Source organism: Corvus moneduloides, chromosome 10 (assembly GCF_009650955.1).
Source record: "Corvus moneduloides isolate bCorMon1 chromosome 10, bCorMon1.pri, whole genome shotgun sequence".
Classification (NCBI taxonomy): domain Eukaryota; kingdom Metazoa; phylum Chordata; class Aves; order Passeriformes; family Corvidae; genus Corvus; species Corvus moneduloides.
The window spans coordinates 25274298-25345681 of NC_045485.1; the positions used below are offsets into that span (position 1 = coordinate 25274298).

At 41.6% G+C, this 71384-nt stretch overlaps 1 protein-coding gene and 2 long non-coding RNA genes across 3 annotated transcripts in view; 1 reads left to right on the top strand and 2 right to left on the bottom strand.

Annotated features, from left to right (window-relative positions):
* Positions 1-8175: 8175 nt before the first annotated feature.
* On the top strand, positions 8176-51319 carry SI (sucrase-isomaltase). The gene is made up of 48 exons (XM_032120207.1): positions 8176-8412; positions 9784-9904; positions 11189-11262; positions 15386-15506; positions 15586-15695; positions 16361-16512; positions 17840-18011; positions 19331-19430; positions 20057-20169; positions 20703-20828; positions 21290-21421; positions 21582-21701; positions 22294-22407; positions 22633-22717; positions 23309-23426; positions 23798-23969; positions 24556-24672; positions 25111-25265; positions 25542-25626; positions 26373-26429; positions 26798-26922; positions 27291-27379; positions 28575-28624; positions 29931-30101; positions 30587-30736; positions 31984-32190; positions 33018-33172; positions 34158-34326; positions 35190-35286; positions 35697-35809; positions 35910-36035; positions 36757-36885; positions 36990-37097; positions 37195-37257; positions 37527-37658; positions 38243-38327; positions 39228-39366; positions 42649-42782; positions 43271-43305; positions 43397-43513; positions 44727-44875; positions 45374-45458; positions 45553-45609; positions 46236-46360; positions 46559-46647; positions 47901-47950; positions 49224-49394; positions 50705-51319. The coding sequence occupies exons 2-48, from the start codon at positions 9784-9786 to the stop codon at positions 50765-50767; spliced, it is 5427 nt and encodes a 1808-aa protein (XP_031976098.1). The 5' UTR covers positions 8176-8412; the 3' UTR covers positions 50768-51319.
* Positions 51320-52906: 1587 nt separating this feature from the next.
* LOC116449075 lies at positions 52907-57751 on the bottom strand. Its single transcript, XR_004242227.1, has 3 exons — positions 56238-57751; positions 55867-56046; positions 52907-54478 (listed from the first exon to the last, which is right to left on the bottom strand). It is a non-coding gene; the product is annotated as an uncharacterized LOC116449075 (long non-coding RNA).
* Positions 57752-66737: 8986 nt separating this feature from the next.
* The window catches only part of LOC116448871, a 13863-nt gene continuing 9216 nt past the window's right edge, over positions 66738-71384 (bottom strand). Inside the window, exon 2 of the long non-coding RNA XR_004242134.1 lies at positions 66738-67485. This is a non-coding gene — a long non-coding RNA (uncharacterized LOC116448871). The remainder of the gene's footprint in view (positions 67486-71384) is intronic.

Sequence of the window (71384 nt, forward strand, 5' to 3'; positions counted from 1 at the left end):
GAACAGAAGTGCTGAGGTGTTCAACCTTCCCAGTTTTCTGACAGAGGGAGAGCCCCAACCTCTTCTGTTGCTGGGATCTTCCTACCCTGCCTCTCAAATTCGGCATTCTGTTAAATCTCACCCAGAACTTTAGAAGTGTTGTACAGAACCAAAACAAAAAAAAAAAAAAAAAAAAAGAGTTAAAAATGAAAAAGTGATGGAAGTTGATTTTTGGATGGGAAAAATTAGTTTAAAACTTGCTTGATCCTGAGTTTAACCCTTTTCTTTGGAGCATTCCCCTCATTCTAATTGCAATAATCACCAGGTAGTGATATTGATTTGACAATATCTCAATTTTTTTGACTCAGACAGTAAAGCTTAAATGAAGCAATTAAGTGTCTATTGTGTTATTGCTTCAGCCTGGTACAAATACCAGACAACCATTATATTTCAAATTAGGTGCATTACATTTTTTCTAACAAAAAAGATTCAAAAATTCCTTCTATCCATGAGTCATCATTGTCACCAATTGTCCTTTGCTTTATTATTCTCCCATGTTTTAATGGCATTACGTAACTCTCTTCATCAAGTTTTTGGGACATTTATGTCTATCTCAGACATTTTTGTGCCACAATATTATTTTCTCTTTCTTATTTTTCACCTCTATCTCCACCTGAGTGTTTGTGGCCAGTTCATTTTTGATGATCCTGAGATGTTTTCTTGTGGGTGAATAATAATTATTTCTGTCAATATTATCACAGCGGTTCTGGCATTTATTTTTATTTTATCATTGGGATCACTTCCCATTCCTTTGGGATCTGTTCCACCAGCTTCAATTCTTCCAAACCACACAGAAAAATGTTTCATTTAAAAAGGTGCTTAATTTATAGTAACTTAGATCCAACAACCTGTAACAGTACCCCTCCATCACTCCTTTCATTGGCTTTCACATTTCCTTTCCATTAAATCTGGATGTTATGGGAAGTTTTATATTGCTATGGTAATGACTTCATTCTCTTTAATTTATTGATTAATCTTTGTGTTAATTTGAGTTAATTATATGTGTACTATCAACTGCAGTGAAATCCTTTATGCAGCTCTAGTAAACTTTCTAGGCAGCACAAGGTCACTGTAGTAGTCCAGTGTTCCTTCCTTGGAGCACAGTTTTCCTGGAGTGAGTGCTGCTTTGGGAATTCTGTGGCATTCATAAATGATTCCTTCCTTAGCCATATTTCCTTAAAAATGCAGTTCAATATTAGCTGTAAGGATAAATGTTTTCCAAGGCTCAGCAGAGCTCCTGCTGCTGAGTTGGGAATTTAAGGAGTATTTTGTGGGGGGTTTCTTACTGCTCACGGTGAAATTCATTACCAACACAGCTTTAGCATAATCCATAATTTTCCTGTCTGCCCAGGGATGGTGCAGGCACTCCTGTCTCCAAGCTTGGCTCCTGAACTCTTACCATCAAAGTTATCCTGCTCTTAGGGAAAAACGTTATCAGTGCTCCATGGCCACTCCTGCATCCTGTGGAAACACCAATTTTAGGCTGGAAAAATGCTGGGATTGAGGTTTTTCCCTTGGTTTGGCTGGTTCCCTGCTCCTGCATTTCCATTGTCTCCCCTCCCTTTTCCTGGAGTCTCTTCTGCTGATCTTGGGGACACCTCAGTGTCCATTTCTCTGCTGATCAAGACTGTTCAGTCCCCCCTGTGCGCATTGGGGTCGCTCAAGCTGTAAAATCATTTTTCTGCAGGCTGGACGGGGAGCTTTGCTCTCAAAGCTGCCTCGTAAGAGCAGAGAATTGCCTGGTTCACGTAGATTTCTACCCCAGACTGAGTGCCAAGGTATTTTCCTCTATATTTCATGATATTAAGTAATGACAAGAGCTTGAGTCAAGAATTTCACTGTGGTGTTTAAAGGAGTGGAGTTTGGATGAGAGAGCAGCTGAGAGTGGAAATAAATGGGCACAAATGCTGGGAGTTTTGTCGTGTGGAGAGGGTAAACACCTCCTAAGGGCGAGGTAAATAAATTATCACAAGGTAAATATTAATGGGATAGAGCAATGCCAAAATTTCTGGTGACAGAGATATTAACCTCACATGAGCTTCAAGACATAAAATCTTCTGGTTAGTGAGTGATGGTGTTAACACCTCAGGGTGTAGAGGGAAGGGATCTCTGTGTCTTCCTTGAACGTGGAAAACTTGCTGATTTTGGAGCTGCTTTTTAAGAATTTGCATCTTCTGTGCCTTGATGGGGTTTTTGTGTTTGTTGTGACAAAGTCAGCCCAGCAAAGCCTCCACACCTCCACATGGACCTTTGCATTGCTTGATGCTTCCGCTCTGAACTCAGCCGGGCTCAGAGCCTGCAGAGGACCATCCAGTGGGCTGAAGAACAGGATCCCATTTTGTGATCTGGACATGTGCAAGAGGGGAAAGGAGCAGCAGCCTCCTGCTGAGCACAGCAGATCTTCAGAGAGGGGAAAACAACTGAGAGCCAGTCAATGCACCCAGATTTACACTGGGGGGCCGGGGTGAGGGTTCTCTGGGGTGGGTGTAGGTGCAGCTCCCTCTGCACTGGTGTCTGCAGAAGGTGTGAGGAACAACACCCACACACCAACACTCACAGCCCTGCTGGCCCCCGAGGCTTTGTTCAAAGTCTGGCGCTGTCTGATGCTTTCGTTCCCACTCCCACTTAAAATATCATTAAAAACCCCCAAACAAACAAATCATCCAGCTGCTCTCTTTGGAGAGAAAACCTTGGAACCGGTATGATCAGAATTGGCAAGGATTTGTGTACGACAGAGGCATCTAATGGCATGGTTTAACATTTTTTCATGAGGGATTGGAATCCTTCATCCCAGTGATACAAAAAAACCCCTGGGTGCAGGTTTAGAGGTCACTAGAAGTTGAAATTCCATGGAGGTGACAGTGACAATGAAGGTCATGTGTCAGTGAGCTTTGAGTGTCCCACACCTTGGATGGTGTCAGGATGAGCTGCTGGATTCTGCCTCAGGAGTGTCCCTTGCCCAGACCAGCCCTCCTGGGCAGCGCTCCCTGAATTACCACACAAAAACAGGTGTAAGGAAATCACTTTCTTGGCACTGATGTTGTTCACATCTCTCAGTTGTTATTACAAATATCTGAATATTAAACATGCTCCTGAAGCTCCTAAGCCTTTAATCCTTTTGTTTTCCTACAATAGCCATCTATTATTTTTCACTGGTATGAAATGCAAAGCTGAATAACATCCAGCAGTATCATGTCTAAATAAGCAAAAAGCTGGCAAGGAATCAAGAGATAATAAAGGTGGCTTTGCTTTGTTTCCTGCTCAGGAGCAGCAAGGAACACAGGAATTGGCTGGAGGACCATCTGCAGCAAGGACAGGGAAAGTCATGGGAGCAGCAGAAAAGCTCTGACAAAAAAACTGCAAAGGGTCAAAGCCCTGATTTCATTAAGCAGCTCCTTTCAGAATTATCTTTTCCTCTCTGCAAAATCTGTCATTGCAGCTTTTGTTCAAGAAAAACAGGAGAAAACTCAATGGAATAGGTTAGGAATGGTGGATAATGAAGTTAGGACTTAATAAGGTGCATTTTGAGTGTTATTTATTAACTGGAGTTTTTTATTCCCTTTAGGGTGTTGTCATTATTGCAGATCAGTAATTTCACCTTAAAATGCTTTCTTTTAATTATTATTATTACTGTAATTATCAACCTAGCTATTAACCTTCATTTAAAAATAATAACTAAAGTTTCTCCTCTTCCTGGTTGTAAAAATATGCATATTTACAAGCCAAGAAATTAAGAGTCCCCGATTTATTGTGGTGGGGTTTTTTTCTTAACTAGCATTACAAAACCCATCAAAGGCTATTTTGGAACTGCCTGATGCATGTATGACTCAAGGAGTATGACTTTGGAGCTGGCAGGCTCCTGGGCTTCCTGGTGGTCTGTGCATATGTGTCTCCAAACTGGCACGAAGAGGTGGTTGTGTCAATATTTATTTTTTATTAGTGAGCCTTTGGGCAGCCTAAGTACAGAGGGGCGATTTAGGTTCTTAAATCCAAGACTCTCATTTGCCCATATTTGAATTATTGAAGAGTACCTGCTTTAGTTAAGCACATCACACGTGAATTTATCCATTTCTAGAAGGCACAAAATTAATGACGTGCCTTGGGAGGTTTAAGAGTTCTCCCTGTTTTTAAGGAATCAAAGGAGAAGGAAGGACAGTCTTTTTAAAGGGATTTAAAACCTGATACAAGCTCTTTTAACCAGTTCTTCAGCTTTTCACCAATTAGGTTTCATAGGAAGCAATACCCACTTTTTTATTCAAAACTTTATTCAAATTTAACTTGAATATTAACCTTGATATGTCCCTGTTCAGAAAATGTCTCTGATGTTTCTAGGTCTGCTAGCAGGAGTGAAAATTCCTTTCTTCTGGTACATTCCAGGTAGGAAGGGAGATGGAAAAAAAAATCACAAAAAGCTGAAGAAGTTGAGAGAAGAAGGATTTGAGAGTAAAACCTGAGGATCATTCCCAGCAAAAGGACCCCAAAACCAGCACCCACAGAGAGCTTGGTCTGAAAAATCAATGCATTGTGAATTCAGGTATTTGAGGAGGAAGGATAATTGCTAATGAATTAAATTTCTTTCTGCTTGTTTGGGTTTTTTTTTTAGCTTTGCTGCGGTTGGTGTTTTCTTCCAACTGCAAATGAAGAATTCCTTTCTCTCCGTTCTGCCCAAAGCAGAGCTGGGACGATGCAGCTGAGAGTCACTTTCAACTTGGTGCATTATCAGGAGCCAGCAATTAGCTGGAAGCAAACATTAATTGTCCTTTTCCCCTTCATTTCCAGGCAGTGAACTCTATCCTGGAGTGAGCATTGTCAGCTGCAAATGCCAGGTTCAAATCTCTTGCTTGTAGGACACTTTCCATTTTGGAATATCCCTGATGTTCTCCCAGTACACCTTACAAAAATCAAAAAGCAGCTGATAGATTTTGATCAATTAATAATGTCAGGCACATTTTGATATTTCCACATATTTATGCATGAGTGGCCAAAGGAAAAATATTCTTTTTTTTTAGTGCAATCTTGTAATTTCTTTGTCAGCTGAGAAGGTAGATAATAAATATTGGCAATACATAAGACTTGGCTCTGCTAAGAGCTACCCTTGCTATCTTGAGCAGCAGCAGTTATTAATTTTCAGACATAATCAAGTGATTTATATTCATGATTATGGTTCAAACCATCCTGACACTTGTTCCTTCTACATCAGACACCTTCTCGCTTCGTGCTTTCTGTGTTCAGCAGCGATTAAAATAAGAATGAGAGGGTTTGGGGTTTTTTAGGAGTATTGTTACAATGTTTCTCCTCTGATTTCAGGTCTTACCCACTGAGTCATCACCTGAGCAGTGTGTTCTGCACTGACTTGCAGTAATTACTGTATTTTAGAGATTCCCAGCAAGTCATTTCCTCATTTGCATTGAGAACTGCAAAATTTATTCCTCTTTCTATACCCCATAGATCCACTGGAATTCTTATATTTGTGATCATTCTCATGATCACTGGTATCTAATTATCACTGGTGTCTAATTTGACCTCATAAAAATTCATAAATAACACATAAAAATTCGATTTTAATTTTCATTATCTCTGCCGTACTTTGTTGGATCAAAAGTGGTATTGGAACAAGGATAAAGATCATTGTTTAGCCGTAAAGAAACATATTTACTTTCAAAATATAGTTTCTGTGCAATGTTTATTTGCATTTCTTTCAGAAGAACTGCACATACTTTGAAAATGAACTTCAAATATGTTCTGCTTTCCCACTGCAATGAAATGACTCAGCTGAATTATTTCTCTGTTTGGTAAACAAAATCAAAATATTTTGGTTGTCAATTACTATAAAATGAAAACTGCTTTTGTCTGAGACAGAGCTCACAGCATCTGATCTTGAATTGTGATGTGCTTTGGGAAAATGACACAGCATGGGATGAATCCAAATTCATTCTCTCCAGAGTCTCATTGGGGGAAAATCTGTTTTCAGTGCATTGGTGAGGCTTCACAGCTCCTTGTCTTGCTCAGTTGAATGTCTGGAGGAGACTCCAGGCCTCTGAAAACAGCTCAACCTTTTTCCTTGCTTGGATGTGACCAGTGCTGCCCTGGAGAGCTCCCAGTTGGGAGAATTGGGATTGCAGGGTGGGTTCAGCCACGCAAACGTGGAATGTGGGAAGTAGGGGAGTGTGTTCCCGCTGGATCTGTGCCAGATGTCCTTCCATAATAGTAATTATGTTCCTGGCTGGACTGGTAACTGCAAACAGATTCTTACAGGAACGAAGGACTGAAATTTAACTGTAACTTATATTAAATATTTGATACCAAAACAGTGAAAAAACACATCTTGTGAAATTGTAGAAAAAGTATAAGGTATTTCTATTTCCTAGCGTGGTCCCTTAGCTGAAACCCCAAATATTATCCCAGCTGACTGAATTAATACAACCAGGGAGCTCACTCTGCCCAGCTCAGGAGCTTTGCAAGTTGTGTGTGATTTAATTAAAAATGGACCTGTTCAAAGCAAAGAGATAAATGTCTCTTCTTAAATGACCACATTTTTAACAGTACCTAATTTCCTAGATTGCTTTCCTGTGCCATTCTCTCCAGCCTAGCCTGTACCCCTGGGCTTCTAGCAATTCTTCTTCCCAGCTTTTTGTCAGAAAGGAATCAGCTCAGAATTCCTGGGAACCAAAGCAGGAGCCAGCAGAGACCACGCTGCTCCAGCTCTTCTTTTAATGCAGTTCTCATTGTTTTTACGGCCTCTCAGTGTCCCTGACTGAGGAGCCTTCCCCGTCCCTCCTCCTTGGAGTTCAATATTGCACCTTGCCCTGAAAGCCCCGTGCTCGATCTCCTTTGTGGAGTAATGAAAACGCACTCAGCTGGGAAACCTGCTGGGAAACCCTCCCTGGAGACCTTTGTGTTCCCTGCTTTTGTGCTCTGGAGTGGCAGGGAAAGCGTTCCCTGGGTGATGGATGACAGAGGTTTGTGGCACCACCAATTCAGGGAAGCACTTAAGCAAATGGTTTTATTGATGGCAGGGAGATTGCTAAATGGGACCCACGGAATATGCTGTGCTGGGCCCAGAGCTTTCCTGGAACACTTATGTGAAATAAATAAGCTTTGGAAAACAAATATCCATCAAACAACCCCCTCAGGCTTCCCTAACCATTATCAGCCTCATAATCCACACTAAACCATTATTTTTGTCTCAATAGACACTTACAAAGCAGAGTATTCAGCAATTTTTAGCAATGTTTCTAGAGTTTACTTGGACATGGGGGGTGTTCCCATGGAAAGGAGGGCTGAGATTGGTTTGGAAACTCTGCCTGTTGTTTCCCTGAGTCTCTGGGAGTGGTGGCATTGATCTGAGTGGATGGATGGATGGAAGGAAGGAAGGAAGGAAGGATGCAGGAGACCCCCAGTGCTCTGGATGTGCATTGATTTTCTTTCCTTCAAGTGCTGACTGAGGAAAAGGGGCCCATCCTATCTGTGCTTCATCAGGAAATATTCCAAATTTCTCATTCCTGGGCTCCACAGGCAGAGCTGAGGGAAGGAGAAATTGGGATAAATTCATGAGCAGTACAAAAAATACAAGTGGCCCTTCTCAGCCATTTCATTATTATTGAAAAATTACTCGTAAATGCTTCAATAATATGAATTGAAAGCTTGCTTTTGGAAAATAGGGATTTAATGTTAAAATCCCACCTATCATTTGTGAGAAAAAGACAAAACCCAGTTAAGTGTGAAGGATTCATATTAAGGTTATGATTGAAGCCTCTTTGCTATAAAATTTTAACATTTCTGTGTTAATCTTTCACCTTTTTCATCTGCTTTTGACATTTATTAGTAGTATCCCATGAAATCTGTTTATATTGATTTAAGATTCATATTTTATCATTAATTCCAATAAAAATTTTAATGGTCATAAATTTGATTCTCCCCTGCAATGAGTTCAGCAGCTCTTTCCCTCATTTGGGAAAGTTTAATGACTTCCTGTGGTGATTAAAGCAGAAATAATAGACAAAGAATCTGAGAGTTCCATGAAGGTTAAAGTACCAAAGATACAGAAAAAGAAGAGATTAAAAAAAAAAACCTAGTCATGCAACTGGATGAGCTGACTGGCATTTTATGGATGTTTATCTCTCCTTTGCAGAATCTGATGCTTCATATTAAACAAAATATTATTAATTAACCAGCCATTCCCAGGCTGCAATAATCCCAGTGTTCAGTCCAAAGAGTGTCTGCAATCTGCCTGTAATTCTGGCTGTGCCTGCCATTGGCCCAGGGCTTTGCAAACACAGCTGAGAACTGATAACAGCAGCTCATAAAACCCCTGGGTTGATGCTGGACTTCACAGTGAGGAGCAGCAGATGAAGGAACCACAGAAACTTTAAGGTATGGCATTTGTTTCATTGCTTCCAAGATTCTGGAGATCTTTGCCTTGCTGGGGAGTGCTCATCATACAACAGAACTTAAATTTATAAATTATAAATACTTATTTCCAATGTTTTAGGGTTTGGAGGGAGACTATGTGAAGAAAGAACTGAAATTCAATGAGATAGGAGGCTTTCATGACAAGAATTGGAATGAAATCAACTTTTCAGATAAATGACCATTAGGTTTTTTAACTTTTAGTATGATAACATCTGGGGCAACACAGCAAGAGGGGGTTTTTGGCTTGGATAGAGGGAGGCTGATGGGTTAAAAATGGCACCAAGAGCATACAATGGCTTAAACTGTTATTTCACACACAAAATAGTTTATTCTGAAGTATTTTTCACTCCTGTGGGTCATCACTAAAACATATAAAAGTGTTCTGATGTGCCAGTGTAATGCACGTGTGCTCCCACACTTTCTCAACTAAACAGAACCAATTTCTTTGTATTTGAGATTGTTTTATGAGGTTAAGTGCTCTTAACCACAAGTTAAATGCAGTGAGAGCTGCCAGTGTGTGTATTGACCTGGCTGCTGAGATTAGTTTTAATTAGTTTTAATCAGTTTGATTGCTGGTGCACAGTTCAGTGGTGATGGTTCTGAGTTGTTCTTTTAGCCAGCACATCCCCCTTGGCTCAGCACCAAATTTACTCACCAATTTACTCACCAAAAAAATACAGAAGGAATTTGGGAAAAACCTCGTGTTTTCCACAGCTTTTTAAGGCACTGACTCCAGTGGCTTATTTCCCATATTTCAGTTGTGATTTCAGCAGCAACCACTGTGCCATGAGCTTGTACACAATCTGTTCTCCCACTGTACGAATGACCAATGTGCCTCTGTCTTGCCTTCCCCGCGTGTCCTGGACACGCCCCCAGAGTTTATTTGAGCTTTTCTCAGGTATATTTTTAACAAATCACGTTCCTCCCTTGTAAGAAAGAACAGACTTGTGATTGATCTAAGGGAAAAAAGAAAGAAAAGGAAAAAAAAGGGGAAGAAGATTTAATTTCTTTTCTGTTTCAGGAATTTTAGTAACCTATAGGAAACTCCATGGTTAATCTCAGGAGTAAATTGTTCTGTTTAAGTGATTTACAGGAAGCAAAATACATTTCTCAGTGTAATAATTTCATAATCTGCACTGGGTGAATTATCCTGGACTGGAGATTTATTGCACACGGTCTTTAAGAAGCATTTTATTTAAGCCTCAGGATTAGGTGGCGTGGCTTAAAACCTGAATAATTTACAATTGTTGCTAATTTAATAAATTGGAAATGTAATTTATAGCTGTTCCTTGTGTTTTGCTTTTACCAATGGTGGTTTTTCTGGATTTCTAGATGGGCAAGAAGTTCAGTGGGCTGGAGCTCACCCTGATCATCCTCTTCTCCGTGGTGGTAGTGATCCTCTGTGTCCTCATTGGGTTGCTGGCCACGGGGCAATCCGGAGTGAAATCTCCAGGTAAGTGCTTCCTACGGCTGCCGGAGGATCAAAAACCCTGAGTAGGATCTGCTCAGCTCTGACTCAGGGTCTCTGTTCTGTGCTTATCTTTAGCCAAAGGTGAATCATGGCCAGAACTTCCTATGGATGATACAATCAAAGTCACCAGCCATGAATGTAATAAATGGTGTGACTCAGGATTTAATGTCATGAAAAAGCTTTTATCTCTCTCTCCCGTGACTGGACTTTCTTTAGGAACATAGAGCTCAGATAATTTCAATTTTTCTTTTGAGTATAAAACAAGGTGACAGAGAAAAAACAGTTTCTCTGATCCCTTCTTTTTGTGAGAGCAGCCAAATTGTGTGGAACATACATTACAATCCTAAAATCCAACAGTGTTTCTTGCCAATTGATACATCAGAAACCCCTTGTGTTCCAGGGATGTGATGCAGAGCACCTGCTTTACTTCCAGCTCTGTTTTGTGTGAGTAATTCCATTCACACACAGGGACTGAAGCAAAAAAGCTTGGAGGTGAAAATGGCAGAAAAATAAAAATTACTGCTTATACAAAGCAAACACCTCGGTGGTTTAGTAACACTGCCCATCCAGACCAAGATCTGCAGATTTTTTCCTGTTTCTGTCATGAGCAGGAGTTTCCCTGAGCAAAAAGCACAAGTGCAGATGATGCAAAGAGGCAAATGTGGGGGAGTGTGTCTATCTGAGCCCAGGGCACATCCCTGCACTTCACAGTCCTTGTTCCAGACATAAACAATGTTCCCAAATACATAAAGTAACCTTCAGTGCTCCCTTTAATCAGCTAAAGCTGCCCATGCTAAATTCAGTCCCACAAACCTGAAATCGAAAGGAGCATCTTAATGGAGCTTTGAGGTGCTTTTCCCTGATGCTCCCACAGCTCCTGTGGGAAACTGTGGCTCTGGGGAAGGAGTGTAAGAAAATAAAGTTCTTCCAATTTATAGTTTTGCACATATTTTCACATAAAGCAGAGCCTGTTGCCCCACAGGAGTCACTGAAAAGTGGACTAATGAAATAAAGTTATCAACATCACCCACATGCTCAAAAGCTTTGAGGTGAAGGTGTCACGTTTGAGATAGTTGTGCACCATGTTCCAAAGGTAAGAGTAAGTCACAGAAGCAATGGTTTATTGTGACTTGAACCCATGTTGTTTCAGGGGTTCCAGCTGGTGAGAGGCAGCCAGCAGAAGCACGTGCTGAGTTCAGAGGGAATCAAGTTATTCCTGCAGTTTAGGGATGCTGGTAATAACCCATTCCTTTATTTCCCTGACAGACTTTTACCCACAATGTCAGGAGATACCAGTAGCAGAGAGAATCGACTGCATCCCGGATCAATTGGCAACACAGGTCTGGAAACATTCTGGAAAATAATAGAAAACAGGTTTCATCCCATAAAACCTCCTTGTGTGTTTATGAAAATGTAATTTGTCTCTACTAGATCAGGTATTTTCTTAATATTTTTTAAATCTGTGATTTCCCCAACATCTGCAGGGGAGTTCAACTCCTCTACCACCACTTCAGCCCATGGACAGAGGGTCTGATTTGGGGAGAGGTGGCAACAAAATTGGTCAGACATCAAGCAGTTAAAAAAAAGTCACTCTTGGTTTTTAACAACTTTTTCTGAACAGTTTCATTTGGTGTGATGGTCAAAAACTGGCATTTATAATAATGCAGAAATGATGGGCTTTACTGAGATGTGCAATTTTAGAATGTACAAGACGTGGTCAGAGTTTCCTTTCGGACCCAGTTTGGATCCCAGCGTCTTCCTCCCCTGGTTGGGGTGTCTGAGAGAGCAGAGTATGGAAAAGACCTTTTGGCTGAAGAATCTCTGAGATAAAATTCCCGGTGAAAAGCATCACCTGAGGCTGGATGAGGCTTGGAGCAACCTGGGATGGTGGAAGGTTCCCTGCCCGTGGCAGGGGTAGAATGAGATGAGCTCTGAGGTCCCTTCCAACCCAAACCATTCCATGATTTTATGATGCTCTTTACTTTTCAGTGCTTCCACTTTGAGAACCTTTCTGTAATAGTTAGCCTGGAAACACTATTATTATTTTAATAATTATTATTATTATTCATCTTTATTATGGATTTTCTTGTTTTCTGGTGGATGCCTGACATCCTTCTTTGATTTGGGGACAGGCAGCTAAGGAGAAAAAAACCAGTGTGGGTTACTTCTGTCATTCACAGAGGTATAAAAATTGTTCACCAGCTGTCTGAACCTCTGAGGGACTTCCCATCTAATTCCAGAGCTGGCCGTTGTTAAAGCCTCTCATGCCACGGGTTCTGTTATGATTTGTAGTTCAATAAAGTCCTGCAGGGGACAGGTTAGGAAAAGTTCAAATCACAGCCTGTTCCTCGACTCCTCAGGTTCCTTCCCTGCCCCAGGAACAGGCACAGCACTGCAGGAGAAGCCATGCAGATCATTTAAATCTGTAATTACTGCCTTTGAAGCAGTCACCCTGTGTTACGTGCTGCACCCCTCAAGCAGGGAGGGAACCCGGGGTGCTCTGCTTGCAGCTGCAAGGCTGGAGGCAGGAAGGAATTGAAAACAATCAAATCATAGCTCCCAGCAGAAGAGTAGGTGCAGATTGCAACACTGAGGGTGCCAGATCTGGAATTTGGGGTAAAAGAAATGATTCCTGAATATTAGTGAAGACCAGGCAGCAGATTTCACAGGATTAGAGATAAATATCACCTTTACTCTGTGCTGTGAGGTGCAGGGTCCCATCTCAGTGGTTCTCTTCACTCCTGTGTACATTTTTCCTGGAAGTGATTTGGGTGTGTCAGGCCACACAAATGCAGCAACCTGTGAAACCACAGGTACCTGCATCACTCTTCTGCAGTGGTTTGTGTTAATGGTTTTCAGAATAAAGAGCAGCACGGAAAATTAGGATTCACCTAAGCTGATCTGGAACGTTTAGTGTCTGCCTTGATTTCCTGAGTCACTGAAGATGTCCAGGATGGAGCCAGAAAATGAGCAGGATTGCAGAAAACAGAAGAAAGAAAATGAACCGGGAAAAAAAAAAAAACAAAAACAGGAGGAAAGAAAGAAAAAAAGAAGAGGAAGGGAGGAAAAAATTAAGAGAAAGAAAAATAGCTGTTTATTTTCTTTCTTCTTTTCTTCCTATCTGATCATATGGTTGGTGAAGATAGAGATGCTGAAAGAAGGAAGGTATTTAGTGACTGTTCACTGCTGTGGAACATTGCCGGGAGGTCTGATCAGGCAGGCAGAACACACCAGTAAAACATGAATTCCTCTGAGCAGAGCTCATGCAGGCCAGGCTGACACCTCTGCCAGCTCATGGAAAGGGGCATTGTTGGTTTGATTTTGGGTTTTGTGCTTTTCTTCCCAAACTGCCCTGCTGGTAGAGGCCTGTGTGGATGCACAGAACAGCACATTTTAGTTCAGCACGTGGCCAAGCTCTTTGAGTCCTTGGTGCTCAGTTCATGCTGTGCCCCAGTGGAAACGGTTTCCTCGTATCTAGGGTTGTTCCCAATTAAGCTTTGGCTTTCCTGGGTGTTGGCTTTCCTATTGTGCTGCTTTTACAGCTCACAGGCTGGGATCACATCTTTATTTATGGCAGATGATTGCTTTTACAACAGGCTCCCCAGTGTCTCTGGTGAACTCTGCTCCTTTCGCTGTGCCAGGCCTAACCAATCCTGAACTCCTGTGTCTACTTCCTTGTGCAGAAAGCTCAATAGGCCACCAAAATAGTAATCTGCCTGGATAAGATCCAGCTGGAAAAGTATCACTGGACTGTGAAGTAGCTGCTGAAAATGGCCGAGAACTATTCATGAGAAATGGCTGGGGAAAAGAAAAAGGTGCTTAGGAAGCTGGGAATGTGGATGCTTGAACTGCCAGGTTCTAGAAAAATCAGTTCAAGTTATTCTGCTTTTTATGGGATGATCACTGGTCTAGGGAGGGATAAGAGGATGGAGGTAGTAACTGTTCTTGTATATTTAGGATATTCCCCTATATATGAAGGAAATGAAGTCAGGGAATGAAGCTGTGATCTCTGCAGCCTTGGAGGGCTTGGTGCTTCCTCTCCTTTGCCATAGTTTTTAAAGGGGAAATAGGGAGTTCTCCTGGTGGCATCTGGGAAGGTGGGAAGTGAGCCTGGGTTTTTCCCAGCGTTACAAAGGGCTTACATCGCTTTGTGTATCAAAGGAGGGAAAATGCGTCCCTACATCTCTCCTCCAACCGTTTGTCACTTGGAACCTGATGGAAATGACAGCAAATGTTTTTCTGATGGGATAAATCCATTACAAACAGACACACATTTACCTGTTTGGTGAATCTGGGGTTTATTTTGGGTGATTCTGAGCCATTTCTGTGTTCTGTAAAACCACTATCAAATAAATGCGCAGACACTCCCCAAGGTGGTGGCTTTGTGAGCTCCCTCAGTGCTTCCTTCAGCACCTGCCTGATTGTTGGGCTGGAGCTGCCTTATCTTTTATCTGTTCAGAGCCTCTGAAAATAACTTGAGCTGCATTAACTGGGTTGGGCTCTCTAACCCCAAAACAAGGACAGCAGCAATGAAGCTTTTGGGTTGTGTCCACCTATTTCAAGCTGCAGAAAATTTTAGATATTTATCACAAACACCAAAAGCATTTGAGCACAATCAGATGAAGGCAGAAAGAGCTTCTGGTAGAGGATAGGTGGAAAGTGAGGTTTTGAAGGTGTCCCTGTTGGATTTGGATACCTGAGATCACTGATGGACATTGCCCTTCACCCTCAGTGAGAGAGGTTGTTCTACCACTGCCCTTTGCCCTAAGTAGTGAATGGGGTTTTAAAGGAGAGAAACTTAGTGATAAATTGCCCAAATCTTATCTCCAAACATAAACCTCACACACAGAGCACATGAGCAAGTTAATTCCCAACAGCAAAGCAAGGGAATTTCAGCTTTCTAGTGAATGGGAGTGTAAAGGTTGGTGCCACTACACTGAGAAAGAGGCTTGAAACAATAGGCTTATTTTTTTAAAAAAAATTGATTTGTCTCAATTCGAGGTTTTGTAGAAACGATTGGAGTATTTCTGATACTAAAAAAATCACATTAAGATGTAGATATTATACACAGTGTTCAATTATGTATATGTAAATATTTATTAGATATAAATTTCAGCCCCTCTCCAGGGCGTGACTTTTGGCCAGACTCTGCTGCATCTGTCACAGCTCAAATGGTTCGATAATTCTTTTGAGGTGTCCATTTTACCTGTGGATCTTGTGGTTTTCAGAATGTACGTCTAATAAGCAAGTTTACTCTGAATCCAGAAAAAAATCCTCTTTTGTGAGTTCTGTGCCACTGAGTTCACTTACAGAGTTTTTCAAAGAAGGACTTGACCTGAGTGCAGAGATTGTGAAGGTTTCTGGTGTTTGGGGTGAAATGCACTCCGTGTGCACTTTAGCTGGTTTAGTATGGATTTATTTGTGTAAGCCCAGCTGATCTGTGCCCCTCCTGTCCTTACTCAGAGCACTTGCTCCCTCCGTGGCTGCTGCTGGAGCCCCCAGAGCGACACCAGTGTGCCCTGGTGCTTCTTCTCCCCCAAACACGGCTACAAAGTGCAGGGCTCCCAGAAATCCACCCAGGCAGGTAAGCTCTGGGCTGGGTTCCCCCAGTTCCCACCCCCTGATGTCCCATTCCACACAACACCTTGTCCTTGTCTCCCAAGGATTTGAGGCCACGTTGAAAAGGCTGCCATCCCCTTCCCTCTTCGGGAATGACATCCACACGGTGCTGCTCACAGGAGAGTATCAGACACCCAATCGCTTCCGATTCAAGGTCAGTGCGTGCCTTGTTCTGCTTCAAGGTCCATTTTCTCTGCAAGATGTGAGGTTGCCTGTGCAGGGAATGTAGGATTGATGCCTCTGGAGCACTCTCATGATTCCCACTGAAGCCCTTTTGTTGTCCTCCCTGCTGTTGCAGTGCCTCAGGTTAACAGGCACTTGGCACAGTGGGAATTCTGCTTGAAAAGTCACCGAGACCTTTGTAAAGCTCAGCTTTTCTATTATCTACCATTTGTCCTCATCCCAGGAAGATTTGGGGGATAAATGTATTTACTTACTTTTTATTTATGGCCCAGTCACATCTCTCAATCATTTTGACACACAACATCAGCTTTTCCAGATTTGTGTTTTCTCTGGAAAGCTCAGGACTCTGTGCCATGGATGTGGGGTATCAGCGGTTTATAGGATTGAAAACCTTCTGTGGGAGACTTTGTGCTGTGGTGGGTTCCTGGTGAGCCAGGGAAACACAGAGTCAAATATTCTGAGGAAAATGGCTGAAAGTGAGTAATTAAACTTGGAAGTGAATAACAATAAAAGAAAGAGGAGACTGGGGTAAGGGTGGAAATACCTGAGTGAGAACTATGTGTAAATGCTGTAAAAGATTTGCATTAGGGATCAATTTGTGAAGGCCCAACACTTGTGTTTTGTAAAAATGTGCAGATCACTGACCCCAACTCACAAAGATTCGAGGTCCCTCACGAGCACGTGCGGCCGTTCACGGGGTCCGCGGCCACCGGCCTCAACTACAAGGTGGAGCTGAAGCAGGAACCCTTCGGCATCGTGGTGACCAGAGCAAGCAATGGCAAAGTGCTGTAAGTCGTGGTGGGGCTCCCTCGGGGCCACAGATGTCACTGGGGCCCTGTGAAAGCTGGGGATGCCACCTGTGAGGTGTCCTCTTGGACACAGAGTCTGCTTCTCTTCTTTTGTCTGATGGATGTCCCTCAAGGACTCTCGGGGTGCCTTTGGGAACAAAGTCTGTGAGCTCTGTCTGAAAGGTTTCAGGTGTGGCTCTCTGATCACTTTCCCCTAGTGCTGGGGAAATCTCCACAGCTACTTTGTCCTGTCAATTGGAGGAACTTTTATTATCTGAGGGACTCTTTGCCAATGCTTCAAACCACGTGGGAAAAGTCCTCATTGCACCTTTTGTCTCACCTGTGCTGAGGGCCTGAATCACCAAAACCAGGCTGCCCTTTAGACCTGTGATGTCCAAGGACAGCTGATTGTGCAAGGCTGTGTGTAAAATATTTAATGAACTTGAACACTGAATTCTCTCATCCCATTTACATTCTAAAACTAAATAAATAAACCAAACCTACTGACCCACAGGTGTCCAAGTGCCCTCAGAGAGGGGAAGTGCCAGGATGAAGGTGCTCGTTAAATCACCCAGGAATGATTACCTGTCACAGGGCTGGGCCATGTGGATTAGCAAGGCTTCGAGTTTAATTAATTAAGGGTTACTTTTTGCTCTTCTTAGCATTGTTTTCTTGCCTGGAATCCTCTGTAATGATTGATTTGCAATTATAGAGGGCACAGAGGATGGACTTGGCAGTCAGCAGTGCCTGACTGATGAAACACGTACAGGGAGGTGGGTAAGACACCTGTGGGACCATGTTGAAACAATTCTCTGGGATATTGTCTCTGGAAAATTTTCCTTAGGCCTTTGCTTAATTTCATAAATGTGTTTGCTTTTGGTTCTCTAAAAAAAATGACAGTGATGTTGGACTCTGAGTTTGAGGATCTCAAAGGAAGCTGTTGCTACCATGGGATAAGAGCAGCCCCTCAGAGATAAATCCCTGATAAATCTGTTTGCACAAGATCACTGATTTTCCCCCACCCTTAAACAGCCCAACAAAAGAGAGACCTCTTTATAAAAGGACAAGCAGGGACCAATGTGTTACAACAGTTCATTACCAAAATCCTGATTATTCTGATAAGGTCTGTGACCTTCCATCATCATTTTTTCCACCTGAGGCCCCGAAGGAGAGTTCTGATTCCATCAACAGTTGGAAGAAAACTTGAAAGATCTGGGTGGAGACTTCACTCTGCCATCCAGCCCCAGCTAAAAGGAGCAGAAAGAGTTCTCGCAACAATTCTTTGTAAAACTCTTCTTTTTCCCCTTTTTTTGCTTTTTTTCACCAGGTTTGACACAACCATTGGCCCCCTGCAGTACTCTGACCAGTTCCTGCAGCTCTCCATCAAACTGCCCAGCAGCAACATCTACGGCGTGGGGGAGCATGTGCACAAACAGTACAGGCACGATGTCAACTGGAAAACCTGGCCTATTTTCAGCAGGGACACTGCCCCCTCTGCAGTAAGTTTGGGGTTCTTTCCCCTCGTTCTTTGCAGTTCTGGAACCCAAACCTCTCGGGCAGTGAACACATTCCTGTATCCACTGAGTTTTCCCTAAAGATCTTTCAGGCACTGCATGTTGTTACCGAAAGCTCCGTGGTACGGATGGATGCTCCCTGATTTTTTGTGTTGGTGTGCAATGGAAAACCAATGGATAAACCTTAACAGATGAGTCTGCAGCTTCCAGTGATAGTCAGAATAAATAACATACTAATAAATAACAATATGTCTTAATGCATTGCTGTGTGCAGGGTTCAGTTCACATGGCACAGGCTGATTCAGCAACATCCTTGAAGCTCAAATTATGGAAAAATTCTCCTTAACAGGTGTCTCTTTCCAAGACAAAATATGTCTGTCAGCTGTTACTTGTTTCTAGAGTTTTTCTGGCTGTCCCTGTATGAAACAATTTCTATGGCACCCATTTTTTGATAACTGTTAAGATTACTTTCACCATTACATCAGCTTCATAAAGTAATTCCCTGCTTTGAGAGAGAACTTTTGTTCCACAGCAGTGGGAACTGTACTGACAGAAACCTGAGGGTGAGATGACTGGATGTAGTTAATTAATAATCTGGAATTTGTACCCATTGCCTTGAGATTCCTTCTCACTCTTTCCTCTGGTTTGAAGATAGCTCAACGCAATGGCTCCACTGAATGTAGACTCATTAAGATAAAATAACAGTGAACTAAGTTAGGCTGGTTGCAAATTGCTCATGTTCCGTTCCTTGTTCATTTGAACTGAATTTGCTTCTTCAGGAGAAAAAGCACAACTCTTGCAACAATTGTTAACAGCTCTAAGGGGTTTTATTGCTAATAATAGCAACAGAAAGGAATTAAAGAAAAATATTAGCAAGGAAATGAAAAAGCAGCAATATTTCCTTAGATTAGACATCAAAATTATTGCCTTGCAGGATGAATAGAAATATAGATTAGATGTAAAATCTAATCTATGGTGAAAGGGGATGGAAGCACCTCTCAAGTTCTCCTTGATGAGCACATTTATTCTCCAGAAATAGAGCTGCAATATCTGCCAGCTCTCCTGGAGATCCATCAGATCTGTTATCTATTTATTGGGGAAACTCTTGTTTTAATGGAAAATAAAGGAGAATAACGCCAGGAAAACCAGAACATATGAAACAGGGAAGTGTCAGGACTTAAATTTTTGTAGTTTGTTCTATTTTGAGACGTTTCAAGTTCTACCCATGATATATTTTGAAATATTCCAGAGCAGATCCTGTTATTAGCTTTTAACCAGCTTGCCTGTTCCCTCCACTATTTTAGGCAATGGATAACTTATATGGAGCCCAGACTTTCTTCCTGTGTTTGGAAGATGACACTGGAGCCTCCTTTGGTGTTTTCCTGATGAACAGCAATGCCATGGGTAAGAAACCTTTCTCTGTGACTCTGAGCAGTGCAGTTAAAATTCTTTTGAAATCTGTGAGACTGTGATCAAAACTGAGCTGATGTAGATGTCCCTTCTTAAAAACACCCCCAATATCTGAGGCATCATTACTCTGTGTTTAATAATATTTCACATACACAGTACGAGCAGTGGGTAGCTCCCAGTTAACTGGAGGATTTTGATGGAAATCTGAGGGTCAGAAACTGATCCAAAGTCTGTACAGGTCTGAACTGGAAGAAAGGGTTAAATTTGTAGTGAACAACACTTGGAAGTAAATGTCCTTTAGTCCCTTCTGATAAGCATATTTATATTTACAGAGCTCTGCATGTCTTGAGGCTGGAAAGTTGTACCCAAACTTAAAAGATAAAAGGTTGAACTGTTGGATTTCTTCTGATTCTCTTCTCTACAGCATGTAAAGGAATGGAAATAGGGGCACATAAAGAGGTGTCTGATTTCCCCCTCTTTGTTCAGTTAAAAGTTTGTGTTCCTTAGGCATTTTGTGGTTTTTACTTCAGTAAACTCTCTGATTATCAATTAGAAAACGGCAAAGTTATTTTAGAATTTCCTGTCCTTCAGAACTGTTTTTGTGCACTCTTGTCTGGCAGAGTTTGTGGTGCAGCCTGCTCCAGCTGTGACCTACAGAACCATCGGGGGCATCCTGGATTTCTACATCTTCCTGGGGAACACTCCAGAGCAAGTAGTCCAGGAGTACCTGAAGGTACCTTCACCTACTGGGATTATGCATTGAAAAGACTTTTCTTAAGTGCTTGGGATTTATTTTATAATATTTTATTTTATAATATTTTTTCTCTGGGTGCTGGAGAGGCGACCATGCTCGAGGCGCAAGAGCTCCAACATTCATTAATCTGTAATTTACACCATAATCATTAGAGCTGCAGGTGGCCTCTAGAATAATTTATGTTTCCTTGCTCCTGCCATAAGGACAAATTCCTGTTCCTATGGCTATGTTATGGGATAGAGAGTGTGTTTATAGGCTGTCTGGATTTTATGATCATAAGATATCACTGGGTGTCTTTAGGTTCCAGTGGCACTTTAAAGAACAGGCATTGTCCCAAAACACTGGTAATTCCTAAAATAAAGAAATAATGGGGAAAAATATTGTGTTTTGAGTCGGGCTGTGCATTGAGTGTGCATTATTCGAGCAGATTTGGGGAATGTGGATGCAGGGAAAGGGGATGAGTTGACACAAGGTGTCCAACAGCACGTGGGATTTTTGCTGTCCCCTTGCAGCTCGTGGGACTGCCAGCACTGCCCTCCTACTGGAGCCTGGGATTCCAGCTCAGCCGCTATGGTTACAGCTCCCTGGATGAGGTGAAGGAAGTTGTGGAGAGGAACAGGGCCATCGGGCTGCCCTATGTGAGTATGGGATTAGGGAAGGACGCAGAGATCCTGCCCCCGCTTCATTCTCCATCAGTTTGGATTAGGAAATGTGTGGTGTCAAATGTTTTTGTACATTTTGATGTTAGACCCATTACCAGAGCATGGGATGGGGGAGGGGTGAACTGCAGTAAGATTTATTCAAACACTTTACTGTAATAATTTGTCTTTTATTCTTTCCAACTCTATCCATTTTTCTTCTCACGGAACATTTTTTTTATTGTCTGTGGACAGGTATGGAACCATATATTGTTCTTAATTGACAGTCATAGGCAAAGTACAATTGACTTTTAAAATTAGATTTTTGGGGGATATGAATCTGGTGTCTTCAACAGAATAAGAATACCCTGATATTAAGCTAATATTTGGGAAGAAAATGGACTAATAAAAATCTTTACCTAACACTTCTCCTGGAAAAGCTGAACTCCCTTCTCTTTCAGGATACCCAAGTCATTGACATTGATTATATGGAGGAAAGGAAAGATTTTACTTATGACAAAGTGAACTTCAAAAATCTCCCTGAATTTGCAGCTTATTTGCATGATTATGGACAAAAATATGTCATCATATTGGTAAGCATTTAATTACTCATTTTTTCCCTTGTAAACACTTTCATTACAGTTATTTATTTATTATTATTCTTATTCTATGTAATTATTGCACGTATAGCCTGTAATAATTGATAGAATATCCTGATTTCTTCTTTTCTTTGTTGCTTTCTGATTTCTTTAGGATCCTGCCATTAGCACCCAAAATCTGGTTGATGGAAGTTCCTATGGAAGCTACGTCAGGGGAACGCAGAGAAAAGTCTGGATTAATGAATCAGATGGAGTAACAGCACTGCTTGGGCAGGTAATCGTGGTTCCACACACTGGGACCTGATCTGTTGTCCTTGTTAGGATTTAATTTAGCTCAGGGGACCTATCTACCAGTGACAGAAAAGTGTGTAAGGTCTCTTGTAGACGGAATGAATTCCCAAACTTTTTAAACTTTTTTTCCATTTTTTCCATTAAAACAGTATTTTTCATTAATCTTACATTCAAATTAATATTTTTTAAAATTTTAGGTTTTTAAAAGAAAAATAGAATTAAAATTGCAATTAAAATCACATTTGTTCACATTAGCCCTGCATTTTGTTTACATTAACACTAAAATTTTTATACATTAAAGTGTGATTTGAAGGCTCAAGGGACATTTCATCAGCCAGCTCCTATTTATTTCCAGTAGCTACTGAAGATCCTGACCCCACATTATCCTTTTAATTTATATTCTTAACTTCTATTGAGAATTTTCTCAGCTGTGCATGGTTCCTTACAAGAAAAAGAACTGAAAAACCCAAAGTTAGACTCCTCTTTCTGTGTCCAACCTGAGCAGATCTATGATTCTATAAACTCTTTTTATTCTTGCTCAAAGTGTATTAATCGTTTCCCTTTGAATATTCCAGGTGTGGCCAGGGGAAACTGTGTTCCCAGACTTCACCAACCCTGAATGCACGAGCTGGTGGGTGAACGAGTGCAAATTGTTCCATGACACTGTGCCCTATGATGGGCTCTGGATTGTGAGTAATTCACAATTTTCATTTCTATTTTTAAAATATTGATGATAGCAGATGTTTATTACATTAAGTTTTTATTGGATTGCACGGTATTTTTGATATCAGAAAGCAGATGTTGAAGAAGAGCTACTAATAATTCCTTAAAGGATGACAGAATAGAATGGAAGACTTTTTTTAGAAAAAAGGAATTAAGGTAACTTTATTACATACTGCATCTTTCCTTCCCAGGATATGAATGAAGTGTGCAACTTTGTTCAAGGCTCAAAAGGTGGTTGTGCACAGAATGAGTTAAACTACCCTCCTTACACTCCCCGTAAGTCCAGCTGCTTTTATCAGAACAATAAAATAAAATTTTAACTGCCTTCAAGGATACAACGTGATTTTAGTGTAGTTCTTATGGGTGGGGGTTGGACATTCCTGTTGATGGAAAATATTGATCTGCTTGTATTTGTTTACTTCAGGTGTGGTTTATAGGACTGCCTCTTTTCTCTTGCCAAATAACTACTGGATATTTGTCATTGCATTAATTATGTCTGATGACGTAACGATCCTCTTGCACTGTCAGTAGTTTTTGAGATATTTGCAGAACTAAAACAGAGCTCATGGTTTGTATTAATAGTAGTTTAAGTAACCTTTGCCAGCATGTTGTCAGGTGGTGATTCAGGAATTCAGAGCACAGCTCTCAGTTCCTCGCATGGGTGCAAAGCTCAGGAGTGGAGGTTTCACAGAGCAAAGATGAACCAAACCAACAGCCAAGAGCAGCATTTTGGGTCTGGAGTAATTAAACTGCCTGAGTGCAAAAATAAAGAGGAAAAAGGGGCTTGGATATCATAAGCATTAAAGATTGGAAATATGAATAATAAAAGTGTACCTTAACAGTGCTATTTGTATTCCTTTCTTCAAGATATTCTTGACAGACTCTTGTATTCCAAGACAATTTGCATGGACGCAGTGCAGAACTGGGGGAAGCAGTATGATGTCCACAATCTTTATGGATATTCCATGATCTTATCCAGTAAAAAGTAAGGAAAGCATCCTAAAATCCTGCAGAAAGGTTTTGGAGCAGTGCATGACCTGCATTTTCCAAAGTACCACGAGACTTGACTCCTAAAGGAATGAGATTCCTGGAAAACACTGCATTATACTTGAGCCAATTTAGCCAAGGCAAAATCCAGAGCCTGGAGTTGGCAGGAAAAGCCACAAATTGGTTGTCAGAGCTGTGTAAAAAGATTATTTCAAATGAATATCTTGAACTTTGCTAAAATACAGCTGCAAAGAGGTCCCCATTCCTGGGATGAATAATCAGTGCAAATCAGTAAAAAGCTTCGTACAGAATTATCGATGTCTGAGTTGTCTGTTCCTCTGTGTAATTCCAGTCTCATTTACTTTTCAGAGCCATTGAGGAGGTCTTTCCTGGAAAGAGAAGCTTCCTCATTTCGAGGTCTACTTTTGCGGGATCGGGAAAGCACTCAGGACACTGGCTGGGGGATAATGCAGCAACGTGGGATCACCTGAGATGGGCAATCCCTGGAATGCTGGAGTTTAACCTCTTTGGAATTCCTTATGTAGGACATCAGTTTGTGCCATCCTTTCAAAGCAGATAACAGATTATCTGACTAAGCACTCTCTAAATAACCACTTACATTGTCACCTCAAAATGAACCCTTTTTAGGAATCTCCTTTGAACATTTCTTTTCAATTGTCGATTTTTGATTTAGGCCATTTATTTTCATTTTTGTGGCTGTGGTGACATAAATGTGGGTAACAAACTTATTCTCTTTTATATCCCAATCCACCTCTTATTTTAGTAATTTTTAAACACTAGTGAGGGATGTGAAACACTTCCTGGTTTTCTTATCATTTCAAATTAGAGACATCCATTTAGAAGGGAAACAGCCAAATTCCTTTTTATGGTTTAAATTTGAACGGCTTTGAAGCTTTTTTCCCGTTCTGTGCATATTATCACCAAACAAGAAGGTAAAGATTTGGAAGAAGCAGAATGATGGGTGGTGTTAGCAGGGTGTCAGTTTGATTTTTTGGACAGCATAGCTGGATTTGGAAGGAGAACGGTACAAATGTGTTGTAGATTTTGAGGTGCAGAACACTGTACATCCAATGAATTCTGTTTTTTTTTTAAATTTTGTTTTAAAGATTGGAGCAGATATTTGTGGTTTCGGTGGCGACACCACAGAGGAACTTTGCAGACGATGGATGCAGGTGGGAGCATTTTACCCATTCTCCAGGAACCACAATGCTATAGATGCCATAGTAAGTTGTGCTTTCTGTTAAAAATTACTTTGTGTTACACATTTCCTTTAATATCACTTCTAATCATCACTCTCACTGAGTTTGAAAACAGAACTGTCTTTATGAAATATGAGAGGTTTGCTTTTGTAAGGGTTAATTGAGAATACACTTATTTGGCAACAGTTTTATGAACATGGGTTGTTCCTACCACCAAGGAACACTGAGGTTTCTGTGAGCCACCAGGCTGACTCCTGGGAGCTCCTTGGCATCAACCTGGCTGCCAGGATGAAATCTGGAATAACCCTGGTGGACAAGGAGGGATGGGGGACAGGACATCAGGTCACAGCACCAGTACAGAGCTGCCCTGCCGAACCCCAGCCTCTCTGAACCAGCTTTTCACACGCTTGGCGAAGTGTTTTTGAAAACTTGGAAATAATAATAGTGGATATTTGTTTCCAGTCTCAAGATCCAGCTGTATTTGGAGCCAACTCCTTGTTGGTGAACAGCTCCAAGCATTACCTGAACATTCGCTACACTTTGCTGCCCTACCTGTACACGCTGCTCTACAAAGCTCACACCCAAGGGCACACGGTCGTGAGGCCACTGCTACACGAGTGAGTTTGGGAGTTTTATAACCAATGAGAAAATCTGACACATTTAATATGGTTGGGGGACTTTCTAAACCTCTATCCTGTGAAAATGCACATCGGGATATCTGTAGACAACTTCCCAATTCATGAAATCTCATTTTGGTGTAATCAGGAGGGTGATTTTTGTGTGACGTTTTGTACTCATGATGGAGGACAATCAGTACCCTGAAACCTTGGGATTGCTGCTGATATAAATCACAAAAAAACCCAATTTCTGCTCTCTCCTTCACCTGTATCCAGGTTCTACTCTGATGAAATAACATGGAACATCGACAGGCAGTTCCTGTGGGGCCCTGGGCTGCTGATTTCCCCTGTTCTTGAGCCGGTAGGTTTGGATGTTTTGGGATCTATCTTGTAACTATGGGCCATGTTGAGTCACGTTTCCCCACTTCATTTATTGCTTCCAGTGAGAGAGCCCACAGCACATTTTTATCCCTGCTGAAATGGAAAATCTTGTAGTTAAATCCCACTCCTGTTTTCCACTCCTCTATGGAATCAAAGACATCTGGTCTGATATTCTGGTTTACCTCTTCCTCACATCATCTCTGAACTTCCTTTGGAGTCAGCTTCTCTTGCTGCATTTCAGCTTCTCTGTGGTGCAACAAGAAAGCAAAAAGATTGTGGGTTATTCAGTGGCAGAATCTTGTAAATAATGATCTCTCCTGCCAGCAACACGTTAGCCATGGAGAAACAGAAAACATTTGTTAAATACAGAAAGGGAAAGCGAGAAATCTGAAAGGTGCCAGCCCCCAAAAATGTGGAAATAGAGGAGATAGAGAGATTCTTGTGGATATGATCTGGTTCACTGGCTTTGAAGCACTGTGACTTTGGGTGGCTTCCAATGAGCTGCCACTTTGCAGAGCAGCACTTCAGTTACAGCCCAGCAGCTTTGCAGAAATTGTGCTTGGATTGCCCTTCCTCCTGTCTGGGCACCATCCTAAACACCAGGAAAGCAAACAGCAAAGAGTAGAAGTATCAATGATTTTCTCACAGTGGACTTTAGCTTTGTGGGAGAATTGAGTTTATTTGATGAAGTTGAATAATGAGAGTTGTTTCTTTATTCACTTTTAGGGTGTGGAGTACACTCGTGTGTACTTTCCTGATGCAGCGTGGTACGAGTATGACACGGTAAGGAAATGCAGGCAATATTATGGGATATTACACCATTTTCTAAATAGGAATGTGATGAGCTAGGATTGTCAGCCCTGCTTTGGGGAAAGAGAGCTGAAGTAAAGCCTTTGGTGTTACTTGGGAGACAAGGGATAAAGGGTGGTGGGATAAGCACAAGAATTGGTGACTAAAGAAAGGGCTCAGATTATGACATTAAATCACAGTGATATGCAGTTACTTTACCTTTATGTGCCCATTAGCCCATTGGTATTTACATAACTGAAGCTTCTTTTATAAGGAACAATCTGATGAAACTCAAGAGTGTTAAGAAAACACTCCTAGGAGTGGGTCATACAAAATTCCTGTTCTCTTTTCCATTCCATAAGGGCGAACCAGTCCTTATGAGGAAATTGTGGCACGATTTACAAACCCCAAAGGAAAAAATGGGGCTGCACCTGAGAGGAGGATACATTTTCCCTACTCAGCAACCAGGCAACACCACAGTGGCAAGGTAGGCTCCCAAACTGAAAACTTTTATGCTTTCTTTTTTTCCCCCACAGCTGGGCTGAAGACTTTCAGGTTACAAATAAGCAGCAGCCCATTGTATTTAGGATTTTTCACCTTGAAGTGTGGGAATTGCTGGGAGACAAACCTCCCTTCCACACCTTCGGGGATGAGTTGTGGCTTTATTTGCATAGCAATTTGTAAACTCACTGGGTATTTTAATGCATTTGCATGAAAATAAAAGGCAACTGAGGATTAAGCTAAGGCAATTCTCCAAGGACTGTGACCCTGCTGGGTGTCACACTCTTACATGAACATGGAGGATGTAGTGAGGCTGTTTAAACATTTGTTATACGCATAAATCTCTTTCCACAGCCGCAAGAATCCAATGGGACTCATAATTGCCCTGGATATCAACAATGAAGCTTCTGGGGATTTGTTCTGGGATGATGGAGAATCTACAGGTGAGCAGCCATCAATAGTGAAATAAATTAGATTAACAAAGATTTAGTATGCTCAAATTTCAGTGTCGCCACTGAACAGAAGATGCTGTAACACACTACTGCTACTTGCTCATAAATCAGGTTTGCATCAGTTTTAAGTAGAAAACTGTGACTATTATTAATGTAAGATTAAAGTAGCAACTTAATATGACACAGGTGAAGAAAAAAGACACTAGGCTCTACTTTAAGGTCAAACCTCTGGTTTTCAGGAGAAATCTTTAGACTGACAGGAGATGACAGAGTTTTCCCATGGAATTTAGGCAAACCACTGCCCATCCAGGGAGGTATCTGAATATCAACATTGGAAAACTTTGCGCATTCCACTCGCACAACTCCATCTTCTTGTGGGCTACACCAATCATATCTCCCAGGAAAACTCCCAAGCCTCTGCTTTTGGGAATTTAGGGAAAGTTAGGGATGCTTTTAAGAAATAGAGCAGTGGTTCAGCTGATTATTGCTGCCATAAACACGGCAGGCCTTGGGTGGCTGCTGTGCGTGGGGGTGACAGCTCGATGAGCTCCTTTGGCCTAAAATAACAAAGCCATTACTGCCCTCACTGCTGCTGCCAAACAGAGCAATAAAACATTTGATCATTTCATGGCCTGCCCAAAACTTACAGGTTGCAGTTTTCCAGGGGAACCATCTACAATTTTCTTGTGGTGACAGGATTTGTACATGGAAAAAACTGCCAGATTGACCACGCTTTATATTTGTTTTTCCTGGTCATGTGTTATTTCCTCTCATATTGTTCCATGGCATTTATCATTATTATCATCGTCATCATCACCACCATTATTTTTGCATGAGGAACCCTTATTTAGGGTACTTAAAAGGATTAGTTTTGACCCAAATTTTTATATTTAAGACAAACTGAGAAGAAATAACAGTAGAATAAAAATCATTGCATTTTAGAAGAGCTGATTTCAATGAGTTTTTGCAGAGAAAATGAGATCTCCTGGGAGACTGGCCAAAGGAAAAAAGAAAAAGGGACATTTCAGTTCCTCAAAGAAACATTAGTAAATATTTGGGTTGCTTAGTGCAGCTTTGAATGCAGTCCTGGTAATTAATAGTTTATTGGTCTCTAGCAGTGGCACAGCCCTATTTTATTTTTATTATTTTCTGCACTCCAAGTGTAACTTCTCCCTTTACCTTTTAGGTACAATTGAGAATAAAGCCTACATTTACTATGAGTTTAAAGTTTCCAATGTAAGTATTTGATTTTAAATGATCTTCTCTCCATTTTTGATTTTTATCCAGTGTCTTCCAAGAGCATTCTTTTCTCTCTTTTTTTCTCCTGTAAGATTCGCTGGAAAACAAAATATTTGCCAAAGCCAAGAGGAATCATGTTCAAAGTACTCCCATTTAACTGGGATGAGATCTGTTGTCTTTTCTCCTCCTAGTTAATACAAATATCTAAATAGCTCCTATTTGCTTTCACATTATAAACTCAGCAGCAATATTTACTGAACAAGAGAACTCTAAAGCATAAGAGGCATTTAAAATGGAGTAAAAAAGGAGAAGCATGGAGTGTTTGTGACTCTGAAGATAGTGGGAATGTAAAAAATATATGTTTTTATACTGTGAAAATACAGCTGAACGTCTCCAAAGAGTGAGGAAAACCCACACCTTGTCTGAACCCCCAGAAACTACATGAGGGTTAAGTTTTATTGTGTTGATTATTTTAAGCTGAAAGTGCCTTTGCAGGGTTAATTGACATCAGGGTGGAGTCCTGAGAGTGCTTCTATCCAACATTGACAGTAACTATTGCATAACAAGGATTGCAAATAACATGATAACATATTATTTGTACAATAATAATAATGATAATAATAATAATCCCTGGTAAAGGTATTCATTCCTTTGCCATGATGAAAGAGCATAGAACAAGTGAGAGAACGCAGCGGAACACGAGTGAAGAGCATGAATGTTATTTTTTAAAACCATAATTAATCAAAGAGTCATTTGTAGATAAGACACCCTGATCACTGTTGGAGTTTGAAACTCCTGTAGCCCAATCATACCTTGACTGTGATGACACTGAATTAAAAATAAACCTAAATGTTCCCATGGAGAGCAATAAGGAAGTTCTACTCACGTGTGACAGCCATGGTGCAGTTCCTCTGCTTGGACTCTTAATCTAAAAATAATTAATGACATGGACTAGGAAGTGGTATTTTTATATCAAGAGAAGTGAGTAAGAACCTTTGGTTGTTGGAACCCAGCGAGATCCCAGACAGGTGGAGTTTATTTGCCCTGTCACAGACCCGCCCCAGCCTTTCCTTATTTCCCAAGCAAGGAGAAAAAGCTGAAAAACTAATCTGAAGATTATTGTATATATGATAGAAAGCTTTATTGTGATAACAACAAGCAGGGTAATAATTAATGCATAAGAAAAAGGTATTGGCTTATTTATGCTCCAGTGTGAAAATCTTCACAGAAAAAAAATGGTTAAATCAGGAGGATTTGGGGCAGATTTTTACCATAAGAATATGACTACTATATTATTTTTCAGAATGTTCTACAAATGACTGCTACACACAGCAATTACACTGATCCAAACAACCTGAAATTTGAGGAAATCAAGATTCTGGGATTGTCCCAGGAAGTGACAGCAGTTTCTGTGTCTCAGGACAATGTTGTGCAAAATTATCCCCTTAATATCACCTATGATCCTGTGAGAAAGGTAAAGCAATAACAGGAGAATGGAAAGTAAACATATATTTACAATTGCATCACCTTTATTTTATGCATTGCAAAGGACAGTACTTAGTGCCAGTGTTGCTCCAATGAAATACACTGCGAGTTTTATTACAGAATAAAAGTACAATTGCATTCAACTCTGCTGCATAAAAGTGCACCTCAGTTATGCTCTCAGTGCAGCAGGCAGTTTAGTTATGCAGTTGTTCCTGGATTTATTCCTGTTTGCTTCCAAGGAAGCTGTGGGATTCATTCCATTTGTTTAGAATCTTAATTTTTCAGATTTTATCTGTAAAAATATCAGTTGTGTGCGTTTGTGAAAGTGAGACTGTACCAAATCTTACAAGATGGGATTTTGTGAATTTTCAAGTTTTAAGTGTATTATTCTTGAGGACCAGCACGTCTTCTGACCAAAGGAAAGCTGGATGGGGTTTGGCATTTAATAACTGTTTATTGTTTAATATTTATAAGGTTGCTGTTATAAGAGGACTTCAGCTTGAACTGGGAAAATCTTACACAATCAACTGGACTCTCAGTGTGAGCACCAATGAAAGGTTTGATTGTTATCCCAACCTCGATCCAACAAAAGAAAAATGTGAACAACTTGGCTGTACCTGGGAAGTAAGTCGTTATTTCTCTAAGCTAATTAGACAAAAAAAAAAAAAATCCAGAATAAAAGGTTTTCCTCTGTGGTTGTTACAGAATAAATGTAGTCTGGGAGATTTGTCAGGTTTAAATACAATGGGGGCACAGGCCTCAGCTAGCCTGTACTGGTGGATTTTATTTACCTCACCAGTTGGCAACCATGTAAATTCTCCTCCAAATCATATCAGAAGTTGAGGAAAAATGTGGTATTTTTTGAAAGATGGAAAGAAATAATGTTAGAGTTATGAAAAAGTAGAATTGCATCTTCAGCTGCCCCTTCTGCCTCTCCCTGGCACTGTGGCCTGCAAGGCTCAGCCCCTTTGTGTCACCTTCACAGTCACTGAGGGACATTTTAAGTCAAACCAACTCCCCTGGATCTCAGTTTGAGAGGAAATCCTTGAATTGCACAGAAATTTTGGTTCATTTGTGAACTTAATTGTTCGTATCCACACCAAGGAGCTATTTCCAAACCACAATCCCTGACGTGAAGTTCTTTAACACGTGGTTTTATTATTAATTATTAATAAACATGTGGGAGCAACATGTCCTGGCAGGGTTGAACTTCAGAGGTGCCTCCAACTAAATTATTCCGTGTTCTTCTAAATCTCAAATGTCAATTTTGGGCCTTTCCCATAGGAATGGAGCTCAGAATTCTGTGCTGGCTGCTGAAGTGGGTGATGAACTGCTCTGGTTTTGTTGCACTATTAAAAGAATTTTTTGTAATTTTGGACTTTTGGAAATGTCAGGAGATATCAGAAGAGCAGGATGTAATTTTCACTGGATATATTAAGGATAATTTGTGTGAATAAAGCAAGTGGAAAGATCTGCTCTGACGTTGCCTGAGTATGAAATGGGTTTTGGGCACATCCCCTTGAAGGCAACCAGAGAGCAATGGGATTAAAAGGGAGGAAGCTTTAGGAATTTCCACAAGCCAAGATTAAACCATGTTGAGGGATTGACCTGAAGATCACAGAGATGGGGAAATGAAATCCATCCTCACTGCATGAGGATTCAGTTTCCTGACTGAACTATTTGTACAGCCTTCACTGGATATCTGCTTCAGTGTAGAGATTATTCTGTATTATTTTATTATTCAGGATTCCATTAACCTTCCCCCAAATTCTACATTTAATAAAGATCTGATAAAAACAGGATTCCACGCTAATACCTAATAAAAAATCCAGCTGTCTCACTAACCTGAAACTCCTTTCTCTTTGCACCAGGAGACACCAAATTCGAGTGTTCCTGCCTGCTATTACAGCTCCAACAATCCTTACTCTGTCATGAGCCTAAATTATTCCTCCACTGGAATCGTAGCCACCCTCAGCTTGGACAGTGCCAAGGTCAGAGCTAACGAGAATGCCACGGCCCCAATCAGCACCCTACTCCTGGAGGTGAAATATCATCTCAACAACATGCTGCAGTTCAAGGTAATGCCAGCCCAGAACTCCTAGAATGTTTTATTTATGGAAATTCAAAGGGCTTTTTATAGCCAAATTTATACTTCACAGACTGTAGCAGCCTTGTGTAAATATGCTTCTCCTTCTAACCAATTATTATTGCTCTTAGCTTGCATCTTTTTGCGTCCTAGAATCCTAGCACTCCATTTTACAAAGAAATCCCATGAATCAAAGGTGTAATGTCAGTGTGTAGATGTCATGTCAACCAGGAACTTTGAAAATATTTTGTTAATATGCAGGTAAACGTATCTGTAAGTGCTATCATGACTCTACAACTTATTTTTACGTCCATTATTCTAAATCATTCTAAAATATTCTATACACTGGGTAACTGTAATTTATTGCCATGAGTTTAATAATATTGAGCCAAGTGGTGAGACATCAAAAATGAACTTCTTTCTACTTTCAGAATACATTAAATACATTAAATTGCATTAAAAATAAATACATTTTTAATGTTTTTTCAGAAAACATTAAAAAGGATCTCTAAAAGTTGAGTAAAAGATGAACCAGAAAATTATTTTATTACACTTGCAAAGTATATGCATCTATATTTTAAATATAAGTTTATACTTTAAATTAATATAGATAATTGTACGAGCTGCTCCTGATCAAAAATAAATTTTTAAGGTTTGTTGGTTGGGATTTTTTTTCCCCAACAAAATCCTGTGAAGGAACTGATTCAAGAAATATGCATTTGAAAGAAAATACTCATCACAGCAAGAGTTTTTAAACTGGTATCAGGTTCAGATTTCAGACAACTGACCTGCTGAAATAACCTGATTTTTGCTTCACAGATCTCTGATTCCCAAAGCCCACGATATGAGGTTCCAGTGCCCCTGAACCTGCCCAGCTCCCCCACGAGCACGAGCCAGGACCGGCTCTATGAGGTCGCAATCCAGATCAAACCCTTTGGGATCCAAATCCGCCGCAAAAGCACGGGGACAGTCATGTAAGCCACTGCCCCTTTATCTTATCTCTCCTTGTTTTGGTAGCTCTTTCCAAGCCAAACCTTTTCTCTGTGCATGTGTTGGAGTGAGGAACACTGGCAGCTCTGAAGGCTGTTCCTCATGCGCTTCCCAAGTTTCTGGCAGGCACAATGATTTTCTACACTTCCTAAAATGTTCCTTAGGGTGACCACAGCACTGATCATTAAGGGTTGGCCATTTGGGTCAGTTTTGGGAAATGGTTAGGAAAAAAATGGAAGGAAGTAGTGTCCCAACTACCTTGAGATGGATTTTGGTAACATGATACACAAGTCTAGCATGAGCTGCATTTTCTTCCTTGATTAAGTCAGAGCTAGAAAACAGAGAACAGTTGAATGTGTTTTTTAGTCAAAAAAACAATTTTTAAAAATTTCTTAAAGTACTCAAAACTTAATTGTGAGTTGAGTTGCCTTTTGCCAACCAGAATAGTAATTCAGCCTGCAATTGAATCTCCTGGAACAATGGAATTCTCTGGCAGAGCCCACCAGGGTGCAGTTTGGTTTCTAACTGGAAAGATGCTGATTTATAATAAATATGACCTGTGAATGGAATTTCAGTGTAATCTGCACAGAAAGTTCAGTGAACTGTATAAAGCACTTTATTTACTCTATTCCATGTGGCTCCAGTGCTCAGTCTGAGAGGAAAATAGGATTGCAGTGTCCTGAAATGCATTTTCTCACTGAATTGCCAAAATATGATGCAACTTGCAGTGCTTGATGCCTGTGTGTAATTCCTCTCTGAGAGACACAGAGGACTTCGTGTCCCTAAACTCTTCAGCAGTTATTAGACACCCCCATTTCGTGTGCTTTAAGTTTTCTTGATAACCACAACACTCTTAGCCCACTTTTACTGATTTCCAGAGAAAAAGAGTGGCCTAAAACAAAGTGTCTGCCACAAACACAGCACTGAGCACACTCTATTCTTATTTTCCCTTTCCTCTTCCCATTCCAGCTGGGATTCAGGCCTGCCCACCTTCACCTTCAGCGACATGTTCATTCAGATTTCCACCCGCTTGGCATCCCAGTACATCTACGGATTCGGAGAAGCTGAGCACCCCACGTTCCGACACAACATGAACTGGCACACCTGGGGAATGTTCACCAGGGACCAGCCTCCAACTGTAAGTAGGCAAAGAAGAAGAAAATGTGATGTTTTGGACCAATAGAGTGCAGAAATATTTGGCAGGACTTTAAAATCCACTAAGTATCTGCTGGTACTGGGCATTGGCTCTGGCTGTATTTATCATCACTTATAATTTAGATGGTGTCTCCATGGCAAAAGCCTTCTGTAAACCCATTATTTGTGATCTGCAAGAACAATGTGAAGAGTTCAGGCCCTCAGTCAGATGTTGGAAGGTGACAAATGGCTTAGGAGTAACAGCACGTTCCTCCTTTTTTTTATTCCTCTCAGCTCATTGTTTTGAAAATTAGACATGAGTCAGAACAATTCCTATTGCTTGGGGATTAATTTAGTACTTACAGGGGTAAAGCAGAAATCTTACCTCTATTTATTTATCTTATTTCCTACAAGATAGCAAATTTCCAATTATCTGGGAATGGCCAATGAAATAGCAGCACCTAATTATAGCTCTAACTTCCAGTTCAGGTTTTGAATATATTTTGAGATAATAAAATATAACAGAATGCCACCAGTACCTCCTGAGCACGTAGACACTTGGTCCTGTTTGCAAAGCAGGGAAGGTTTTGTCCTGAGGAAGCACCTTCTCATCAGTGACATTTACGTGCAGCAATACCTTTGCTTTCCTTCCTGCCTGAGCAGTCTGGACGAGACTGACAAATTGTGGAGTTCAAAGTGACCTTCTGCAGATCTGTTTTGTGGTTAGGTAGGGTTTAGGTGTATAAATTTCAGGTTTATTTGCTATGTTTGGTAATTGTCTCGTCTTTTATTGAATTTATTACTAAACGTTAATAATCAAATGTTTGCACTGTTTCCCCAGTAAAATGTATTTTATTTTATTCGCAGTACAAGATGAACTCCTATGGTTATCAGCCATTTTATATGGCTCTTGAAGAAGATGGCAATGCCCACGGTGTTCTCTTGCTTAACAGCAATGCGATGGGTAAGAAACCCTTCACTTTATTTCATAAAATCATGAAATGGTCTTGGTTGGAAGGGGCATTAAAGCTCATCCTGTTCCACCCCCCTGCAGGGACACCTTCCACTGCCCCAGGTTGCTCCAAGCCCCATCCAACCTGGCCTTAGACACTTCCAGGGATCCAGGGGCAGCCACAGCTGCTCTGGGCAACCTCAGGGCCTCATCCCCCGCCTCAGAGGGAACAATTTCTTCCCAACATCCCATCTAAACCTCCTCTCTGTCAGTTTGAAGCCTTTCCCTCTTTTCCAGTCCCTCCAGACCTTTGTAAATTGTCTCTCTCCATCCTCCTCCGTGTGTTCCTTTTTTACAGTCAGTGTTTTGCACTAGTGGAAAATCCAGGCCTCCTTTTGTCCTTTCCTTCCCTCCATTTCCAGATGTGACTTTCCAGCCCACCCCTGCCCTGACCTACCGCACCATCGGAGGAATTCTCGACTTCTACATGGTCTTGGGCCCAACTCCTGAACTCGTGGTTCAAGAATACACTGAAGTAGGAGCCTGACTAATGCTGGGCTTGGGGGGGGTGGGGGGGAGGGGTTGGTTTGGTTCCTCTTCACCTCTTCACCACAAACCTCCTTTCCTATTTTCAGCTGGTTGGCCGCCCAGTCATGCCACCCTACTGGTCCTTGGGATTCCAGCTGTGCCGCTACGGATACGCGAACGACTCGGAGATCGCCCAGCTGGTGGAGGAAATGAAGGCAGCTCAGATTCCCTACGTACGTTGGGAGCAAATAACATTTGAGCTTTTGGCTTTGTAGCATTGACTAGAACCATTTAAACGCTAAACCACAAACGAACCAAAAAAACCCCGCTGGGGTAGAGAAGAGCAGGTTTAGTTCCACAGACTCTGGGCTGTGTTAAAAGTTGCTTAATTTTCTTTATCATTCACACCAAAGAATGACAGGAAGGAGCAGTGATCGAGAAGAAAAACAAGCAAGGAAAAAATAAAGCAGCAATCTTTTCAGTGCTGTAATGCTCCTGGTCAAATCAGCTGTGATTTGGCCCAGGTTGTTGTTGGGATAGTTGGAATAGCACAGAGATCTAACAAAATTTTGCTATAAATTGAATGTGTCTTCATTTTAAATATAATAATATCAGTGTTTCAAGGTAGAACAACAGTTTCCATTGTTTCCCCATAGCAATGGAAATATAGGTGCAATTTCTGTGTACACACATCCGGACAAACCCAGTTTTTTCCTCTATCATCATGTATCAATTCCTACCCTCAGATCAGATGCAGCAGTGAAAGGTTTATTTTGTTTTGGACTTGATAATAGATGTGTAATATTCATTTAACAACTGCAGCCTGATGTTACCACTGCTTCCAGTTTTACACCTCAAAAGTTCTGTATTTTACTTATTTTGGTGGATTTTCAATATTTGGCAAAAAAAGGGAAAAAAGCATTTAAAATTAATTGGGTTTTTTTTGAACTGCAGGATGTCCAGTATGCAGATATTGACTACATGGACAGGCAAATGGACTTCACCATTAGCCCACGCTTTGCTGGATTACCAGCTCTGATCGACAAAATCAAAGCAGAAGGAATGAGATTTATCATTATCCTGGTCAGTTTGGAACATTGCTTTCAAATTTCAATACGGCATCACAAAATGGAGGATATATTCAACTTGAGTTTTGAGCATAAGGACAAAAGTGTTTTTAATTGTAGGATCCAGCCATTTCTGGGAATGAAACCGATTATCCTACCTTCTCCAGAGGCGTGGACAATGATGTCTTCATAAAACGGCCTGGTACCAATGAAATTTTATATTCCAAGGTACTGTGCAGGGAGGAGTATTGAAACCTGTGTGTTGTTGATGCGGAGTTTGGATTCAGTGTGGTTGGAGTATTTGAAATATTCTTTGTCCTGCTAGGTCTGGCCATTTCTTCCCAATGTCCAAGTCAATGAGTCACTACCTGAACAAACACAAATACAGGTAAATATTGACATGGTTTGGTTCTGGACTCAAATACAGACATTAATTAATGGAATTAATTAATGAAAATAGCAGCAAATTCATTGATAAATCTCATGGAAAAATAAGTTGCAGAAACTGGCTAAATCATCCTAAGAGCCAAAAAAAATCAGTGAACAAGTAATTATTTTTTGTCTTTTTTAAAATTTTCATTTAAAAATTCCAGAATTTTTCCAGAATGGGATGTCTTCAGTCCCCTTATCTGACTTGTTTTCCTTCTGTTTTTACAGCTCTACGGAGCACATGCTGCTTTCCCAGACTTCTTCCGCAATTCCACGGCGGAGTGGTGGAAGAAGGAAATCCTGGAGGCCTACAGCAACCCCAACGCCTCGAGAAGCCTCAAGTTTGATGGCCTGTGGACTGTAAGTGTAGAAATCTGATTTCTGGATTGTTGTTCTCTGCCAGACATTGGTGGAGAGGGCCCCAGTTCCCAATATCTGCACTGCTCTGGCAGAAGTATCCATGTTAAATTCTCGTTAAGGAAATGTTGGACTTGATGATCTTGGAGGTTGTTCCCTTGAAACAAAGACTCGCTGAATCACAAAATGGTTTGGATTGGAAGAGATCTTAAAAATCTTCTATTCCCACACCTCCCACTATCCCAGGGTTCTCCAAGCCCCAATGTCCAGCCTGGCCTTGGGCACTGCCAGGGATCCAGGGGCAGCCACAGCTGCTCTGGGTACCCTGTGCCGGGGCCTCCTAGGGAACAATTCCTTCTCAATATCCCACCTAATCTTGCCCTCTTTCAGCTCAAGGCCATTCCCCCTTTTTCTTTTTCTGTCACTCCATGCCCTCATGCCCTTTCCTGCCTTTTTGTCAGCCCCTTTATGGAACATGGGATGTCCAGCTGAGATGGCAGCTGCAGGGGCTCCTGAGGAACCTTATGTGTAATTCAGAATTTATAGTGTTCTGCAGCAGACTATGGGGTTTTTCTCTGTGTTTTTAGGACATGAATGAACCAGCAGCTTTTGTGAATGGTGCCTTGGATGGCTGTAGGAATGACCTCCTAAATAATCCTCCCTATATGCCTGGTAAGTCTGATCCCTCCTTAGAACAGTTTTTTTAGGTTTTTCTGGTTCCTACGTAAATTCTTACCTGGTAGATGGGGCCTAAAAGCCTAAATAAAGATGGGTTTATAAACCCACAGCTCCTCACTGAACATGGCCCTTTATTTCTGAGATTATGGGCACACTGCAAGCCCAGACACTTCAGCAGGAGCAGGAGCTGTGCAGCACTTTGTAAAAATAGAGTTCTTTCCAGTTCCTCGCTGCGTATGGATTTTGATCCCTATTTTGTGTCTAAGTGCTTTGCTTGAGGCATGGCAGAGAATTGAGCTCTCTGTTTTGCGGTTTTCTCAGATGAATAATGCAATTAATTAAAAATTTAGAAAATATCCATGTGTTTCCTTTCATTATCATTTATGTGAGCAGTCAAATGCTTGAAATGCTTTGGTTTCTTAGCTCGGCTTTCCTGAAATGCTGTACTAATTAGGAATTATTTATTAATGGTTTATTAGCATATCTCGCTGCTTACTGTTGTATTCAGGTTTCATGAGTGGTTTCTCAGGAATTTCCAGGAAATTAATATTCAGACACAGATCATACCCCCACCACACCCATTTTTCTGTTTATGTGGTTGGTGTGACAGTGTTTAAAAAGATTTGAAATATATTCTGATCTACTCTGATTATTCTTTGAGCCTCTGTAGTAAGAGCATCTGTAACCGAACTATTAAAACATTCACAGACCCAGATACCTGCAGAGGAATATTGGAAATAGTCCATTTTGGAGAAGACATTTTTATAGTTATAAATAAGTGACAGTATAAAGAGACTGAATGCCTAACAGATTAGGAAAATTAAGGAAAAGTAACTGAAATGATTAGTATATGCCTATTGATAATAATAAATATGTTTCTTCCCTTTCCACAAGGTTTGGGATACAGGTCAGAAGGATTACCCTACAAAACTATGTGCATGGAAGCTCAACAATACCTTGCAGATGGGACCCCAGTCAGACACTACGATGTCCACAGCCTTTATGGATGGTCCCAAGCCAAACCCACGCTGGAGTAAGTGCTTTGCATATTCCATGCTGTCTCCAAAATGTGTTCCAAATGGATATTCCATGTCTACATTCCTACAGCCAAAACTGTCAGTGGTTTATTTCAGATGCCTGAGTGATCTTTCTCTTCACTCTGATTAATTTGGTTCTTCAATCCAGCTCCAAGTGGAGTTGGATGCTCCAAGGACTGGGCAGCTCCTGGAGTTATTCCAGTCAGGGATCTCCCTGTGGTGAAGGAAAAGAGGTGGGACCAGAGCTTCAGGAGAAGGTGAGGGGGGTCTGTGCTGGGCTGAGCTGGAGCTGTGCTTCCATGGTTCCCCTGCAATAAATCCCTTCGGCACATAATTACTGTAATTAAAACACCATGTACTTACTGTTTCTAGGTGTTGCTGGGACTGCCTGGTTTACTCCAGGTTGGTTCTGGTTTTCCTCACACTTCACATCCAGTGAGGGAAAATGAAGCAAGTTTTTCAATCATGTGAATTTCAGACGGGCTCGATTATGTTCTCTATTTAAAATGCAGTGAAAAGGGGGAAGGGTGACTTTTAAAATGCAAAGTGTGAGAGGAAAGCTTTACTTTTCAGCATTTCTTTTCCCAGTTCCAAGGCAAACGTCATTATCTGTCCCTCTGAATTGTCCTCAGCCTGCTTTAGATAACGCCCGATCTAATGATAATGGAGCTGGGCTGTTTCATTTACAATTCAATGAGTGAGCAAGGCACAGATTTTCTGTGCAGGTCCTAACGACCTTAAAGCCCTGGGTAACTTTGATATTACCATAAAGAGAGAAAATATCAGGGCTATTTGGATTTGTGAGAGGATGCTCCACTGGCAGCCTGCCAGCACAGCCCTGCCAGTCAAGGCAGGGGCGAAATTGCGGACAGGACAGGAGGGAATGTCTGATCCCTGTGCTGTCAGCTGGATGTCACGGGATTTGTGCATCACAAAATGTGGTAGGTTGGAACCTGGCTGAGCTCCAGGTGCCACCAAAGCCCCTCCAGCTCTCCCCTCCTCAGCTGGGAAGAGGAAAGAAAATATAAAGAAAGATTCATGGATTGAGACAAGGACAGAGAGAGATCACTCCCCAGTTACTGCCACAGGTGAAGCAACTCAGTTGTGGAGACCAGTTTAATTTATAACCAATCAAATCAGAGAGGATCATGACAATGAAAACTAAATCTCAATTTCCCCCCATCTTCACTTCTTTCCTAATTCATTTCTTGTTCTACCTGCTCCCCAGCAGAGGCAGAGAGGACATGGAGCAGGGGTTGCAGTCAGTTCATCTCACACTGTCTCTCTCCTCCCCACTCTCTTCCTCTCCCCAGGGGTCCACAGCTTCCTGCCAGGATCCAGCTCTGGCACAGGCGTCCCACGGGATCACCTCCTTTGGGCATCCTCCTGCTCCGGTGTGGGCTCCTCCAGGAGCTGCAGGTGGATCTCTGCTCCCCCATGGAACATCCTGGGGAAATCCCAACTCTGGAGCCTGGAGCATCTCCTGCCCCTCCTGCACTGAGCTGGGATCTGTAGGGCTGCTGCTCCCACATACCCTCACCCCTCTCTCCAGCTCCAGTTGCTGTTGGGAGCAATGTTTCCCTTTCCTATTCCTGTTATCCCGAAGTCACTCAGTGCTGCTGATGGGCTCAGCCATGGGCAGGTCCCTCTTGGCTCCATCAGAAATGGGGAAGCTCCAGGAAGTTTCTCACTGGAGCCACCCCTGCAGCCCCCCCATTGCCAAAACCTTGCTGTGCAAACTCAATGGAATAGACAATAGTTTGATAGGAAAAGGAACATTGCCATCATTTCTGTGCTTTAAGTATGAACTGAAATATTCCCCTCTCTTTTGCAAGGCACTGCAACAGAAATCACTACAATAAATCTCTCAGTTCCCACAGATATTCTCACACTGGAAATTTATAGGAAATGTTATCTACAAAATATATACACACATATATTTCAGTCCCAAACTTATTTTTTGGCAGTAACTGAAGGGGTAGTTGTGAAACTGAAGAAATGTAATAATTTATTTTGATACTAAACCATCCAAACAGAAAGATTATTTGCACACAAAACTCAGCAAAGACTGTTACTGAAAAGTGAGCATCAGTATTTTATGTAGCCTGGTGTCATTTCAGTTCTCCATCCTTAAAACACAGAAACTTCAGGATATTACCTTGATGCTGTTCTTTTGTAATGAGGTTTTTGCATGGCCAGAACCCTTATTAGTGAGCACAGGAACTGTTTGGAGGTTAATTCAGCCTTTGTGATCTGAATAATTGACTTTCATGGATAGAGCTATGGAGCTCTAGGCCTGAGCCTCCAGTCCCAGAACACTCAGGTTGTGCTCATCCCTGAGCAGGTCTACACATGACATTCACTGCCTTCACTTTTGAAATTTTAGCTGCCACTTCCAAAGCATTATTGGCACAGGGAAAGCAAAGGGAGAATGAAAATGTTGGGCAGTGTGTTGCAAAAGAATAAAGGATCCTGGAAAAGTTACTGTTTGTCCTGGAGGAAATAACTGTGGCACATTAGTCTGGTCTAATTGCTGCGGTAATTTAAGTGACTTGTGTATCTTTGCTGTAATTATGGTGTCACTAAAGCTGCAAATCCTATAGAAAAATAAGCAAATAGTGCCTTAGTGAAGCAGCAGCTTGGGCAATTAATGTGGAGCTCTCACTGGAAGAACAGTGGGATTTAATCAGGGCGATTTTCTGACTAATATTCCTATTGATATCTTGTCACCTTGGTCTTTCTCAAGGGAGTACAAATCCCTGACTCTTTTTTTTTTATTTTTTTTATTTCTTTTATTCCAGTACCTTTTAGTCAACTAAACTTACACTGAGACGTCCAGTAATCCTGCTACCTCTGTTTTCACTCCTTTGGTTTGATTTTTGCTGAATTATTTTCAACTGTTGCTTCAAATTTTCAGGTACTTTAACAAAGGAATGATGTGCCCTGGAACACATTGTGGAGCCCTTGGAAAATGTGCTTAGAAAAGCTTTGCTATGTTCCTATTTTCCCATACAGGAGTGAGCCTGAGCTGGAAAAATGTATTTTAATCCTACTTTGTTTGCCAGTTCTCTTTGCAACTGCAGCTTGGCCAACACTGCTGGGATTGTGTGTGGATCATACTGAATTGCCATAAAAAGCACGAATGGATTGGATGTATATAATGCAGCCCTTCCCTATGATAATATAAACCCACAGATTTCTTTTCAGAGGCCCTTATGCAATAAATTCTCCTGCAGTAGTTCTCCTGTAACTCGTTTCTCTGTCTGTTTTCCATCCAGGGCTTTGCAGAGTGCCACCAAGGAGCGCGGGATCGTCATCACCCGGTCCACGTACCCCAGCAGCGGGCGGTGGTCAGGGCACTGGCTGGGGGACAACACGGCAGCCTGGGATCAGCTGCCCAAATCTGTGATTGGTACGTGGCAGGAAAAGGGTCTGCATTCCTGGGATCACCGAGTCATGGAATGGTTTGGGTTGGGAGGGACCCCTGCCATGGCAGGGACACCTTGAACTGTCCCAGGCTGCTCCAAGCTTTATCCAGCCTGGTTTTACTTCTCCTTCACTTCCTTGCTTTCTGTATTCCTGTGATTTTAGATGTAAAAAATTGGCTCAGCAACCAGAATTTGTGGTCAATTCCTATTTTTTCCTTTTTCTTCTTACACCTTTCTTACCCCTTTAATTCCCTTGGGACCAGACTCCTCAATGCACTGTGTCCTGCCACTCACTGTTTTCTTTGCTCCTGTCCACCCACATCCCTGCAGTAGGAAAACACCACACATTCGAGAAATTGTGGGGCTTTTGTTTGTTGTTTTCTCTTTTGATTCAGCAGTGCAATAAACATTGTCTGTGTAACCATCATGTGAAAAAACCCAGACAGTAACACCGATTTGTTTCTCTTTTCAGGCATGCTGGAGTTCAGTCTCTTTGGAATATCTTACGTAAGCTAATGAGTTATTAACTTCTATTTAATTACCCTGACGCTGGACATGGTAATACAGTTTCCCATTTGGGTTATTCTGAAAATTTCAGACAGGAGCTGATATCTGTGGCTTCTTCCAAGACGCAGAGTACGAGATGTGCCTCCGCTGGATGCAGCTGGGTGCATTTTACCCGTATTCGAGGAATCACAATCAGAAAGGAACAAAGGTGAGTGGCAATATTTTAATAGCTGTTAACACCTGGGCCCTTGCAACACCCAGGAAAAACCAGCCAGAACAACCCACAACTGGCCTGGCACAACAACTCCCCACATTTCAATTAAAATGGAGAAGAAAAGAACACTTTTGGCTCTTTATCAAATGAAAATTGACATTTTTTCTATGCTGGCTCTGCTACAAGCCTTCCCATCACCTGGGAGGTTTTATGCCCACAGAGGGGCAGCTCTGGGATTTGGACACTTGAAGGAAGTATGTTCTGACTTTGCTGAGACTGAATCAAATTCCTGCATATTTTCTCTTCTGGGCCATTTGGATTTCAATGTGCTACAGCAGAGCTAAAGTGGAGATTTTATGGCAAAAACTTCAAGGAGCACAACCGACCTCAGTGCTCTCAGCCCTAATTGGCCATAATTACACAACAAATGAGAAAATCGGGCAGTGGAATAAGATGCTGGAGTGAGACTCAGGAATTTCTGTGCTTTGCACATTTGCCACCATCAGATATTGTAGTTCTGTTAAAAGGAAAGGGAAAGAATTGCCTAAATGGAGGCTAAGGACTGGAGTGGAGAAAGCTGTCCAACAAGATAACTGGGAAAAGAAAAGAAAGGGAAACAGCACTTCTGTTCCAGGGAAAGCTTCAGGTCTAGCAGAGTGGAGCTATTTAGATGGCAAATATCTAATGGATTAAAGCCTCCTTTTGAGAGCCGGGTGCTTTATCTCGCAGCACACACCTTCCACAGGCCTGGGAAAGCCTCAAAATGCAGATTTGGGGTTATCATGGTGCTTCCAGTCTTAGCCGCTTTGCCAAGGTATTGCTCCATACCTTTCCTAAAGACTGGGAGCTCTCCTGCTGTCAGTCACTGGTGCCTCAGACCCTTGCTGCGAGGCCGGGCCCAGGGGCCGGTGGATGCTGCACAGGGGGACGTGTCACGCCTTGGGGACACCTTGCATTAAACGTTTTTGCAGCATTTCCCCACAGTTTTTATCAGCTTTCCTCCTTTCAGTTGCCATCTTGGGGATGACAGTGGCAGCCACTGTTTTCACTCTCTCCTGAGCTGAAGAATAAATAACTGAAGATGCTCTGCTTCAGAGGCGAAATCTCCTTGGTTTGTTTTGCTACGTTGATTTGGGTTTGGTTTTTTTTCTTAGCTTTCCCAGGCAGTCCAATCCAGCTTCTCTAACAACACTCTCTTCTCCTCCAGAGGCAAGATCCTGCTGCCTGGAATGCCACATTCCACAGCATTTCCAGGAACGTGCTGAACATCAGATACACCCTGTTGCCTTATCTCTACACCTTAATGCATGACGCCCACGCCCACGGCAGCACCGTGGTCCGCCCCCTTCTCCACGAGTAAGTGCAGTTCCCCTGCTCTCCTGACCAGGAATTCCCTTTAAAACTCTTCTAGTTGTGACCCCCTAACAACAGAGTTTACAGCATTTTCCCCTTCAATTATAAACATAAGTCTTGGCTGGGAAAAACAGAGGTTTTTACATGTGGTGATTTACTTTTTTCCAAGAAACTCAGAAAATAGTGGCTTAAATTAGAAAATCTGTCCCAGGTTGTCCAAGTTGTTATTATTGTAATTAAACATAAGACCTGCAGAGTTTTGTTGTCTCAGCATACTGAAAAGCAAAAGCGAAGAAATGGAAAGAAATCTAAAGTACTAACTTGCATTTCTCTAATGAGTTTCACTTTGTGCGTTCCTGGCAACCATTAATTGATCTCTGAATTATTAACAGCAGTAACGAGGCAATAGATATTAGAAAGAGTGGGTTCAATTACTGACAGAAGGGTCTTCAAGGAGGAACACTTTGGGAAAGTTCAGCTCTCGCTGTCTCATCCTGACAGGTTTGTGGAGGACAGAAAAACGTGGGATATCGACCAGCAGTTCCTCTGGGGTCCTGCCCTGCTCATCAGCCCCGTGATGCAACCGGTGAGCATCAATTTAAGCACCAATTATTAAAGTCATTTAATTTAAGCTTCACTTTTTGATTTGAGGTGCCTAAAATTTGTGTGTTTAATTGCAGGATGCTCGAAGTGTGGAGGCTTATTTCCCCAGTGCCCGCTGGTATGATTACTACACAGTAAGTCATCCTATAAAAATTGTATTTTAAAACTTATATTTTAACTTGTATCTTCTGTCTTTCCACAGTGCTGTGTGGCAGGGAGGTGGGAACACTCTCCTGCCTCATTTGCCTTTAATAGAAGTTCTTAGAAACATAAAATCTACTCAGCTGATTAAAAAAATACTAAAAATCCTCGATTCCTTTATAATAACGTATAACAACATGACCAGAGTTACAGTAAATGAAAAGGTGAAGTAATACCTTTAACTTAGAGCTCTTTTCACTTTTTGTAACCCTTGAACAAGACACAGAAGGTTTTTGTAACGGAATGCTCTGATAAAGAAAAAAACAAACCAGGTTTAGCTGCATAATTTTTCCCAGAATATAATAAAAGATTTGGTAACAGGAAGAGCAGGATCAAAACTCCCTTCATTAATCACAGGTTTGTGTTTCACTGCTTGGCCCCTTTGGTTCAGCTGCTGTCACCCACGGTCAGCCCAGGCTTTTATAGGGCCGAAATTTCGGGGTTCCTCTTGTTAATAGTTACTCCTGCAGTAACAACTCCTAATTAACCTGTCTAGAGAAATATTATCACTGCATTCTGAAGGAAAACTCTGTAAAAGATTCAATTTTTTTGCACACAGGAGGCAGATACTGGCTTTAGGGGACAGCTCCAAACTTTACAAGCTCCTTTGGATCGTATCAACCTGCATATCCGAGGTGGACACATCCTGCCTTGGCAGATACCTGCTAATACAACTGCTTACAGGTAGGAAGAAGTGAAAATTTTAAATTTAAGTGATCTTTTTTGGGGTTTTGTTTTTTTTTCCTGATGGTCTCCTTTAACAGTATGGGATGGGAAGATGGCTGTGGGAGGTCGGCTGGGTGGTACACAACATTTCTGTAAAGAAATTGCCATTTGGGAAGTATGGAATGAGATTAGCTGAGGAAATTGTGATTTCCACAGCCGGAAGAACGCGATGGGGCTCACGGTGGCCCTGGATGATGCTCTGTTTGCAGAAGGACACCTTTACTGGGATGATGGGGTTCGCATTGGTACGTCCAGGGTTTCTTACCTCCCTAAAACCCTTTTTTTTTTTGCTGTGGGAATGGCTGGATCCTGCCAAGAGAGGCTCTATCCTTGGAGATATTCAAAGGCCAAATTCAAGCAGACAAAGCCAAATCTGAGGATGTGAATTAGAGAGAGATGAAACAAAGTGTGGGGTGTCCAAGGAGGAGGAGAGGGGAAGGGAGAGACTCAGCCACAGCCACCCCATTTCTGGGGGACAGATCTGAACCTGCCCTCAGAGGCAAAACCGGAATTAAACCTGCAGATCAGCATTACAGAAACATGATTCTTCCTGATTTGAGCCACACAACGCTGTGATTTATAGAATTAATATGTTGTATAAATGAAATCATGCCCTGGGCCTGAGGCAACGCAGATAACAAAGTTCCATCCCCAATCCTATGGGAGCCATGACCATAGATCATGTGAGAACTTTCACGGATTTCCTCAACATAGCTAAATTTAAATTGTCTGCAGGTAAGGGATGATGCTGAGATGTCATTTATCCTCCCCTCCCAGAGTGCTTTACCCTCATAATGACGATGAGCTCTGGCTTGAGATTCCCATCAGGAATGCGGGAAATGTGATGTGGGGGGAGTTTGCAGGAGACTGGGGGTGGATCTGGAGGTGCTTCACACACGCTGTCAGCACTGGAATCCAGAGATGATGGCGATGTTTAGGGAATCTGATGATAAATGGGATTTACGTGGATTACAAGGAGCATCTCACAGGCACCACTCGAGGCAGGAGCCTCAATGCCCAGATGTCAGCACTGCTCTGAGGGCAGGCATAGCTGAATTATAGGGCTGGGAAAATAAAAACAGCCATTTCAGACAGGCAGCAGCCTCTGTCATGGTCAGGTGTCACCTGTAATTGGGCAGTGAATGGAGGGGGATGTGGGAAATGACTCTTCAGTGAGAAACAGGAACATTTTTCTCCTCATCTAAACTCTCCTGATCTTCCTAGTGCTGCTTCTTTGTCTGCTTTTATATCTTACCTCTAAAATGTTCTCCTTTTGTCCTCATTTAAACTTGAAACACACTGAAAATATTTTATGTCTAACAGCATTTATCTTCTGGAAAGGCACGACTTCTCTTTATTTACATACAAATACATCCCTTATATTTGTAAGTTGTCCATGGACACAATCCTTGAGCTGAAATTTCAATAATGTGTTAAATAAGGTGGATAGAAAAGGCATTTGATTCCTTTTAATTCTTTTATTCTTTCTTTACAACAGATGCATATGAAGATGGTGTTTACCTGCTAACATCATTTACTGCTAATCAGGTAATCACATTAGCTTATATGTATTTAATAGGCACTTTTGGGTGATTTTATTGTATTTTTAACTGTGGGTATTTTAATTTGGGTCTTCCTAATGTCTACATATCCCAACCTTACATTAAACTGTGCTCACAGTTGATTAGGCTAGAAGAAATGTGATTAAACTGTGTTAAGAATGAGCTTAGGAGTGATCCTGGAGTGTATTGTTAAGTACAATTGTCAGATTTCACTTCTTATCATAACCATCGAGTATCTGCAAATAAATTAGGCTCTAATTATAGGGAGTTTTGCTTTAAAAGAAAAGCTCTTTCTATTGTAGCAGAAAACACACTTTCTTATTTCATTACTTTCCAGTGTGCTTCTAATTTTATCCACACTGTTCTTTCTTCTCCTTTAATTCTGTCTTTGTCAAATAAAAGGGTGTTAATTGCTAAGGCAGGGAGTTTGTTTTGCTAACACTCAGTATTTGCAGTTGTAAGGAGATTATAAAATAAATGCACCTTTCCCTGCTCCTACAAAAACTTGGTAAGGAAAAGCTTAATTAAAGAGGTCTTGAATCAACCAACAATGAAAAACACTCACCCTCTGAGCCCTAAATACGTGGGATTGTGTCACAGCACATTTGTGTGGGATCTGGGTACATCCTGAAGAAATCCATAATCTCCTTAAAATCTCAGTAATGGCACGAGAGGGGGCCTGTGAGTGCTGAGGGAGGCGATGGGGAGGAAGGAGCTGTTCTGGGAGGGCAAAAAGGAGAAGGATTAGAGCCTGGAGCTGCTCCCACAGAAGCTGGAAAATGAGACAGGGGCAGGGAAGGAGGGGTTTGTCCTGCAGCACTTGCTGCCCATCCAGGGGTTGAGAATTTCTTGTTACTTCACTCCTCACATCAATCAGCTGAGTGGCAATTAAGGACCTGCAAAGCCCAGGATTTGGCCAGGTTAACAAAGTGGAGGAAAGCTTTCAGTGTTGGAAAAATAAATCACAACACACAGGTAATTAGGAAAAAAACTTGAACAAAAAACCTGGAGTGAGGACAGCAAATGGAAAACTCAAGTGGATTTCATAGAATCCCAGAATGGTTTGGGTTGGGAGGGACCTTAAAAATAATCTCATTCCAATCCCTGCCATGGGCAGGGACACCTTCCACCATCCCAGGCTGCTCCAAGCCCCGTCCAACCTGGCCTTGGGCACTGCCAGGGATCCGGGGGCAGCCACAGATGTTCTGGATTTGTCCCAGTCTAATCCCAATCGCTGATATTTTCCCTCTTCCTTTCAGACTGTTTTGGATATCAGAGTTATACATCAGAATTACACTGATCCAAACAACCTGATGTTTACCGACGTCAAAGTCCTGGGGGTGCCCACCAGTGTCCAGCAGGTGACAGTGTCTCAGAATGGGCAGGCAATCCCATCATCCCCCGACTGCGTCTATGAGAGCAACAAGAAGGTGAGATCTGCTTGAAGGGTTAAAAAAGGTTTCCTACCTGCGTTTGTGCTCTGAAACCTGTGGAGATTCAGCTGTAATACCATATTTAAAATAGTTATCTATTTAGCATATTTAAATATTTATATATCTACCTATTTATCTATTTAGCATATCTAAAATATTTCTATATTTACCACATTTAAGATATTTCTAGCGTATTTAAAAATATTTATATATTTAGCACATTTAAAATATTAATATATTTAGCACATTTAAAATATTTCTGTATTTAGCACATTTAAAATATTTATATATTTACCATATTTAAAATATACCACGTTTCAGAAAGATGCACAAGCTGGCATCAGGTAATGATTCTTTAATACAATTTAATGCATAGAAAGTACTGTGTGTGCTAGAGCTTTCAAGCCCAGAAGTCCCTGTTGAGGAACCCAAACTGCTTCTGGAAAAATGGATTTTGTTCCCTAACAGCTTCCCTGCAACCTGGAGCTGTGACAGGAGGCAAAGCATCTCTGAGTATATTCCTGGTCTCTGCATGACCCCGCTGTTGTCGTTCTTGTCTGACAACATTTCCCTCTCCCAGCCCTGTTTGCCTCCCACCATTTCCTGCTCTGTCCTGTCCCATTTTGGCTCTGGGCACTGCAGCACTCAGTTCCCACCCGGGCAAGGCAAATCCCACTTTTTCTAAGGTTATTGGGAAACCTTCAGCCAGCTTCAGAGCACCAGGATTTCCATCTCTGTGGGTTGTGTCTGTCCAGGGATTCACCCTCTCCTGTCTCCCCAAACAATGAGAGTTACAAACCTCTTGTTACTGGGATGTTCCTAGCCTTCCTCTGGGATTCAGCCTTCTCTCATGTTCTAGTTTGTCCTCTCTTTCAGTGCAAAATCAGAATATAAAATTTTTGTACGCAACAACAACAAAAAAAAAAGGGGGTTAAAAATATAAAAGAGAATGGAAATGTTTCATTCTGCTGTTGACTTTCTGATGGAAAAAAAAATCATAGGCACTGCTGAATTACAGTGTATTCTGAGTTTGGCTGCCTTTAAAAAATTCCTTTATTTTTAAAGTAAAAGGAACCTGACTTCAAAAAGAGCCTGTGAATGAAGGAAGGGATCAGAGAGTCATGGTCAGACTCCCAAATCTGTGCCGGTTAAACTGTTTGTAGTGATAAAAACACAAATGAAAAAAAAAAGAGGAATCAATTCCTGTAGGTTAAAATGAGCAGCCAATATCTCCCTGGAGCACAGAAAACACCGTGGATCTTCAGGGCTGAATTCCTAAATGCGCATTTTGTGTGTTTTATTCTCAGCTCCTGACAATCACCAAGCTCCAGCTGCAACTGGGCCAGAACTACACCCTGCAATGGAGCTGAAATGGAAAATAACATCAGCCACACCACTGGGTTTTCTCAGACTTGCACAACCTCTTTCAATTTTTCTCTTAAAACCACACCAGCACAGCCAGTTCGTACCCAGGTATTTTTGTACAAAGCAGTCACGTGCCAGTGGTGACACTTTAGGAGAACTTCATCTTTGAAAGCTGAGAACTGAAGGGAAAACTCTGTTTTTTCAGAGTAGAATTCCTGTCTTAGTATCTAATACATTTTGTGAAAAAAGATGCAGCTGTTGTTACCTAAGTGGAGTTGAAGGCATTATTTTGCCCATGTCTAAATTCCATCCTAATTTTAATTGCACCCATGCAAGTTACTACTATGGAGAAGAATTGAAGTCAAAGCAAATGTTTTCAGATGACTGATTTAGCGTGAAATAATATTTCAAGTTTTTGATCTACAAAATACTCAAATACTTAAAAAAATCATTTGAAGTTGAGGGGGTTTTGTACAACTTCAGCCACATCTTTGTGTTTCCCATGTTTGAACCTGAAGTTGTAAAATTAAACCTGAGGTTTCAAGGTTAATTAATGAGTGTTGGTCTCTGTGTGTTTATTTCACGGAAGGAAATGTTGTTGTTGTTGTGTTTTTACCATAATAACAATTAATGTTAAAGCCTCCTTTTATCCCAAGAGTGCAGCACGTGAACTAAAGAGACTGGGAAAACATATTTACAATTAAATTTGAGGGGAAGAAATGGCTGTTGGAGGTAGTGGTGATCTCCAGGGACTGTGCTTTACATTCATTTAAAGGATTCCTCCTTGCTTTAAAATTTTGGGGTAAAAAACTCAATAGCCAACAGCTCCTAGGTGGGTTAGTGCAATCACAGGGGTGAATTTATTGAAACTTTGCTGTGAAATGGTAACGAAATTGGCAAAGAAAATGATCATTTAGGAGTAATTTTATATTTCATATTTTGACAAATAAAACTTCCCTGTTTCTCCAGCTGCAAGCAGATGTGAGGATGTGTCCTTTTGCTGCAGCAAGGGGTGAGCTTTCACCTTATGTGCCACACTTTGCACCCTCTCATCTGACATAGGAAATATTAGAGACAGCAAAAAGGCTTCCAAAAAACAAATTTGTCCTTATTCATTTGAGGAACCTCATTTTTGTCTTTTTTTTCACCTTTGAGAGGCTTCCAAAAAAATAATTTCTTCTTATTTACTTGGGGAACATCCTTGTCTGCTTTTCAGCTTGGAGAGGCCCAGCACCTCGCCTGAATCCCAAGTTTCAGCCCCAGGGGATGGTTTTACTGAGGGCCCAGGATAACAATTCCTGAGAAACTTGCCCAGGTTGAGAAATCCCAGCTTCAAACTCACTTGGCCACCCCGGGGTCACTCCCTGCAGAGCCTCTCCCATCCCACATTCCCTCAGCCACTCTGGATCCAGCCCAGATGTGTCCCATTGCAGGAAATCCCACGAAAATCCAGTTTCCCACAGAATTAAACACCCTGCTTGTGCTGAGATGGGATTTTTTAACTCTCACTCTCCTCGGAGTTTGACTTTCCAGCACTTGTAAAATAACAACACCCAGAGGTTTGACACTGACACTGAACCGTGCTGTAAATCGAGTCTCTCCTGATGAGAGAGAATTTTCTAAAAGTACTTGCAAGGAGTTTCAAAGATAAAACGAGACTTTTCCTTGAGTTTCAATGCTTCCAGATAGTTTTTTATTAAGTCTTACTAGAGGAACAGAGCCACTAGTGTGACCCAGGTACAGCACAGAGCACAGAAAGCAGGAGTGAAGTCTAATTATCAAGATTTACGCAGCCTTTTAAAGATATTTTAACCAATAGTTACTAAAAACGTACATTATTTTTACTTTCTTACCAATTATTCAGTAACACGACCAGGAACTGCGGAATTTTCTATCCATTCATTCCAAACTTCTTTTACTGCAGAATATGGAGTGGTAGAAGAAGGTTTAGAGAACAACAACAATCCTCCATTTTGGTATTTTTTACTCTTATCTATTTACTATAAAGAGAAGCCTAAAACCTCTAAATTTTTCACCCTGTGACAATCTTACCTAGTAGTCTATAACCTAATTCACACCACTGTATTTTCTAGCTGTTGTCTGACTGTTGGTAATTTTTTCCAAGGTTTGAAGCCAAAACAGAGGTGTCCAGGGGGGTAAGAACCCTTAAAAATAGGCAGAGAAATATTCTCGGCACTCTGGGTTCCTACAGACACAATCCTGCTGCACACCCCACTAGAAAATCCCCACTGAAGGCACAAAGCCTTGCCTGAAAGACACAAAGTCCTGCACTGGAAATCTTCTTTTCTGAGCTTTAGTTTTTGGAACCATTGAAATTTTGTTGGAACTGTTGCAGTCTGACAGCAGCTGAAGAGAAATACCCGCTTAGGGCAGCTCAGAGGGAAAGCACCACGAACCAGGGTGCGGAGGAAATGATGGAAAAGCAGCTCTCATTTCCCATCAGTGTCATTCCAAAGGGTTCCCAAGCGCTGCCTGCACTGAAAGGCTCCTCCTGGGTACAAACTGTGGGAGTGAGGGGCTGGGGTGGAGTAGCTGTGTAGAACAGGAGCAGACATTGCGCTAAAGAGACACTGATGGCCCTGGCATTACAGTTCCACTCATGGAAAAGATAAAACCTCGTCACGCTCGGCTGTGCTTGTGTTAATGAAGCTGCCACACACGCACAGATAATTGGGTTTTTCCTTGGAGCTGGAAGGAGCAGCTGGATGGCAACATCTGGCAGCACGGCTGGAGTGTGGTGGGCTGGGAAAAGAGAGTTGGGCACCTTTGGGGATCCTTCTCCTTCCTTTTCCTTCCCTCCTTTTATACAAAAAGCTCACTTTTGTGATTGTTCTTCTGGTCAGTTGAGGAACTTTGGGGTTTTTTCAGCTAAACCAGGAAATCTTTGATAAATGATGAAGAGTTTGGAAGTTCCTCTTTACATTTGCTGGAAATACCAATCTCCTGTGACTCCAAGGATTAAGCCAAGCTTGGCAGTGCTTTCAATTACCAACACAAATATACTGCAATATGAATTTGTGAATTATCATTATTTGCAACTGAAATGTTAAAAATTAATCCAATGCAATGCACTTCAAATTAGCCCATGTGGAAAGCTGAAGTGTTTAAATACACATGGGATGTGTGCTATATATAAATATATAATTCACAAGTGCATGGTTAAGTGGACACACTTAAACACACACTATGTCTATTACTTAAATTATTAATATTTAAATTGTATTATTTAAAGTAAGGGTTGTTTTCCTTTTATTATATGGTTGGTCTCACATTCAGAGTCGTTCCAGTTGAATGTTTAATGCATATGAGGCATTATGCACATTACTATAATTATGGCATAAGAGATTCAGAAATGCTCCCTGACCAGTGGGTCCCTTTTTAATCATCTCAGGAGACCTTTCCTTCCCCTGATACAAACCCTACACTCAGGGTCAGCCCAGAAAGCAGCTGATACTGAAATATTCCAGCTCTTTTTAAAAATGGATAAAATTTGCATTGAGTACCGGGTGTAGAAGCGGCAAATAAAAATGACATGCAAGCAGGATGTCCAAAAATTACCTGCTAAAAACATTATTTGCCATTAACTGAGTCTTGAAAGTAGCCCAGGGATGGAGGAGAGCGAGGAATCCAATCTGGAGCAGGCCCTCCAGATCCGTGGTTTTCTTTGCCAGCATGGGAACAGCTGAGAGAATCTGCTGTGGAAAAGAGAAAATATTCAACATCTTTGTGCATTTGGATATCCAAACCAGTTCATCAGGACACAGGGGCTGGAATTAAATCAGGTATGTCCAGGAATTGATGTAAGAGCTTCCAATGCCCTGTGTCCATGGAGAAAAATTCTCCTCAGATCTGGTTTTTGTAGAATCATGGAATGGTTTGGGTTGGGAGGGACCTTAAAGCTCATCCCATTCCACCCCTGCCATGGGCAGGGACACCTTCCACTGTCCCAGGTTGCTCCAAGCCCCGTCCAACCTGGCCTTGGGATCTTGGTTTTCATAGTCGGATAAAGTCTAGGACTGAGGAGTTTGGGAGTTGGGTTGAATCCAAAAGAGCTGCTGCCTAAAAATGACAGAATTTGCAGATTTGTGTTATTTTTTCCTACATTTGAATGTACTGGTGAGTGACAAACTCTGATGTGTTTGGACAAAGCCAGCGAAGAGAAACCTGCAAAGAGCTGGGCTCTGCTTCAAGTCCAACTTCTTGTTATTGCTTTCGCTAATAGATTTAATTCCACTGGTTATTATTTTTAACAGATTAAAGAGAAATTAAAAGCAGCTCTTATAAGTATTTACACTTTCAGATAAATATTTAATAAATGTTCTCTGTTGTGACACTTCCTCTCCTCAGAACAGCACAACTCTGGACAAACAACAACAGCCACAGAAGCTCCTCTTTCTCCTGTTTTGATCCACACAATTCCTCACACCTTTCCCTCATATTCACTAATGACAGAAAACAGAATTTCCTGCTCTGCATATCCAACCTCTCCAATTACTCTTTGCTCTCCAGCATTCCCATCCATGTTCCAGTGCAGGGATGCTGGGAAGGGCATTTTGTTGTTTTCCATGCAGGCAGGTCCTGCTTCCTTCACAAGTTTCCAGCTCACTCCTTTAATGAAATCCCCCTCCCCATTGAACTCCTGGCCCCCTCAGATCTCTCTTTCCCATTTTTCCACCACCTTCGGCTCTGTTCAGTGCTCTGAGCCATGACCAGCCTGGAGAAAATGCTTTTCTAGGCTCTGCTATTCCATCTCTACCTTAGAACAGGAAATATTTCCATGCCACCTCTGCTTGTTACAACCCTAAATGGATCTCATCGGTTCTGCCCTCTACCCTTAATAACCAGAAACATTTTGGAGTGAAAATGGAGATATCCCATCCTTTGGAGAGCCTAATCCCTTCCCACAGATCTTTCCAAGCAATAAAAACAAAGTTTGCCTGACTTTGAGAACTTCCCCACAGCACAAAAGCTTTTTCCAAGGGTTTTAATTGAAGCCAAGCCCCTATTTAGGTTACGACGTCCTATATTTAACTAGAATGGAATAATTTCTTTTCTTGTATTTAACCTTTGATCAGCTACCTACCTTTGAACTCTGGATATCGACCTCCTCCTTGTCATCCTTGTCCCACTTCTCCTGTAGCTCTTGCATAACCTCAGAAATCAAAATCAAATTCTCTCTTTGCTGAAATAACTTTTATTGTTTTTCTTCACAGGCACAGCTTCACTTTGTTCTTTTGTTTCTTAATGTAACCACCACGGAGATCTGGAACACAATAACGAAGATGTTCGTACAGTTTTAAATAAAATTCAGCACAGGGGGAGTGTGTGGTTGAACAACAACAGTAATTAAAGAAAATACAGCATAAATGAAAAAATAACATGTTAAAAATCCTGTCGTGGTCTGAATTTTGCTTTTTTTGATATGGCTTAGAATGTTCTAAACTGTATAATTACCTCCTTTCAGGTTCTTGTATTCAATGACTTGTTGCTTCAGAGTGATGCAGGTAAAAATCTTCCTTATTAATATTTGCTTCCAAATGAATTCCAAAGAGAGAAGTGAATTTCTGCATTCAGAGAGCACAGACAAACAAATTCCCATCAATCCCCTTGTCCCCCAAATAGTTTCAAACTACCCAGATCTAAGTGATTTATAAATCCTGTGGCACTTGCAGGCTTGGGGCATATTCAAAGGTTGTTTTGTTCCTTTTTTCCTTTTTCTTTGGAAATATCCTTTCGTCCCACATCCCACCCCGCTTCTTCCACTGTCATATCCCAGATGGAAATTATTTTCTTACCTAGGGACACAGAGCAATAAATCAAAACTGGTTTTAGTAAGACCAGCTCAAAGCAGACCCTGAGCTGGTCTTACTGAGTAACAGCACCTCTGCATTTCCTCAGCATTTCCTGGATCTGGTTTTTCCCACAGGGTTTATGCCAGGCAGGCCACCACTGAAATCTCTGGAATTACATGGATAAACCTACCACAAGAGAATTCCCACATCTTCTCCAGCCTGATTATTCTGACTGTTTCTCAGAGTTTGCTGTTTCTCCTCTGAACCCTGGGAACTTTGTTCAGTCCAACATTCCCACTACTGGACATAACTTAAGCCCTTCTTGTGCTGACTTCCCACAAGCTGAAATTTTGGATATTTCTTCACACATTTTTATGTTTTCCTGCCTTTCAAGAAGTGAGTGTTGCTACCAGGCTGTCGCTGGCAGTGTCCCACACATGGCCAGAGCCTTTCCGAGTCCCTTCCAACTCCAGATATTCCATGATTTAAACACTGAGTACCTGGAGAATGGAACCATTCATTAATATCTTAAGAGGAGAATTTTGGGTCAGGCTTTTTGCCTCTCACAATACATTTTAATGCACTTCTTATGGAGTCTTCCATTAGGCCTCTGCAGAGGTAGTTCAGATTTTCCTTTTATTCAGCATTTCCTCGCAAGGGAATAACAAAAGCTGAAATTCTCCACCTCCTGCAAGATAATCCTGTGAGATTTTTGTATTTATTGCTTCTGGATGTCAGACAGGGAATTCACTTCCCACCATACCATAAAGCTGATTTATGAGAATACAAATGCATATATGGGTGAAAATGAAGTGATTTTTTTTCCTTAAATAAAGGGGGCACAAAACTAAAAGAAGCTTTTTAAATAACGACAACATAGTGAAAATGTCAAATTTCAAGTTCTATACTTCCAACATACAAAGTTACACGTTGGGGAATGAATCTGAACATTTTTTTGTTGTTATTCTGGTGTAGGAACAGCACCTGAGAGAGGAAATACTTTCAGCTGCTGGAAATGTGGCTTTCACACTCATCTATAGCATCAGCCTATAGAGGATGTGTTTGTTATGATAAATATTTACACATGCAGACTCCCATTTCCACATCCTGCAGAACTGATTACGTCAAAGGAAAATATTTGGTTCCTTGACAAAAAATCCCACTTTTCATTTTTCCTTCCCCTTTCTTTTCTCTCCTTTCTTTTCTTTTTATGTTAAAAAATAATACATGCTGTACATTATATAAAATATAATATATTGTAATATTAATTCCTGCATCTTTGAAGAATATATATATATAATTTTCATACTATGGAGACTCTGTAAAAAGTCACCGTGTCCAGAGTTTGTTTTTATTTGGATTTGTTTTTAGGATATTCCTCTTATCTACATGCCCTGTATTCACATATGTTCACCTGTGTAGAATTATAAGCAGTCTGCTTCCTTCATTTTTTTGAGATAACTTTAAATAATAATGAAAATCCATAAATAACGTGGAAATCCACATCTAGAAATAAAATAAGTAAGTAGCACACCTGCAGTAGCAAGGTTAAAACGTTACATTCTGAATATTTGGGCAATTATCTTCAAGAATGAGGACAAAATAAGTACTTAATTTTCCTGGAGCATGATCCTTTCTAATTTTCTTGAATATTAAAAAATAAACCCTTAAAACCTTCAGTTGTTTTCAGTATCCTGTAAAAGTAAAGGTAGCAGCTGTGGAGTTATCACAAAACGAGTATGAGAACACCTTCAGGTGCTCACCAGAGGTAGCACTGAGTATGTGCTGCTGCTGCAAATGTGATTGTGCTGCAGCAAATCCACAGAATTTTCCACCCAAGCAGCAGCAGGAAATGTTTTACACGAAGAGAAAAAGCCACGTCAGTCCCTCAGCCCCTTCACTGCAAGGATCACTCTTCTGCTCGTATTTGCTTTGTGGGTACCTTACCAATATTTAATTTGAACAGGCCCACGGAACACAACGAGCCCTGAGCACAAGGTGACCCAGGGGTGTCACTTGCAGGGACAATGAAAGGGTTTAGTGCCATCCTACTGAAGAGCAGGGACAGGAAAATGTGGAAAAGGCTTTTAAAATGTCAGGTCCAACCATGACCTGGCACCACCACCACACTCCCACTGAACCACATCCTCCAGTGCCACATCCACACATTTTCTGAACAATCCCAGGGACAGGGCCTGAACAGTTCCAGGGACTCCACCACAGCCCTGAGCAGCCCCTTCCAATGCTTTACAACCCTTTCCAGGAAGGAATTTCCCCAATATCCACCCTGAGCCTCCCCTGGCCCAGCCTGAGGCCGTTCCCTCTCCTCCTGTCCCTGTTCCCTGCGAGCAGAGCCCGACCCCCCCGGCTGCCCCCTCCTGTCAGGGACTTGTGCAGAGCCACAAGGTCCCCCCTGAGCCTCCTTTGCTCCAGGCTGAGCCCCTTTCCCAGCTCCCTCAGCTGCTCCTGGTGCTCCAGCCCCTTCCCCATCTCTGTTCCCTTCCCTGGACACGCTCCAGCACCAGAAGAGAGATGAGGAGGGACAGCCCAGGTGGAGCCTCCCAAAATCCCCAACTCTACATCCCTGAATCCCAAGGGCACCCTGTATCCCTGAATCCCTGCAGCTCCTCAGCAGCTGGGAGGGATGAGGCTGGGAAAGTGCATCCCTAAGGCCACGAGCAGGGGAGCAGCACCAAGAGCCGCAAATGAGCGGAAAAAAAGTTTGCTTGTAGTATGAGAAAAACCTAAAAACTGGGGAAACTTCTCTTTTCTTTTTTTTCCCTTCTTTTTTAAATGCTAAGCCACAGATTTTAACAACAAGAGGAGAAAAAAAAAAAAGAGAACACTGCTGTCGAAACCAAAGAATTTCAACTTCCCAGCCTTCTTTATTGTTGTCAACTTCAGAAATTCCCGAAGCCTAACAACATCACTTCAAAAGCACTTGGTCTAAACGAACACCAGATAATGAAAGAACATCCTTTAAGAATATTTCCAGAGACATAAAAACCCCCAGCAAGCTTCCACGAGCGACACTTTGACAAACGACGCTCCCAAAAAACCAAAAAAAATCTGGGCACGGAACTGAAGCTGCTGGCGAGAGTGACACTTTCCCTCCTGCTAATTGACAACTTGAGAAACAAAGCCACGAAAAGAGGCACATTCTGCTGTTCCTCTGGTGCCTCGAGCCTGTCAGGGAGCTGGGAATCAGCTCCAGTTTGATCTGAGGCAGCGCACGGAGCCGAGCGGGGCAGCAGGAGGGATCTGTCTGCAAGGGCTGGCACAAAGTGCTGTGAGAGGCAACCAAGGTGTGCTTGAAGGCCCAGTAGAGCAGCCAGGGAGGCTGAAAAGGCAGAAATTGCAATATTTTTAGTGCTCTGTGGTTTCTTATTTAACAGCTTAGCAGGGCTGAATGCATTAGAGACAAGTGTGGAATAAATTCAGGGTGGGAAGTTGGGAGGGTGAGGTGGAGGCATCACTCAGCCACTCAAAGGACCCTGGATTCAGGACAGTGTAATTTAGAGCTAAACCACCTCCAGGGGTTTTGTTTGGAGAAAAATCCAGAAATTTTGGCTAAAAAAAGGTGTTCAAGGCCAGGCTGGATGGAGCTCTGAGCAACCTGGAAGGTGTCCCTGTCCATGGCAGGGGTGGAATGAGAGGAGCTTCAAGGTCCCTCCCAGCCCAAACCATTCCAGGATGCTGTGATTCTGCTGACTCGTTGGTTTTAAATCTATCCTAAATTGGTTTTAGTAATAAATCCTAGATTTTCTCCTAAAAGTGGGGATTTTCCTTTTCTCTCAGCATTGTGCCATCAGTAATTATTTGATATATTGTTTGCTTGTTACAGAGCCCTCTCTGTATATATTATCTATAAATCTATTTATATATCTATATATTCCACTATTATAGCTGCCAAAAGTTTTTGGCTTGTGCAAATGACACAAAATCTGAAAAATGCTGGGCATTTTATTAACCCTTTTTTAACTCATTCCCTATGCAATCATGAAACAGCCTCGGGCTTTATACTGGACATTTCAGCTGGAAGTATTACAAACCACATTGAAAGGAATTTAGGATTTAACAGTCTCCTACCAGATATTTTTATCAGGATCAGAGATCCTCTAGCATCCAGATTAGATGCTCTGCTGCTTTGTTTCCCTTTAACTCAGCAATAACCCTGTGTCTATCTGTATCAAGAGGGCTCTTAAAATTGTACCTTCACATGCAAGAACACTGCTCTGGTGGCTTCTTTCCCCCCCATTTTTATTTCTCTCTTCCATAAAAACCAATCCTCCATGAAGTTATCACCACTGAGGACAATAACAGGAAACAAAATGCACTGATGGAGATTTTAGTGCCAAGTTTCATGCTACAACCCACCCTTATGGCTTGGTTAGAGGGACAATAAAATCTGCCTTCTTTAGGGGAAAGCTGACACCTTCTTTTGGTCTCTGCCATCTCCAAAGGCCATGGCTGGCCTGAGGAGTTTGGATGATTTTGCCATGAGAATAATGAGAAACGTGAAGGCAAAAAGCCACCAGATATTATATTTTGCATCAAAAAATGCTGCATGGAGCATTCAGGTTTGTTATTTGGAACAGTGATCATGCAATTTAGCAAATTATAAAAAATAATGACAAGCACATGCCAAGTTTGGGGCATTTCCTCTGCAGGCTCAGCTGTGCTGTGTTTTATTCCACTTTGCAGAGGATTGTGTTTGGTCTCCTGCAGAAAGATTAGCATCAAATATTAATAGTTTTTTCCCTATGCGGAGTCAGAAGATGGGAAGCGTTTGACTGTTTTCCATCATTCTAACAAACTGCTCTGAAAGGAAAGAATTATGGAGTGTCTGAGGTGGGGAAAACTTTGCAGTGGCCGTCAAAAAAATGAGTCTCAATTCTGAAAATCACAACAGAGAGAAGTCCACAGGACCGAGGAGGGAATGCTGGGGCTCCCCTGGTACAAATGCACCCTGTCAATCTTTGTGTCTTCTTAAATACCTGAACACTCCAGACGTTTTTTTTCACCAATTCCACCCATTTCAGAGTTCTGTGGGAGGCAGTTAGCAGTAATGAAAACTCACCTGAGGTCTGAGCGCGTTGTTTTGGAACGCCACCCACAGAAGTTCGTGTAGATCTCAGACAAAGGAGGGGAACACAAACCTGTCTTTCAAAAAGAAGATGGGCAGAGCCTATTGTACACCAGGAACTTGTTTGTCTTCGCTGCAAACTCCAAATGTTGCTCTTTTAGCAGGAATTACTGACTTTGAGAAGGTGAACAAATCAGGTGCAGACTCATTTCTCTTAACACGGACAGGAAGGAACTCAGCCTCCAGATCCACCTGGAATTTTGGGGTTAATTCTGTGTCACCTCTAGATCTCATCACCTCTTTCCTATTTTGGATGCATCCAAAGGCAACCAGAACAAAGTTCAAACAGCTCTAATTTCTCATAAATGTGCATTTCCTTCCTGAAAAGCTTTTAAACAAGAGCTGACTGCAGGAAAAAAAAGACAAAGGCTCCGTTAAAAATGAACCTGTTCCTTCCATAATACTTTTGATCAAATTAATGATTTATTGAGTGCAAGTATTGCTGCTATCAGGCTTCCACAGCACTTCCAAAAAGAAGTGGATGGCTGGAAAAAAACCTGTGGAGAATTATTGCTCACACAGACGTGGTGGAACAGAGTTAAAGCTCTCGCCAGCGATGAGAGCAATAAAATCTGACTAAGATAATGCAACAAACATAATGGTTTGCTTTGCATCTTAAATAGATAATGAAGCAACCAGAGGCAATAAATCCAGCAGTTCCTGCACTCCAGGCTCCATAAATAACAGCTCAGAGCAGTAGGATTTACAGTGCTAATAAAATTAACAGATGACCGAATTCCGGCGCTTTCACTCACCCCGCCGGTGATGTTCTCCCCGTGACGCTGGGGGGGCCGCTCCCAGGAGAAAGGCAGCAGCAAACTTCGGGATAGTGGAGCCAAATCGGAGCTAAAATGCTCTTTTGTCGATGGGGAGAGGTGATCTTTAGGAATTGTGAGTCAACTATTTCCACAGCAGGTCCCTTGGGAGCTTTCCTTCTCCCTCTGCAGCTCCAACCCACAAAGAGAAGGCTCCAGGTACTTTTCCCTGTCCTGATCCACACCAGCCCCTTCAACCTCGATGATTCAGTGATTTATTCCATGTTTCTGCTGGAGTGACCCTTTCTGGGGCTCCACTCACCTCATTTGAGCTGCTCACACAGCTTCGAGCTGAACAAAGCACCCCAGCTTCTCCAGCTGCGAGAAATCAGCCCGAATTAGAGTGCGTTCACTTATCCTGATTAAGGAATGTGGCTCAGGAGGGGAGAGGAAGCAGAAGATTTGCCCAGAAGTTGCAGAGACCTCGTTATTCCAAGTATTCCAGGCCAGGTTGGGTGGGGCTTGGAGCAACCTGGGCTCATGGAAGGTGTCCCTGCCCATGGGGCTGGAGGATCTTTAAGATCCCTTCCAACCCAAGCCCTTTTGGGATTCAGTCTGGAGAGGGATGAGCTCTCCCAACGACGGGGTGGAGATAAACAATCACCCAACAGCAGCTGCTGAGGCTTAGGCTGAAATGAAACAATCTTGTACCTAAATGTTCCCTTTCTATTCCTACCAAGAAAATCCGCTTGACATAATTTAATTACACCTACGAGGACATTACACCTCAGCAGAGGCAGGGAGTTCTGAGAGCGCCGTGTCAGAGCTGATGACATTATCTGAGCCACTTTTGATGGGATTAATGTTGTTTCAGGGAGCTGAGGAGAATTTTGCTGCACGAGATAGAACAGCAATGGAACAACAGGTCCAGAGGGTGAGCAAGGCTCTTCCAGGCAGCGGCGGATAATTATGAAATGTAATTATCCTTGGAGTTTCTCAGCGAAAAGAGCAAGGCCTGATAAACATTTTAGCACATTCTTGCTGTTAGGAGGGAAAGAAAGAAAGGGGAAAAAAAAAAAAAAAAGGACATTTCAAGGAAATTAAAAACCTAAGGCAGTAGGTTTTGCAGGGAGGGATTGAATCCTGAATGCTGGGATTTGGCAGGTCATTTAAATACGTGAAAATGTTATTTAATTCATGCAACCTAAAACTGTACAAATAAAAGCAAATTCAGAGGGAAAAGGATTCTCTTAGAGATAAAGGATGGGGATTTTAAAATCTAGAACGAATCAGTGGCTAAACCTGACACAGAACCCCCCTCTCCTTGCTGGCGGCTTCTCCCCATCCCTCAAATCCATCCCATTCCAGCACCAGTAATGTGGAGTGGATCCAATCTGGGTGCAATTTTCCAAGCTTCTCATATTATTCTGAACAAAATTGTATAAAAAAACCCATGAGGGAAAGGAACAGAGCTAAAGAATCCTATTTATTATCTTTCCCTTTACTTTTACACTAAAAGTGTGACGTTGAACAGCTCACACTGGCATTGCCCAAATGGATTTAAAATTCCTTTCCTATTATTAATTGTGAAAAAGAAAAGAATAATAAAGATTGTGGCTATGACTGCCAAAATCACCAAACAAAGGGGATAAAGCAGCAAAAATTTTGTCCACTCCTTACGATTCACTTTGAAATACATTTTTTGCACATAGCAAAGAATAAATAATACAAACAAAGTGCTCCCTCTCTGTGCTCTCCATTTCTACACACACACAAAAAAATGGGATGGACTTTCCTGAGGACCCTGAAAGAAAAAAAAAAAAAAACAAACCTGTAAAGGAAAATATTTTAAGGGAAATAATTTTTTAACAACTATTTTAAAATATTTTTCAATATTATTTTTAAATAACTATTCATAAGAGTTGAATTCCAGAAAAGGTGACTCCTCAAAACTGTTGCAAGATGTAGTCTGGAATTCTAAAATTCTGCTCCTTGGAGTCATTCCAGCACTGCCTCTCCACCTTATCCTTCTCCAGTGTAGGACAGGTGCTGTGGGGCCAGAAATGTGTGATGCTGCAGAAACAGCTGTGCTACAAAACCTGCAAATCTGGAGCTGCCTGGACGGGCATCCCTCGCCTTTTGTCACTTCAAATCACCATTTCCATGGGTGGTTCTGCATGGTCAGGGCTATTTTGATGAACCTGCTTCTGACAGAATTTTGCATATCTGGAAAAGAATCCCAGCAGATCAAAATCTCACAACGCAATCAAGGGCAGATTAAAAATGTGCTTTGTGAGGCTCATCAGGAGTGACTGGGGACGCATCCAAGGGTGCATTTTTGTCACTTGGTGTCCCCCTTAACAATAAAACCCTGTGAGCTGTCAACGTGTCAAGGTGTGTTGAGTTCACAACAAGCAAGGGAAGGCAAAACCTCATGCAAGGACACAAGAATAGAAAAGCTGCCAGAGAAAAGATAACTCTGGCTTACCGAACGTTTTTCAACATTTACTCAGATCAAGCCTCTAAAAATAAAGATGTCTGCCTTTCCCTCTAAATTAGCCTCAGCCAGGGATTCTTGTCAGATACATACATTATATAAAGCCCAAAAGGTTCTTAAAAATAGAAATAAATAAACCAAAAAATAGGAAGCCAGCAAATCTCTTGCTCTGAAAGACGAGATTGGCTTTCATACCCATAAATACAAATGAGTCTTTTATCCTGGCGTGTGTAGCCTTAATTAGAGCTGGATGTACAGGATTTTCCAGACACTACAGAGGATGTGTCAATACAGATCACAAAGTACGTCTGAACGGGTGCACAAAACCCCTGGGTGCAGCAATTCCTGCTGCAGAACAAATATTTGTTCCATATTTATACTTGTTGTTCTTAAAAACAAATTAAAAACCGAAAATCAAGCAATTCTGCGCTGAGTATTTAACAGAGAGATCATTTAAAATGAGTATCTTCTCTAGATGGCAATATTTTTTTCCTATAAATGTATTTATTCTACTTAAAATAAATTTGAAGCCTGTTTGGCTTTGTGCAGCATCCAACTGGAATAATTTTTACCATCCTGGTAGATTTGCACCCCCTGGTACATTCACATCCTCATTATCCATGGAGCTGGTTGGTTCTTTTGTCCTGAGAAACCTCATGTACAATTTGAAAATCCTGGACTGATCTCCATGGGAATGGCAGAGGGGAAAGGGAGAAGAAGAGAGGAGAAAAAGGCAGAAAAAGAGAGGAAAAAAAGGCAGAGGGATTGCTGCAGGAATTGATTTCAGAACCGCATCCTTTCAGGAAGGAAATCTCCAGCAAAGGAAAAATTTGGGAGCAAAATATCCTGGAAAGTTATTGGAAATTTTTGGAAATCCAGCAGGTTTTGTGCATTATTAAACACAATCACCTCCCACACTGATGACGGGAATGAAGAGTATTTTTTGAACGCTCAAAAATTTTCAGAGATCTCACCAAAAAACCTTCAAACTTAAAGCTTTAACGAATTTAAAGTCTAAACCCAGGAGGAAGCCAATTCATGAGCAGTGAACACGAAGATTTAGCAGCTTAGATATATTTAGATAATCCAAACACCTATTTAAAGATCTGATCCATTAATAGCAGTATTTGTGATCTCACGAACTTCTGAGCTGTTCCCTCTGGGCGGGATGGGATTCTTAACCCTGCTGAACAGGGACAAAATGCAGGTGTAAGAACATATTTGTGGAAAAATGCAGATTGAGGTCACCAGAACTATTTATATCTAATTCACAGGATTGTCTCATCTGAGGGGGGAAAAGTTTTGAGCAGACATCAAAGGGCAATTCTTTTGTTTCAGCATTTCAAAGGAGAATTGTTGCTATTTTTTACTTCCCATGTTTCATTTCAAAGTACTCCTTTCTTAAAGAGTAAAACATGAAGAGGTTTTTAAGATTTTTGTTTTGTTACAGGAGCTAATGAAAATAGTTTAGACTGACAGAAAACAAGCCAGGAGCTGTCTCAGGCATTTTGGGCTCACCTGGCAAAGCAAGCAGCACTTAAGGATTCATTTCAGAACTTCCCAAGCCAATTGAAATTATAAAATACGAAATATAATGTGAAAATATGAAAACTATAAAATATTATAAAATACAGCACATCACTTGGTAAGTAAAACACACTTAGATGGTCATAAATCATTATAATATATGTGAGCCCAGGCCTCAAGTTATATTTTTAATAAAGTTTTGGGTTAATTTTCTTATTTCATCATTTCTTTCTTATATTTTCTTAATTTTCTTTCTGTTTGTGGAGTTAATATCAAATAAGTGACCAGGAATCCATGCAAACACCTGCTGGCTTATGCTGACACTTCAGTTTCTGGTATCAGGCATGCATATTAAAATTATATCTATATTATACTTCAATATTTATTATGCACCTTCTATTTTATATACTCGTGTTAAACATTATAATACATATTTGCTATGCATGTTTATTTGTATATAACTACAGACACCTCACACCAACATCTTTAGAGAAAAGCACTGAAGTGTGGAGAGTAAATCGGCATTTTTGAAGTTCCTGCTCACTTCTCTGCCATGGCCACAGAGATGGAGGTGGCACAGTTTGGGAGATGAAATGGGGTTTTTTCTTTCTTTTGGAGATCTTTTCTCTTTTTAAGATTCCCTGACCTATTTGCTCAGGAATTTGCTGTTTGCTGGGAAGGAGCTGCCTGCCTGTCTGGCTCAAACAAAGCCAGCTTGATCACAGCTGCTGTTCCCAGGCAGACAGCTCACAAGGAACATCATTCCTGAACACCTTCCTTGGAGGTAAAACCCCAGCACTCTCTGCTTTTAAGCCACACACCACAAAGCCAAGAATATTTGGGAATTCTGCTCCTGTGCTCAGCTGCCCCAGCCCTGGGGCTCAGCACGGGAAGGACGTGGAGCTGCTGGAGCAAATTCAGAGGAGGCACCGGGATGATCCGAGGGATGGAGCAAATTCCAGGGTGGTAGGAATGCTTTGCAAACCTAAAATGAAATAAAAATCGAGTTTATTGAGTGCACTCCAGAAGAAAAATTAAGGAACAGCCTCAAAGACTGTAAGAGTCACTCTCGTATGTGAATTAGACCCTAAATAAGGAACTGGGTTTCTACAGCAGGACAAAGCCCCAAACCAAACTTGAGGTATGGAGAGTTCCTTAAAGCTCACTGGGAGAAGCAGCACTTCAAACCTAACAGAAAGGAAATAAAACCAAATTTCTCTGTTGTGTTTACACGGAGGAGGAGAAACAGGCCAGCAGGAGACCGCTCCTTTAGGATGAGGCTTCAGGAAGCCACCAGCTTCCCCAGTCAATCCTGCAAGAGCTCACAATCCCAATTCCATCCCAGAATCTTCCCACTGTGATGCTACTCTGATTCAATTTCTTGAGTCACAGGGACAGGTTTCTCTGAGGATCTCACAAAGACCATTTTTTAATTGCTGTGGGACCATGTTATGCAGATGACAGAGCTGAAAGCCAAAAAATCAGGAATCAAAGAGGCTGAATTGTACAGAGTGTAGTGTGCATGCACATACATGTGTGTATATGGAATATCACACTTCAGCTCTCTCCCAAATGCTGAGAGAACCAAAATAATTACAGTTCACCACTTTAATTAAAAGACTCCCTGTTTGCTTCTTTTCAATCCTTTTTTAACTGTTGAGGGAAAAGTGGAGCATCTGATGTAGTCAAATCTTAGATTTAGGCAGTTCTGGAAATTTCAAGAATATATTTGACTTCGTGCTTTTTATGTTTTCTGTAACTTTCTCCAAGACTGGTAAGGAAAATCTGGCCCATGGGATTGCACAGAAACCATTTCCTGAAGGCTCCTGCTCCGCTGGCCGGGCAGTAAATCCCACTCCTGCAGAACTACAAGGAATTTTTCCTTTTCCAAGACCCACCCAGGAAAGCCAGTTGAATTTTTTTACTTCAAAAACTCAGCCCACTCAACCTTTGAACTTCTCTCAGAGATGCAGGGTGATGCCACAACTCATCCAGAAGCCTATTTGGATTTAGGAAATGAATTTTCTTGGGCTGTCCTCAAATCCAGGCCATCCACATTAGGCTTATGGGGTATCTGCTCAGGGGAAAGCACACAATTCTATTTACCACACAGGTTATTCCTCTTGCAAAGCAAAAGGAGAGAGAAACAAACAGAAACTGTCTGAAAGAAAGGTCTTTATAGCCACAGTCACCTGCAACATATTCCTACAATTTAAAAAAAAAAAAGGGAACCGGGAGATTTCCTGTCAGGATTCACTGCTGCCAGGGGCTGTCACCAGTTCCAATGGAATCATGCCACATGCAAAGGAAATGTAGGGAAAGAGCATTTGGGAGGCATTACCAGTCATGTTAAATACACTAAAAGCTGAGTTTCAAAGGCCTGGAGGTCCCTGAGGAGATTTTTAAAGAACTGGACCCCACTTTGTCCGGGGCCCGGCCTAAGCCCCACACCTTTAGGATTCCTACCACATCATTCGTTTATTATCCAGTGGGAAATGGCCTCCAGTTGTGCCAGGAGAGGTTCAGGTTGGATATTAGGAAAGATTTCTTCCCTGAAGGAGTGACCAAGCACTGGGACAGGCTGCCCAGGGCAGGGCTGGAGTCACCACCCTGAGGGTGCCCAAAAATGAGTGAAAGTGGCACTTTGGGATATGTTTTAGTGGGCAGGGTGGGATTCAGTTGAAAGTTGGACTGGATCATCTCAGAGGTCTTTTCCAACCTTGACAACTCCATGGTTCTTTCCCATTTAAATTAAGAACAGTGAAATAACCTCAGTGACACGTTTAGGGATCCCCACATCCCACATGGACTGAGTGTCCTCAGGGAACGTCAGCACAGCTCTGGAGTGCTGTGCAGAGCCAGCCAAAACAAAATAGGAAAGAAGTCCTGGATTTTACTTACTTTGAAACAAACCAAGCCTTGCAACATCTCAAATGTTATCAGAGAAGTGTAAGGACTGGGGCTTGGGACTGAAGCTTTTGACAGCACAGATTTATTTGCAAATTCAAACAACCCTATTGGTTTTTTTCCCATTTAAATTTGTTGTTTCCCTATTGGTTCCTAACAGAGACATCTCCCCTTAAACAAAAAGAGAAAATATGCATAAATATCACATTTGAAAAATGTAATAAAAACCCATTTGCCACCTTTCCCCCCCAAAGCAGCAAACCATTTGCACAGCAATGCCCAGGCCATGCTTCTCCTCCCCACAGGCTCTGATGCTACAGAAACACAAAAACCAGGCTAAAAATCAGTCCCTACTTCCATGACATCCCCTGATTTCAGCTGAGAGCAATTTCCCTGAGGTGGATTTCCCCAGCTGGGAATACTCAGCACCAGTTCTCCTCATTGTCCTGGACATTTCTCCCCCTAAACCATTCCTTTCCTCTGAGGACAGGAGTAAATAGCACAATTTGTTCCCACAGAAGACTGGCTGCTCCTGAAATGTGAAGAAGCTCGTGGCAAATGGGCAGAACGTTAGGAATAAATAAGAAAAACAGGGCAGCAAAAATGAATCTCCCACAATGACTTTTCTCATTCCTTTAAAATGGGAAATGGCCTTTGCTGGGCTCACAGGAATCCAGACACAGCAGATTTGCAAGTTGCAGGGGAAAATAATGGGTTATCTGCTGTTCGAAATAAAAACTGGAAAGCAAAATGTAAAGACAGAGGCTCCCACAAACAGGCAGCAATTTAAGGAAATTGTATCAGCCAGGGGACAAGAGATGTTTGCTATAGCCATTTAAACAATAAATTGCTTTAAATTTGTAAGTGAACCAATGAAACACTAAATTTCACCCCATTTTTTCAGAAAGCTGCTGCTGCACCCCAGCAGGCATTAAATAATACACATTGTGCTTGATTTTACAAAACAGTTTAATCTCAGTGCCACTTTGTGTCTGAAACTCCATCTGCCCAGAGATTCACCTTTGCCAGGTGATATTTCGTGCTCTCCCCCTGCCTACAGAAGAGTTTTCCCTCTGCAGATTAATCTGAGGCTCTTCAGATGCTCAGGAGAGTTAAATGAAAGTGGTAAGTCATGACTTTGAGCTGAGTCTCTCTTGCTGCTCCTCAAATTTCCAGAAGATTCTGTGCAAGTGAGGTGACAAAGCTGCCCCAGCCAGATTTCAGTGGGAATTCCCTGAGCAAAAGCAGAAGAGATCTCACTGGTCTGAATTCCTTGTGAATTTTCAGACCACACAGTGACCTAGGACAGCTTTTCCCAGAAGAATTTCATCCTTGCTGGGACGACACAAAGAGGAGTTTCCATCACCACAGCAACCACCAGAGAGAAGATGAATTAAACAAACAAAACTTGGGTTGGAAACACTTTCTGAAGTATTTCAGGATTTCAGCCTTTAGGAGGTGGCTCGGATAGGAACACAAATCTCTGACCTAAGTGAATGCCTTATCCAAAAGGGTCTTTAATTCTGGTTTTTCCTATCTTTTCAGGCCAGAGAGGAATTTCAAGAAACTTTCACAACCAAATATGTCCAAAGAAGGTCGCTCAGAACTGTTTTATTTCAGTAACAAAAGTCCATGAGTTTGTTGAATAATTTCTTATTTGTTCTCCTCAACATTTCACTTCCTAATCAGCATTTTCATTCCCAGCCTGACAAGCTGATTGATTGTTTTTGTTATCTGTCTCAGAGCTTCATCACTGAATTTTGAAGTGAACTTATAGGGTGAATAAATTCAAAAGATGAAGTGGTTGAAATTAGAAATGTTCAGATTTAGGACCACATTACAAAACTTCACCTTCTTCTGTAACTTTAAACCATTGCAGAGGTGCTGAAGTGCCAGGACTTGTATTTTGTAGAGCACGGCAAGGCCCAAGTGGCATTAAACAGAACCTATTTGAATTTCCAAAGCATTTCACACCCA

What these genes read in the sequence shown, in the direction of transcription:
- SI (XM_032120207.1), top strand. Translation starts at nt 9,784, where the DNA reads ATGGGCAAGAAGTTCAGTGGGCTGGAGCTCACCCTGATCATCCTCTTC. An exon ending in AGTTTGATGGCCTGTGGACT is followed by an intron (nt 37,659 to 38,242) that starts GTAAGTGTAGAA and finishes CTGTGTTTTTAG; the next exon opens with GACATGAATGAACCAGCAGC. An exon ending in CATCATTTACTGCTAATCAG is followed by an intron (nt 47,951 to 49,223) that starts GTAATCACATTA and finishes TCTTCCTTTCAG; the next exon opens with ACTGTTTTGGATATCAGAGT.